This window comes from Lolium rigidum, chromosome 1 (genome assembly GCF_022539505.1).
Source record: "Lolium rigidum isolate FL_2022 chromosome 1, APGP_CSIRO_Lrig_0.1, whole genome shotgun sequence".
NCBI lineage: Eukaryota > Viridiplantae > Streptophyta > Magnoliopsida > Poales > Poaceae > Lolium > Lolium rigidum.
The window spans coordinates 3,439,937-3,511,262 of record NC_061508.1 but is presented as its reverse complement, the minus strand read 5'-3'; the positions used below and the strand labels follow the sequence as shown (position 1 = coordinate 3,511,262).

At 47.8% G+C, this 71,326-nt stretch overlaps 4 protein-coding genes across 4 annotated transcripts; 2 read left to right on the top strand and 2 right to left on the bottom strand.

Annotated features, from left to right (window-relative positions):
• The first annotated feature begins 27,073 nt into the window (after positions 1–27,073).
• Positions 27,074–29,406, top strand: LOC124684828 (calcium-dependent protein kinase 17-like). The gene is made up of 3 exons (XM_047219079.1): positions 27,074–27,611; positions 27,703–27,999; positions 28,583–29,406. Exons 1-3 carry the CDS (start codon positions 27,107–27,109, stop codon positions 29,251–29,253), a joined length of 1,473 nt encoding a protein of 490 aa, XP_047075035.1. The 5' UTR covers positions 27,074–27,106; the 3' UTR covers positions 29,254–29,406.
• Positions 29,407–29,932: 526 nt separating this feature from the next.
• On the top strand, positions 29,933–38,623 carry LOC124684829. Its single transcript, XM_047219080.1, has 17 exons — positions 29,933–29,998; positions 30,081–30,177; positions 30,250–30,424; positions 30,516–30,621; positions 30,726–30,805; positions 30,994–31,026; positions 31,465–31,597; positions 33,867–33,978; positions 34,146–34,226; positions 34,521–34,591; positions 35,301–35,357; positions 35,836–35,907; positions 36,823–37,071; positions 37,497–37,609; positions 37,736–37,828; positions 37,976–38,135; positions 38,233–38,623. The coding sequence occupies exons 1-16, from the start codon at positions 29,933–29,935 to the stop codon at positions 38,121–38,123; spliced, it is 1,686 nt and encodes a 561-aa protein (XP_047075036.1). The 3' UTR covers positions 38,124–38,135; positions 38,233–38,623.
• A 1,857-nt stretch (positions 38,624–40,480) lies between these two features.
• On the bottom strand, positions 40,481–41,197 carry LOC124666296 (dehydration-responsive element-binding protein 1C-like). Its single transcript, XM_047203645.1, has one exon. It carries the CDS (start codon positions 41,195–41,197, stop codon positions 40,481–40,483), a length of 717 nt encoding a protein of 238 aa, XP_047059601.1.
• A 7,617-nt stretch (positions 41,198–48,814) lies between these two features.
• LOC124666286 (dehydration-responsive element-binding protein 1C-like) lies at positions 48,815–49,531 on the bottom strand. The gene has a single exon (XM_047203634.1). It carries the CDS (start codon positions 49,529–49,531, stop codon positions 48,815–48,817), a length of 717 nt encoding a protein of 238 aa, XP_047059590.1.
• Between the last annotated feature and the right edge of the window lie 21,795 nt (positions 49,532–71,326).

Sequence of the window (71,326 nt, the reverse complement as noted above, 5' to 3'; positions counted from 1 at the left end):
GGGATGAAGCGAGAAATCGGGAGCTACATAGCTAAGTGTGATATCTGTCGAGAGTCAAGGCGGAACATCAACGACCCGCCGGATCGTTGCAACCCTTACGGATTCCGGAATGGAAGTGGGACTCAGTCGGAATGGACTTTATCACCGGACTGCCCAAATCTAGCCGGGGAAATGATTCCATTGGGTAGTGGTAGACAGATTAACCAAAGTAGCCCATTTTATCCCCGTCAAAACCACTTATCAAGGCCCAAAGCTAGCAGAATTGTACATCTCAAGAATAGTCGCCCTGCACGGAACACCCAAGTCAATAGTGTCAGATAGAGGATCGCAGTTCACTTCAAGATTCTGGCAGAAAGTACATGAAGGACTTGGAACCCGGCTGAATTTCAGCACCGCTTATCACCCCCAGACTGACGGACAGACTGAGAGAGTCAACCAGATACTTGAGGACATGTTGAGAGCTTGTGTACTGGAATATGGATCCAAGTGGGAAGACTGTTTGCCTTACGCAGAATTCTCGTACAACAACAGTTATCAAGCCAGCTTACAGATGGCCCCCTTTGAAGCCCTGTACGGAAGGAAGTGCCGTACCCTCCGAATTGGTCAGAAGTCGGAGAAAGCCAAGTCTTTGGACCGGATGTTCTTCGAGAAGCCGAAGAGAAGGTGCACAAGATTCGCGAGTACCTCAAGACTGCGCAATCAAGACAGAAGAGCTACGCCGACAAGAGACGCCGAGAGATGACATTCGAGATTGGAGATTTTGTTTATCTCAAGGTGTCACCCCTCAAAGGAATGCGAGAGATTCCAGGTGAAAGGAAAGCTCGCGCCCGATATGCTCGGACCCTTCAAGGTTCTGAGCCGCCGCGGAGAAGTATCTTATCAACTGGAACTACCGGAAGAAATGGCGGCTGTGCACAATGTGTTCCACATCTCATTGCTCCGGAAGTGCCTTGAAGTACCGGAGAAGACTGAAGTATTGTTATCACCAGAATTTGACCAAGTCAGAGGTGGGCCGCGATCAAGATGGACGTGAAGATTATACATGGAAGGAAATACGTGAATCGGCCTTGTTTACCAAGTTGGGCTAAACTGCCCATGTATCTGTAACATATTAGATCGCATCTTAGTTTAGAAGTCAGAGTTTTACCCGTGCACGGTTTGGTGCACGCCCACATTAGAAAGTCCCCTGGACTATAAATATGTATCTAGGGTTTATGGAAAAAACAACAACCAACGTTCAACACAAACCAATCTCGGCGCATCGCCAACTCCTTCGTCTCGAGGGTTCCTCCGGTAAGCATCATGCTGCCTAGATCGCATCTCGCGATCTAGGCAGCACAAGCCTGCCTAGTTGTTCATGCGTTGCTCGTATCGAAGCGTTTTTGATGGCGAGCAACGTAGTTATCATAGACGCGTTAGGGTTAGCATCGTTCTTAGCATCATATGCTCGCGTAGTGCAACCCTTGCGCGTCTAGCCGTCCTTGTGCCTCATCATGGGTGCAGGGGCGGCACCCCGCTTGATTTTTGTTTAGTAGATCTGATCCGTTATGGTCGATCCTTGATTCATCAAGGATTAGTTTAATATCTGCAATAGTTAGGCCTTACAAAGGGTTGGAGGATCCAGCGGCATGCAGGGTGTAGTTTGCTGCCCCTAGACAGGACGTTCCGAGGATCAACCTAGTGTTGGTTTTTAGGCCTTGTCTAGGGCTGGCTTACGTTTACCGTGCGTGAGTGCGAGGCCCAATCGTGAGTAGGATGATCCGATTATGCGGTGAAAACCCTAGATCGTCGTGGATCTCATACGCTTTATGTTGATCAAGCAGACCACCATATATTCGGCCACCTTGGACGAATCATGGGTGAATCGGCTCCCCGAGCCGATTTACAGACAACCTCGAGAGCCGATCGAGGCTCGTATTTAACGTGTACGTGTGTGCCCCGCAGGAAATTAAGCGAGGCATCATCCACACCTTCCCGACCGGGTATAGGTCGGGTGGCACGCCCTTGCGACCCAAGCATCGGCGCGCGACCGGGAGGCTTTGCGGGCCGTCGCTCCGAGGGACCGGGGCCAGCCGCAGCCCTAGTCATTCCCGGCTCTACCGTGTTGGCCAGTCGCTGCCCGCCGGTGGGTTTCTGACGCCAACACATTCTGGCACGCCCGGTGGGACAATCTTCAACGACACATCTTCAACGACAACCATCTCGCCATCCACATCAGAGATGGCGAAAGACACCATACCATCTTCATCAGAAGTGGCAGAAGAAACTCCGGTCACGTACGGGGATCTCACTGGCGAGCTCAAGAAGAAGTACGACGAGATCAAGTCTACCCTCGAAGCCGACCTAATCGGCTCTTTCCACGAGACCCGCTCCCATGGCATCGGATGGAAGGGGTTCACACCGAAGGCGCGCTTGATGGAGTGGACCTGTCCACCCCGTCCGAAGAACGCACCGTGTCGCTGCGTCGGGAGATCAACTTCATGGTGGCTCATTCGCTGCACCGCCATTCCGAGAGCCCGGTGAATACGTGGGAGCGCGTCGCGCCGCGCGTGATCCAGGAGATCATGAGCCATCGGTACTCTCCGTCGAGACCAGCCCTAGGGACTCACCAAGGGGAAGCGCCGCTCCATTCCCGTCCCCCGCCGCCATTCGCGTTGGCGGCGCCCGAGGCGCCGAACTCATCGGCTTTTGTCGTCTACAAGATTGGTGGTGACCCCAGTGACTACCGGTTCCTACGGGACGCGCCCAAGGAGATCCCGCACGGATACGCATGTGCATACGTGCGCGACCGCAGCACTCGGGCACCCTCGAACCAGGTTGCTATAGCAGGGACTTCTGGGGCAACAGGAGGAGCGTCGGAGGCAGACCCTGAGAAGCAAACGTGGCTAGCTAAATACGCCACCCCGACAAAGCTCCCGAGCCCAGCTCCTGCAGTTGGCTCAGAACCGGAAAAACAAGCATGGCTGGTTAAGTACGCCACTCCGGCGAACCTTCAGGGTTCGGCACCTGCAGCCATCACCGCGGATCAGATTTGTACGATCCTTAAAGATCAGTTCGGTATGATGCCGAAAAGAAAGGCGATCGGCTATACCAAGCCGTACCCCAACGAGTACGAATTGATCCCGCTACCACCCAAATATCGGCTCCCGGACTTCACAAAGTTCAGCGGATCGGATGGTTCCAGCTCCATCGAGCATGTGAGCCGATATTTGGCGCAGCTGGGCATGATCTCAGCGTCAGACGAGCTGCGCGTGAGGTACTTCTCACAGTCCCTCACAGGATCGGCTTTCGGTTGGTACACGTCGCTGCCACCGAACTCAGTCCAGACTTGGAAGCAGCTGGAAGAACGGTTCCATGAGCAATATCACTCAGAGGCTTCCGAGGCCGGCATTGCCGATCTAGCACAAGTACGACGAAGCGCTGGGAAACAAGTGTCGAATACATCCAGCCGCTTCAGACCGTTAGGAACCGATGCTATTCGGTTCACGTAAGCGAAAAGAAGCGATCGAGTTGGCGGTGGTGGGTCTATCATCATCGATCAAGGACGTGGCCTCCCAAGCAGACTACCCTTCATTAGCACACATGGCGCAGAAGCTGTCAGCGTATGAACAGCGCCACCCAGATGTCTACCAGGACAAATTCAAACGCGTGGTTACCATGGTTGATGCAGGCGAAGATGAAGGCGCTACGGGAGAGCAAGAGGTTGCAGTGGCTGAGTGGACTCGAGCGGCAGTGCCCGATAACCCGCAAATGGGTGAAGCCACCGGTGGCCTCCAAGAGGGTTCGACTTCGACGTGACTAAAACGGAGCAGATTTTCGATCTATTACTCACGGAGAAGCACATAAAGGTACCCGAAGGCCACAAAATTCCTACGGTGCAGGAGCTGGACGGAAAGCCATACTGCAAATGGCATAACACGTACTCCCATACCACCAACGACCGCAGGTGTGGCGTCGGCAGTCCAGAGGGCGATAGAAAATGGGCGACTAATTTTTAACCGATACGCCATGAAGGTCGACACACACCCCTTCCCCGCCGTCAACATGGTGGAGTTCGCCCACCTCGGAGGGTGCCGACCTGATTTCTCAGCCAACATCGCATGGTAGAGCTTGGACACCGCTCCGAGAAGGACGGGGATGAGGACAGCTGCTCTCGCAGCAAGGACGCGAGAGGGGCCGCTCCATGCGATCGGCTCCGTCAAGATGGCAAGCGCTACGTCACGGAGGGGGAAGTGAAGAACATAAGATATCAACGACCCCTCTCTAATCACCTCCTCAACAAGTATGTGAGTCAGTACGACCAACGCCGGCAACACGGTGACGACGATGAGAGAGACCGTCTGGCTAGAGGAGCCAGAAGGTATCGTCGGCACGATCACAATGAGGAGGAGCACGAGCGCCGTGCCACGGAAAAGCCAAGGGAGCAAGATGACAACGCCGAGCATCGGGACCGCCCCTTCTTCGACACCGCTGGGATTCAGGAATGAGCCGATTGCCGACAATCGGCAGAATCGCCCGAATGCAACCGGAAGAAGAAGGAGGCAGCCAACGTGTCCGTATTCGAGCGTTTAGGGCCTCTCCCACCACAGGGCAAACGCGCTGAGTCCCCTCGCTGGGCAGATCTCGAGGATTCAGAAGACGAGGGACAAGAAGAGGAAGAAGATAGGTGTCACCGTCCAAGATGGTGCCCTGATGGACTCAGCCATTCTCAGAAGCGCAGGGTTCAACGATTGCGCGGCTTGGAGGAAGCCGAGAGGTTATACTTGCATACGCTAAGGAAGGCACGACCTGATCTGGCTGCAAAAGTTCAGCGAACCCTGGATGAGGAGGGACTGCCGCAACGAAAAGAGTGGCGCCCCAAGCAAAGGAAAGCCGATGATGAAACATCGGCTGGCACAAACATGGTGCTCGTTCGTCCGGCAAGGTGTGGAGCTCCACGACCACGCGACGCACCCGAGGCGGACAACAGCAAACGCACCAACGTGATAAAGTCAGAGATTGGGCTGGTTTTGTCGACCGGCCTGGGCGAGTAGCAAGGCTACGTTAATAAGCAACGTGGAGGCCGATTCCAGCAATCGGCCAAAATTATCCTCACCATCCATTCTGCCTGGGCTCAACGTTTGACCCAACAGGGATTACCTGAAGAGCCGATACCATCAATTCTCTTGACAGAATCGGCTCGGGGGGCACCTAGATGGATAAAACACGGGGATATGAGACAATACTGTCAAATATGGGGGCCGACACACAAATCGGCCTAACAAAAAAATTCAAAAATTTTTTGAGCACAGCCGATGCAGCAGACATCGACTTAAGGATATGAAAGCCGATGCAGGGCCATCGACTCGAGAGGAATAACTGTTACGATCAGAGGGTCAGTGGAGCACGAAGGGAGATTTTAATGGAAGAACTCCTCAATGGAGTAGTAAGGGCTCGGATCCTCTCTTCAAGAAAAATGCCAAGAGCAGCCTGGACGTGCAGATCAGGTCAAGGATGGATTGCATTAGATCCGCCAAAGGAAAGGGGCCGATTTGACTAGCGAGGCGCTAGAAACGGACTGAAGAAGCTCGGGGGGCAGCTCACCTTGAAGGCTCTCTGCTCGGGGAAGCCGATTTATGTGCAAATCGGCTAGCTCTGCATTATCAAGCCCAGGCACATTCAGCTAATTTGCGCATCCTCGTCTCTGGTGTTGCCTTGGCCGAGACTCGGGGGCAACAGGCCCGGTAGATGCTCTATTGAGGGGCCGATTGGGGTACCATCGGCTAATCTTTCGTCGCAACCTTCTTCGCAAAATGATGAGCGCTCGAGAAAATCATCAGCTTGAAGGATGGAAGGGTAAATGTCGAAGGACCGATGCGTTGCTATCGGCTCGTTACGCATTGGCAAAGGGGACGAATCGGCAAAATCAGATTGGGGAAAGTTCTTCATTGAGAGATTTCTTACATAGAAGAGCTGATTGCTCTCAAAAGGGAGTACTAAGGGGATACATTGCCCCGTCTACTTCTACTGATTCTAGGCTAAAGGCCCTATCTACGGGCCGTTGCTGCCCTCGTCGTCGCCGTCATCGCCGCCGTCGGCCGCTGCTCCCGGCCGGCTCGTCGTCGCTGCTCCAGCGGCCGCCGGCGAGACCTTCGTTGTCCTCATCTTCCTCGTCGTCGTCGTCGCCGCCGCTGTCGAAGTCACTCGGATTCCCCGGCCGGGGGCAATGGCGCTTGGCCGGCGGCTCGTCAAAGAAGCCGCTCGTCGTCGTCCTCCCTCCTCTTCCTCCTCCTTCACCCCCTCGGAGGAGGAGAAGTCATCCCAGGAGAAGCGATCGTCGTCGCTCTCCTCCTCCGATTCCCCGTTGGCGAGGAAGCGGAGGTCGCTCTCCCCGTCCGTTGAGGTCTGGTCGTCCTCGGACCAGATGGAGAAGTCATGGTCTGACTCCTCCCCGGCCGCAATGGCGCGGCGGATGTTGGCCGCGTGGACCTCCGCCGGGTTCGGCTCCGGCGTCGGCTCGCGAGACGAAGAGGACTGGGTGGAAAGATCCGATGAAGCAGAGGAGGAAGAGGACATGGTGGCGCAGGAGGGCTTTTGGAGTGCTAATGCAAAGGAGATGCAGAAGAGAACTGTTCGTGGCAGATAAATAAGGGGGATATAGTGGAAATTCAATGCCACAGCAGTTTCCGAGGAAGTAGCGCCAGGACTGTCAAATCGTGCGGAGAAGTTGAGAAGGCAAGTTATCATGATGAAGGACTCGCGACGGTTCTCGCTTCCGCCACGACATGACCCTACGAGAGAAAAGCGTAATGATTTTGGAAATGTCATTTCCAAAACCAGGGGGCATGTGTTATCACCAGAATTTGACCAAGTCGAGGTGGGCCGCGATCAAGATGGACGTGAAGATTATACATGGAAGGAAATACGTGAATCGGCCTTGTTTACCAAGTTGGGCTAAACCGCCCATGTATCTCGTAACATATTAGATCGCATCTTAGTTTAGAAGTCGTAGTTTTACCCGTGCACGGTTTGGTGCACGCCCACATTAGAAAGTCCCCCGGACTATAAATATGTATCTAGGGTTTATGGAAAAAACAACAACCAACGTTCAACACAAACCAATCTCGGCGCATCGCCAACTCCTTCGTCTCGAGGGTTCCTCCGGTAGCATCATGCTGCCTAGATCGCATCTCGCGATCTAGGCAGCACAAGCCTGCCTAGTTGTTCATGCGTTGCTCGTATCGAAGCGTTTTTGATGGCGAGCAACGTAGTTATCATAGACGCGTTAGGGTTAGCATCGTTCTTAGCATCATATGCTCGCGTAGTGCAACCCTTGCGCGTCTAGCCGTCCTTGTGCCTCATCATGGGTGCAGGGGCGGCACCCCGCTTGATTTTTGTTTAGTAGATCTGATCCGTTATGGTCGATCCTTGATTCATCAAGGATTAGTTTAATATCTCGCAATAGTTAGGCCTTACAAAGGGTTGGAGGATCCAGCGGCATGCGGTGGTGTAGTTTGCTGCCCCTAGACAGGACGTTCCGAGGATCAACCTAGTGTTGGTTTTTAGGCCTTGTCTAGGGCTGGCTTACGTTTACCGTGCGTGAGTGCGAGGCCCAATCGTGAGTAGGATGATCCGATTATGCGGTGAAAACCCTAGATCGTCGTGGATCTCATACGCTTTATGTTGATCAAGCAGACCACCATATATTCGGCCACCTTGGACGAATCATGGGTGAATCGGCTCCCCGAGCCGATTTACAGGACAACCCGAGAGCCGATCGAGGCTCGTATTTAACGTGTACGTGTGTGCCCCGCAGGAAATTAAGCGAGGCATCATCCACACCTTCCCGACCAGGTATAGGTCGGGTGGCACGCCCTTGCGACCCAAGCATCGGCGCGCGACCAGGAGGCTTTGCGGGCCGTCGCTCTGAGGGACTGGGGCCAGCCGCAGCCCTAGTCATTCCCGGCTCTACCGTGTTGGCCAGTCGCTGCCCGCCGGTGGGTTTCTGACGCCAACAAGTATTCAAGAATATTGATCACAGATCAGTGGACATCAACTCAGATTTGACGTATCGAGAAGTGCCCATTCGTATCTTGGAAGAAGCATACAGAACCACCCGCACCAGGAGTATTAAGTTCCTGAAGATTCAGTGGAGCAATCACACTGAAGACGAAGCCACCTGGGAGCGAGAGGAAGATATGAAGAAGGAATACCCAGATCTCTTTAGCACCTAGTTTTCTTTAAGATCTCGGGACGAGATCTTTTGTAAGGGGGAAGGGTTTGTAACATCCCAAGTTTTAACAATAATAAAATCAAGGAGAGATCAAGTACTCAAAATTTGCAACAAACAAAAACTTTTTATATGCATAGTGTGTCACATACAAGTGCATGCATATGAGTGATTATCCTTGGTGCATTTGCCATGATGAGTGTTGATATGATTATCATTTGCTAATAAACCCTAACATATGATCATAATAAACCACTTTGAGTAAATAAAAGAAAAATGCTAAGTGTGAGCCAAACCCTCACATACACATAGGGCAAGAATGCAAACCATCACCAAAGGCCACCATGGCATGAGCTTTTGTTTCTACAATGATTATATAACTCAAACAAACCTAAATGCATCAAAGAAACCAAAATTGAATCAAATTTGAACTCAAAACCACCTCACATATGATGATGGTCAATTATGCAAATTATAGCATGATCCCCTCTTTACCCCTCTGGTTAAATCATTTCTTATACTAAACTTGATGAACCAAAGCAATGTCATCCAAGACCATGTCCAGGTGATGAACTTTCATGTTGACCACACTGGCTAGAGTTGACTAGGTTGACCAGAATAAGGGTGACAAGTGAGGACTTTATATTAATGTGAAGATCATACCCAATTTGGATTTTTGCAAACAATCTTCATTTTGAACACCAACACCACCATTCTACTACAAATAATATATAAATCAAACCCTGCAAATTTCATTCAAAAATTCCAAAGTAAAGTTCTTGCGGCCATTTCAACAAACACTTGGTGTGCATGAATCTGCCAACCTTGTGCATTGTAAAAACCTTTGGACAATGGCCTCCACCATCAAGCCTAGCTCATCACCAGTACTCCATTGACCCCTCCCTAGCCTGCCAAGCACCCCAGACAAACTTTGGTACACTATTGCATCATCAATAGATGAAAACCATGCCATGCCGTGGCATGGCATGAGCTCACCATGCCATTCTCTCATCTGGCCAATCTGAGCATGCACCACCATGTCCACCGTGTGCCACTCACTCCCCTGAACCCCCTCGACACTTTGCTCGACCAAGCCGTGCACCAGACGCGCCAGTAACACGACGCCCAGACGCGCCCAGGCATGCACACGCACGCCAGAGCGTGCACTGGCACGCTCCAGAACGCGCCGGCCACGTCGACGCCCGAGCTGCTCCGTTGACCCCAGCCCCTGCTTCCAGCGCCAAACGCTCCACGACGACGCAGTGAGCCGCCCAGACACGGCCATTGGCCCGCGGGAACGCCGTGCGCCACGCCCACGCCGACGACGTCCGCCGCGGTACTGCAAGCTTCCGTCACCCTCTCGTCCTCGCCGGTGCCTCATTTTCAACGCCGTCAAGCGCTGCGTCACCGCCAGGACATCGCCTATCCGCGTGCGTCATCGCCAGTCCATCATCGCCGCTGTAGCAACGTCGCCATGGTCGCCACCTCCGCAGAGCCCCGGCCACCTCCAGACCCTATAAAAGGAGGCCTCCCCGCACCTAGCTCTCCACACCATTCTTGCTCGCCACCCTCCCCTGAAGCTCCTCGTCCCCTCGCCATGCTCGATTAGCCACCACCGTCGCCCAATTTCACCGTCGGAGCCCGCAGAGGTGCTGAGAAGGGCGCCGTCGATCCAGGCCACCCCGGCGACGCCACTGCTACCAGGCGAACCGCCGTCGTCGACAACCTCCCCACGCACACTGCCAGACACCTGCAACGGCCTGGTACTCCCCCCGACCCCCTACCTGAGCCGCCGGAGCTCGACCTTCTCGCCGGAGACGACGACGAATAGCGTCCGTTCGATCCTCCTCTAATCCTACGGCTTCCCTTTCTCTGTACCGATTCGGGGTTTTAAACCCACTGACGCGTGGACCCCACGCTGTCAGGCGGCCCGCTGCGTGGACGCGCTGCTGGGCCGGCCCACTTTCCTCTTCCGCTGTGCAGCCCGTTTAGTTTCCCGCCTAGGCCCAAGGATTCAAATTGAGATTTTCGAATTTAATTAATTAGCCTCTGATGCGATTTTCAAAAATTAATAGAATAAAATCTACCCAACCAAATTTAACAAATTTTATATATTTGGAAACCTTGTGAAAATATCTACAAAACTACACTGGTCCCAACCTTAAATTCTTTGTCGAATAAATATGAGAAAATAAACAAGGCAGGGCCTTTTTCCACTTCAATTAATTATTAAAAATTGAATAAAAATGCTTTTAAGATGAAACCAACTCTCAAAAATCATATTTCAACATATCTATCAGAATATGTAAAAATATTGTATCATTGTTTTGCATGATCATGTCCTTGTTTAAAAATTGGCCCTAAGGCTATTTAAAGTACTTTTTAAATGAGCCTATTTCTTATTAATGTGTATGAGAGCATCTCTCTCATTTAAATCTTGTCTACACTAAGTTAATATAAGAAAGACACCATGGTCATGTTAAATTCATATTAAATTAGTTGATGATATTAAATCATTGATCATGAGTTATTAAAAGGCATGAGGTGATGAACCTCATTTAAATCTTTTCCCAAATAATAATTATGAAGAGGTTGACCTTGGTCAACCTAGGTCATATGACATTAATTGAGGAAATTAAATCTTAATAAGACTTAATGAGAGGAAATTATTTTCTCTCAAGAAATAAAAAGAAACCTACATTAATATTTATAATGAGAGGAAATTATTTTTCTTAAGAATAATAATTAAATCAACTCACATAATAAGCATGTGTTATGATAGCTTAGTAAGAGTGATTCATATGTGTGCTTAGCTTAGTATTTGAGTTGTGTGGTGATTGTGTGTATCATACTCGTATTTAGACGCTAGTACCGAGGAGTACGCCGAGGAGGAGGAGGTGTACACTCAAGGAGAGGAGGACCACTTTGACCAAGTACAACAATCAAGGCAAGCTAATACACTTGCAAAGTGCAAAGCTCTCAAGGGCAAAGCACCTCACCATTTGTTTTATCTTTATTAAGCCTATCCCAGTTTTATTACAAGCTTTACTTTCAAGTTTTACTACTTTACTTTGTCAAAGTACTTTTTGATTCATGATTCACTTAATCTAGAGTAGGATAATATCATCTAAGTTAGTATATGTCAATCAAGCTAAGATAGCACCCCTCATGACTAGTGGCTAGTGCTAAATGCCTAAAATTGACTACTCTAGATGGGAACATGGTGATAAGAGATGATGATGGTGAAGTTATGAAAGGAATTTTGAATGGGGAATAAGACCAAGAGAAGATAGTGATTTTTGATTAAAAACTAATGTTGGTTTGGATGCGATACCTTTCCAATATTGAGTACCCCCACAATACCTGATTATGGGTAAGGCTTAACTAGAAGTTTATGTATCTTAGTATGGGTTCCCTCCGAACACACATCATAGGGGTTATGCCGAGGCTGCCTCCGTTGTTGAGAAATGATGTGAATTAAGGTGAACTGTCCGGCCAAGCCTCGTGCAGTTCCCAGTGCTGACGATTGGTCTTCACTCGGGAGGCCAAGCTCATGGGGAGAGGTGCTCATACTAGGGTTAGTAAATGAAAGGTTATGGTTGATGATCCGCGTCATCGTGATACGATGATTCGGGGAAATCCCGACGGATGGAATCAAATGTTGTGGCACAAGTGTGCAACCTCTGCAGAGTGTAAACCTATTCGAATAGCCGTGTCCACGGTTACGGACAGTTGGAAAGGCCATCTAGTTTCCAGTATTAGAATTGGAATATGAATGGTGAATGATGAATTACGGGGAATCACAACTGAGTTGTGGGAATGACACTAATGTTCCCACTTGAGTTAGTTAAATTTATGAATGGTCTATATGAAATGAGAATAAACTAAAACTGGCTTTATGCAAATGAAACTAGAGCTTAGCACCCCCTCTTTAAATTAGTTAGTGATTACTTTGGTATTAGTTTGCGAGTACTTCAAAGTACTCACGGCTGTGTCCCTGGCTATTCAAATGGCCAGAATATGAAGAAGAGCAGCAGTATGAGGACGACGGTCAGCAGGACGTCTACAACAACTAGGAGTCGCCTGACGTCAAGCGTTGGCCTCGTGGACTATAGAGTCCTTGTATCTTACGCTTCCGCTATGAACTTGTGTTATGTTCGTTGACCAGTTTGTTGATCAATAGATCAACTATTTATGTAATATGGATCATGTGATTCCAAGTTGTAAGACTTTATGGTTTGTAATGAATGATGACTGTGATACTTAACTATTATGCCTCGCAACAACAATATTCCTGGGATTGCGATGTATGACATAATAGGCATCCGGACTTAAAAATCCGGGTGTTGACATGCTGAGTGCTATTACTGCAAGGAGAAGGGACACTGGAAGCGTAATTGCTCCAAGTATTTGGCGGATCTGAAGAGCGGCCTTGTCAAGAAGAAGAAAGAAGGTATATCCGATATACATGTTATAGATGTTTATCTCACTAGTTCTCGTTCTAGTACCTGGGTATTTGATACTCGGTTCGGTTGCTCATATTTGTAACTCGAAACAGGAACTAAAGAATAAACGACAACTCGCTGAAAGATGAAGTGACGATGCGCGTTGGAAACGGATCCAAGGTCAATGTGATCGCAGTCGGGACACTTCCTCTACATCTACCTTCGGGATTAGTTTTAAGCCTAAATAATTGTTATTATGTACCTGCGTTGAGCATGAACATTATATCTGGATCTTGTTTAATGCAAGACGGTTATTCATTCAAGTCTGAGAATAATGGTTGTTCTATTTTTATGAATAATATCTTTTATGGTCGAGCACCACAAGAGAATGGCTTATTTCTTTCATTACAACACATAATCGTCTTACAACAAAGGATCACATGATCCAGTCTTATTACAACATAGTGGATCTAGAGATCCTATTACAAAACATATAGCGGAAGCGAAGTAACGGTCGTGGTCCATCTGTTCCACGAGCAACCGTTGACGTCGGAGCGGTCCTAGCCGTTGTAGACGTTCTGCTGTCCATCTTCCTCGTACAGCTGTTCACCTTCATAGTCTGGCCATTTGAATAGCCAGGGACAAGGCCATGAGTACTTTTAAAGTACTCGCAAACTAAATACTAGTGTAAGCACTATCAATTGTGGTAAGGGGATACTAAGCTCTAGTTTTATTTGCATAAAGCCAAGTTTATTTTATAAACATTTAGTAAAGATGCTTGAATCACTAGACTAACTCAAGTGGGAACATTAGTGTCATTCCCACAACTCTGTTGTGGTTCAGGTCAAGGTCACCATTCACCTTTCAACTTCAAGTCACCAGTCATATGTCACATTTTTGAAAATGGTCCGATGACGGAACAAGTATGGCCTTTCCAATCGTCCGTAACCGTGGACACGGCTATTCGAATAGTTCTACACTCGCAGAGGTCGTACACTTGTGCCACAATATTTGCAATAATCCGTCGTGGTTAGCTGGCCCCGATTTATCATACTCCGTATGCGGACTACCAACCATAACCTTTCACTTATATACTCTAGTACGGGCACCTCTCCCCATGAGCTTGGCCTCCCGGTGAGAACCAACTGTTAACCCGGGAACTGCACAGGGCTTGGGCCGGACAATTCACCTCATTCACGTCATATCACATCACTTCTGTAGAGGCAGCCTTCAGCCTAACCCCGATGAAGCTTGTTTAGAGGGAACCCATACTAAAGCACATAAATTTCTAGTTAAGCCCGTACCCATTTTGGGTATTGTGGGGGTACTTTCAAACTTGGAATGGTATCGCATCCGAACCCAACCATCAGTTTTATATCAAAAATCACCATCTTCTCTTGGTCATATTCACCTTCAAAGTCATTCAAGGGAATGAACCATCATTCCAAGGTTTCAACTTCATTTCAAAGTCACATGTTCCCATCTAGAGTAGTCCAATTTTAATTGATTAGCAATAGCAACTATATGAGGGGTGCTATCTAGCCTTGAGTGGTGTCAATCTAAACCAAGTATTGTTCTACTCTGGACCAAGTAAATCATAAATCAAAAAGTACCTTGAAATAAATAAGCCAAGGTAAAAGTAAGTAAAAACATGGGATAGGTAATACATAAAAGTAAAGTGTGATGGTGCCTTTGCTCTTGTAGAGCTAAGCATTTGTGTTTAGCAAGGGTTAGCTTGCATTAGTCTAGCTTGCAAGAATATTAGCTTGCTTGTATGGGTAATAGCTTGCATTAATATCAGCTTGCCTTTATTGGTGAAGTGATCAAAGTGTTCTTCTTCTTCCTCTTGGTAGAATACCTCCTCCTCTTGATAGTCTCCGATACTAGCGTCTATACACGAATACGGGGATACAATCACCAAACAATACTTAAGTACTCTTAATTAGCCTTAGTGGCTCACACAATAATCTAGCATCACTACTTAACATTTATTACAAAATTATGCCAGGGTTTTCTTATTTAATAATAGGAAAATAATTTCCTCTCATTGAAAAACGGAGTTAGGGCTTCTCTTTGGTTTGGTGAGAAATGATTTCCTCTCATTGAATCTTCTTAAGATTTAATTTCTCTTATGAATAATATATGACCTAGGTTGACTAAAGTCAACCTCTTCATACTTATCATTTGAGAAAATGATTTAAATGAGGTTCCATACCTCATGCAATTTAATACTAACATGGTAGTGTTTTAATGCCACCAAATAATTCAATATGAGGTTACTTAGACTATGATCACTACCTCATGTTGAATCACTTGAGAACAAGATTTAAATGAGAGAAATATCTCTCATATGATTTATCACAGAGTGATAACTAATTTAAAGGACTATCATTGAGGTGATTTAATATTTTTAAATAACCAGGGATGATCCCATGTTGACCAAGGTCAACACTTCACACTTAGTATTTGAGAAAGTGAGTTAAATGAGATTCATCATCTCATGTGATTTAATTAATCTTTGGAGAATTTAAATATTATTTAGATTTAAGATTTATAAGGGAGCAAGTATGAGCTTAGGAAATTAAAAGTCAATACATTACCTCCTATTATTTGAGAAAGATAATTTAAATGAGGTGAGCACCTCATACCATTTTAATAACACCTTGCAATGGTTTAATATTATTAATTAATTTAATGTGAGTTTTGAATTGACCATGGGATCTACTTCATATTAATATGGTGGAGGCAAGATTTAAATGAGGCCTAAGTGTCTCATATGATTTAATAGATAGGTTTGAAATATTTAAATACTACTTATGAGAATGATTAATTGTTTTCAAATAGGAACCTATGGTTCATTAATATATGTGTGATTAATTCTCATTGAACTAATTGGCTTAATGATTTTAGTGAGAAGCTATGCCTCATATAAGTTAAACTATCCTCTAAATGATTTAAAATCTATAAGTAATTAAGCATGAGACTTACTTGACCAAGGTCAGTACTTCTAGTTGAATTATTTAGGATCACAATTTAAATGAGAGAGAAGTCCTCATACTATTTAAATAATTCTATGTGTATGTATTAAATAGACTAGAAATGGTTCCATAGCCATTATTTAGCTTTAGTCCATGATCATGCAAAACAACTAGGCTATATTTTTACATAAACAATTAGAGTATGTCCAATGTGATTTATTAGAGTTGGAATCAACTTAAAATCATTTCTAGATAATTTCTAATATTTATTTAAAGTCAGAAAAGGCCCTGCCTTGTTATTTTTATCATTTAAATTTAATTTCGAATTTGGACATGAGGCCAGTGGCATTATTTAGATAATTTCATGAGCCTTCCAAATATATAAAATTTGTTAAATTTGGTGTAGTAGATTTCAAACTATTTAAATTTGAAGTGGGCAGCAGTATTGAATTTAGCTAAAAGGATTAAATCAAATTTGAATTACTGGGCCACGCGGGAAAACAAAATGGGCCGAATGGAATTAAACAGAGCAACACGGCCCAGCACACAACCCGTGTGCGCGGGCCTCCTGACGAGGTGGGAGCCACCCGTCAGTGGCTCTTAACTGAGCGAAGCGGTATGAGCGACGTGATCCATTAGATCAGAACACGATCGAACGGCCGAGGAGCTTCGTCGTCTCCGACGAGATGCCGGCGTGCTGGCGGCGTACCTAGGGGGTCGGAGGGCGCTGTAGGTCGCCGGCGGTCGATGGCGAGGTTCGAGGCGACGTTGGCGAGGTAGCAGAGGCTCCTGGTACAGTGGCGGAACTTGGGGAGGCGCGGATCGATGGCGAGGATCTGCGGGCTCCGGCGGCTCCGAGCTTCAAATTGGGGCGACTCCGGCGATGGCTGGTGAAATTGATCGGTGGAGGAGGCTCAGTGAGAGGAGGGGAGGGAATGGTGTGCATAGAGAAGGAGCCGATCGTCCCCTTTTATAGGGTCGAGGGGTGGCCGCGGGGTGCTGGGAAGGTCGACCATGGGCTCGACGTTTCTGGCGATCGAAGGGGCAAGCTATGGAGCGCCGATGGTAGGCGACGCCTAGGCGGTGCTAGCGCGCTTGATGGCGCGTCCAATGATGGTCTGTGGCGCGCTGGTGACGGTGGTGTCCTTGCAGTACCGTGGCGGACGGTGCTGATCATGGCGGTGGCTACGGTGCAGGGGCAGGCCTAGAGGTTTGTCTAACGTGTAGAGGGCGGGGAGGCGGTGCTCGATGCAGGAGTAGCTTGGCCAGAGAAGGACGGGGGTGCTCGAGCGCTTGGCGTACTGGCGATGCCAGGGCGTGGTCACCGCGCGTGCTGGCACATCCTGGCGCGTTTTGGGCGAGTGCGTTCCGGCCAATGCCGTGCGTTGGAGATTGAGTGAGTGGTACAGGCTTAGTCCTTATGCATCAGAGATGCTCGAACACAAGGTGAAAGAGAGAGGGGGGAGCCAGAGAGATGAGTGGCATGTGTGGCCGGCATGGTGCACGGCCAGCTTAGTTTAGGTGTTTCTCCTCACTTTAAACGACGGGGCAAGGACATGTAGAGATGCAGGGAGGGGTGTAGGAGGTTGATGATCATATATGTAAAGGGGTAGAGGCTTTGGACCAGAGGTTAATAGCATGTGTTGAAAATCTGAGATGATGCCTGCCAGGTGTTCGACACAATGGCCGCATGAAGAAAAAGTTAGAATTTTGCAATTATTTTTGGTGGAGCTCAAACATATAATTAAAGTGAAAGATTGGTGGTGGTGGTGCTCATTTTGGTGAAGGTTTACAAGAATTCCAAAATGGGGTCATCTTCACATAGTTTCAACATCACCACTTGTCAAGATCATACTGGTCAACCTGGTCAACATTAGCAGAGATGGTCAACATGAAAGTTGTTGACCTTGACATGGTCTTGGATGACATGGCACTAGTTGACTAAGTTTAGTTTAAGAATTGAGAAATACAGAGGGGTAAAGTGGGGAACATTTTATAAAATGGCCAAATGACCATTATCACATGTATGTTGATTTTGAGTTTTGCTTTGATTTGATTTTGGTTTCTTTGATGCAATTGTGTTTATTTGGTGAGATTCATAAATTTTTGAAAAGTTCTCAAATTTTAAAAATGTTCACTATTTAAAACTATCCAGATTACAAAAAAATAATTTTGAAAATGTTTACTTTGTAAAAATGTTCAGTTCTGAAAATCGTTTGGTTTCAAAAATTATTCAAATTAAAAAAACATTCAAATTTGGAAAAAAATAAACGATACCTATTATTGTGCCGTTTTCAGGAGCGACTCAATCTATATGTTTGTGTGCACGCGAGCAGGTTGTTATGTGTGCCCATGCGACGGTCGTGTTCCATAACGGTCGGCATGGGTGTTTGTACTGGTTTTTGGTCGGTTTTCCGTTAATAAACTAGCCACCTATTCTTCTCTATTAATAAAAATAGCAAGTCTTGCCTTGTTTCAAAAAAAAAAGTCATCCACCATGGCACCTCCAACGAGTGACATCTTTCTCTTTGGAGGAGATGAATGACACATCCAACGAGTGGCTTCAAAACCAAGACCAGCTAGTGCTCAAGTTGCTGCTCTATTTTGTTTCTGCGCGGGGAGCTCAAGTTGCTTTGGTTAAACACAGTCAGACACCAACTCAGCCTACACCAGCTGGCCTACTTTTCTTCCAGATTTGTTAGGGAAAAACATGCTGATGTTATCACCATTCGAAACATTTTGCACCTCTAAATCCAGAAATTTAGGCAGGCCTTGCACAGATGTTAACAAGGAAAAATCGAAGGAAGCACGTAACGGTGCATAACTTTAGCTGGTTTCGAAAAGGTCACGCAGTTAGTTTAGCTTACCTGCTCATGTCCATCGATCTACCCAAAAGTGGAATTTGTTAGCGACTACGGCCGTGATCGCTTTTGAGGTTGACATCCGAGAATAGGGTAGGCTCGCTGACGCTTCGGGCCCACATGTCCCGAGCACATTTGGCTGGACTCTGCCTACTCCCTCTCCCGGCGATTAAGTTACTTCTAATTTTATCCTAAGTCAATCTCGTCTAAATTTAACTAATTTTTGTAGAAACGAGTACCAACATATGTCTTTTTTTTTTTCAGCAGTAAGATTGCGTACACTAAGTTTGCCTTGCTGTCTTTTTTTTCTGGTGGATACCGTCTGTCTCTCTCCCTTGCCCCTCTCCACCGCCGCCAAATCCGGCCTCCCTCCCCCCACCGCCGGCGGCCAAGGTGGCCGGCTGTGCGTGGGAGGGGGGTCTGGACGTGTACAGGTAGTTGGTTAGGGTTTCTTTTGCTTGTTTGTAGTTGCTTTTGGTTCCCGAATAAGTTGGATCTAGATCCCTGGTTCTTGCTTTTTCCTCTCCTGTTCTTGACCGTGGAGGTTGGGAGGAAGATGCTAGCCACGGATCTACAGACTCTGCTGTCCTCTCTTGCGAGCGTATGCGGGCTGGGATGCTGGTTCTGGCCGGCGTCGACAGCTCGAACGACTGCTCAATCCGGGGCGTGTCCCCCGCCGATGTGGCTCCCATCGCTCCCCAGATCTTGCCATCCGCGGCAGGTGGCTCTTGCGGCGATGCAAACGAGGCTGGTTCCTCTACAGGATTTTGCAGTCGATTCAGCGGCGGTTCTCTCCTTCCTCGACCTCCTCTTCGACGGTGGTGCGGGAGCAAGGCGAATGGCGGCGGATCGGTTCGTGCAGCGGTTCTCTGAAGGTTTAAGTTGTAATTTTTCTTTAGTTCAGGGGCTTTTCTGCACTTTGAGGACATATGTCCTAGTTCTGGATGTATCTGGTGTATGTGCGATCTTAAATTAATATAATCCAGTCCTAGTCTCAAAAAAAAAAAAAACATATGTCTTTTTCGAAACAAGTGGAGTACCAACAAATATATTGTCAAATTAATAGATTATGAAATTATATTTTAGGATGAATCTAGTGATATTGATTTAGTCATAATATTGATAAGATTGATTAAATTTTAATAAATTCGATTTAAGAGAAAACTAGAAGTACACTTATCCGCGAACGGAGGAGGTAGCTCGAACATGTGGTCAGCGGTTTCATATCGATTTGGTATATGGTATGTGGTTGGTATTATATGAACCCGTAATGAAATGGTATTGTAGACTTTTTACAAAAGGGATTAACCTTGATATAGTTTGATTGAGAAATAGATAAAATAGTCAAAAAAAATATGTTGGATCTGTGAAGAATGTCTATGAAATAACAAGATTTCATTACAGGTTCATTTAAATCGAATAGATTTCGACGAAATGCCTCATATCCATATAAAACAAGCTAAATATGACGAGACCTGATACAAATCGCGATGGACCTTTGACGATGGAATCATGACCTGTGTGCGTACCGGCTCCACTAGACATGCATCTTCGACATCACATGATCCTTCAATTTGTGTGTTTGCAAACCCAATTACAGGCCTCGAGGAAGAACAAATCAATCCGGCATATATAGCTTTTCTTGTGTTGAAGGATAGAGAGGGAGAGAGATATGCGGAATATGTTGGATGTATTATTGGTACCTCATGGGCGAGTATATATAGGCGTACAAGGATCATCTTGGAGTGTAAGACAAGACACAAGATCTATCTCTATCCTAGACTACCTAAACCGTACGTATACCAAATATATCTCTAACACTCCTCCGCAGTCGTAGCGGTAGTGATGTGAACAACAGTAGCGTCGCGGACGGTCGGGACCGGAGATAAACCGAAGTGGACCCCGTAAGGCCGACACTCCCCCGCAGTCGAAGCGGGAGCGTCGTGGACGGAGTTGCGTCGCGGCAGCTTGGACCGGAGAGGAGGTCTGGTGAGGCGCAAGCGAGGTGGTAGCCCTTTATGCCGATGTCGAGGTAGCCGAGAGCGTGGGTGCTGCAGCCTTGGTCGAGGGAGCCGCGCGAGGAATTGCCGTGGTCGATGTCGTGGGTGGGTGCCGGTGTCGATGTAGCCGCAAGCGCGTAGTGCGCAAGGAGAGTGACGGAGACGCGTCGAGGCAGTCGTGGAGATGGTCGATGCCGAAGTCGAAGCAGTCTGAGCCGTCGAGGGCGAAGTGCAACCATAGTTTTGCCAGAACTAGGCGCACTTCGGGGACGAAGGCATACTCTGGTTTTGCCAGAACCGAGTATGCATAGAAGAACTCGGCGGTGACGCGGTCGAGGCAGTCGTAGAGGCGATGCCGAAGAAGACATTGTCGACGCCGATGAGGGCGAGACGTCCGGCGCGAGTTTGCCAGACTCGGGAACGTGTCGGGGACGAAGGCACTTTCGGTGTTGCCAGTACCGGGCATGCGAGGGGCAGGGACCATCATGAACTTGTCGCCATGTCAGAGGGACTAGCAGAGGAGGCCTCCGGAAGCGTCGCGGTCGCAGATCTACGGAGAGATGCCGACGCTGCCCGCGGTTCTCGAAGTAGAGTAGCAGGTGGAGTAGATGGGGACGAGGAGATGACACGGGCGACGAAGTCGAGACAGTTGGAGACGTAGAAGGCGGCTAACCCAGCGGTGACCAGGGGTGGTCATGCTGGACGCCTAGACGGGCGTGGTGGTGATCGGCGAGCCCAGCGCGACCTGAAGAGGTTGGCGAGCCCAGCGGCGACCTCGGGGGGGGCGCGGCGGCGGTACACGAAGTAGGCGAGGGAGACCCAGCGGTGTGACGAAGACCATGCGCGGACGGAGGCGACCCGCGCCGAAGGGGCGGCGCTGTGCTGGCCTCGGATGTCGATGCGCGGGGGACGACGAAGGTGACCGCGTGCGGCGACGCCATGGCCTGAGGGACCGGCGTAGCTGCAGGGCGCGAGTCGGTGCAGCGGCGGGAGACCACCAGCTACGTACACGCCTCAGAAGGCGTGTCGGAAGCCGGTAGCGTGGACCAAAGGCGGCGGCGCTGCGGCCCGAAGGGGCGACGCAACGGCAACCCGATGCTCGATCGGTGGTAGGCGCGTGCTCGGGGACTTGCTTGGCGTAGATGTGCGCGGGGTCGGTTGATCAGACCGACGGCGGCGCTACATGTGCCATGGCGTGGACGACGCACAGATCGGAGTCGATGGCGGCGTTGTCGATGTAGTCCCGGCGATGACGGCGAAGACGGACCAGCGATGGAGACCGCGCGGGCGAGACAGCCTCGCGGCGTCGCACGTAGGGGCGCCCCGTGTGCGGCGCGTGCGGCTGTGTCGTGCGGTTGATGGCCGGTGCAGGTCGATGCCGTTGTCGGAGTAGAGGCGCAAGAGGACGACGGCGATGGGCGACTCAATCCGATCAATGATCGGTAAACCAAAAAGAAAACGCCGGTCGAGCGACCGGCAGAGCAAAAAGAAAACCAATCTACGGATTGGAAAAAAGGACTCGAGGGCAGCGGATCAACGGATCGGCGGACGAACCCTCATACGGGTTGCGCGGCCCCCGGAGTAGATCATGGAGATCGACCTCCCCGGGGGCGGCGCGGCGCGGAAGCTTGGGCGGCGGCTAGGTCAAGGAGCGTGCCGCTCTGATACCATGTTGAAGGATAGAGAGGGAGAGAGATATGCGGAATATGTTGGATGTATTATTGAGCCTCATGGGCGAGTATATATAGGCGTACAGGGATCATCTTGGAGTGCAAGACAAGACACAAGATCTATCTCTATCCTAGACTACCTAAACCGTACGTATACCAAATATATCTCTAACACCTTGCAAACAAAGCTGGCTACAATGCCGCAAAGACCATCAGTTAGGAGGGTGGTTGTACCCCCAGCCCACCGGAGTTTAAACCCTAGGTTTGAAATATATTTTTTTCGAAATGGGGAATGAAACCCCGGCTTTTGCATCATGATGATGCACACGGTCTTTTATTAAACAATAATTTGTGAGTACAAAGTTTAAAACATCTCAGGCATCGCCTAGCGTTGATACAAAAATCAACCAGCGAAAGAAAACAAAAGAAAATGGACTACGCATCATTGTATCCATCTATTGTGCCGCCAGCCAGCCTGGCACAAGATATCCTGAGCGACCATCTGGAGCCGTGTGCATCCAGTAAGATGTGTCTCATAAATGTGGAATATTCATTCAGTGGGAGACGATGTTTCCGTCGACAACGAAGTGCCTGTGGTGATTTCGTCAATTTCAAGATTCAGTCCACCGGCTCAGTCTTTCGAAGATGCTTATAGAGGTAGGGTGTGTGCGCGTTCATAGTGCTAAGTGTATGCGCGTGTATGTGAGCGTCTGATTTTGCACTTTGTTTCTAAAAAACAAAGCTGGCTACAATGCTGCAAAGACCGGGTTGGAGGAGTAGTGCGGCTCTACCGATTTGCCAAGAAAGAACAGATACCGGTTCAAGCACATCCGTCAGATTCTACTACTGGTTCTTACGGCTATAAGAGGAACATGACGCACAAAGTCGCAGTAGTAAAACAAGTCATTAGTTAGTAAAAAGATGCATGTGGTGCATGTGGTGATCAGTCAACCGTAGCGTCACTAAACCCAAACCCCAAAAGGACAAAACATGGTTCCAAATTTGACATATGAACACCGCATGGTCCAACACAACCGCTACACCCTAATTTTTGTTTGCAAAAAGAGTTTTTTTTTTGAAAAAAACAAACGACCATCTATAAACAAACCCTCTTCCTGGGCGGATCTGGCAGGGGGGAGTTGTACGGATGGTGAATTGGGCACATGAATTTTTGTGAAAAGTAAAATATTATTTTGTTTGATTAATATAAAATATTAACATTTGCAATATTAAATAAATACATGATGAAAATATATTTTATGGTGCATATGCTACCCTCAAGACATACTAAAAACTAAAACCATGATAATTACTGTGATCTTCATGGCTGCTCCTCCTAGTGTCTACATATGTCGGAAGAAGTTTAAAGAAGAGCTTGCCCTTCTTGTTCACAAAGCAAAGAAGAAAAGAAGAAGTCTTATCATGGCATAGTTTCTTGGGTGGAAGATTTTAGATAGCTTTCTCTTTTTCTTTGGGCCTAGAGCCTTTTATTTTTTTCTGTTGCTCTTCTCAAGCAACTGATTTATTTTGTAGACTTGTTTTTTAAACTATATAAATAAAATGAAAAATATAGACTTCTCAAGCAACCCACTGTTTAGCTTCAATTTTTTATTGTGGAATGGATGGGTGGGTGGGTGGGGCGGGGGGCAATATTGATTTGTATCTAAATGTCCATGTATTTATCTACAACATTGCTCAGACATTGATATCATCTACTTTTTCGATAAAGCTTTGTTCCGATAAAGTGATATCGTCAACTATTAAGTAAATTTATCCACATTATTCATTAGAATAGTTTTTTCAGATAAAGTGATGTCGTCGATTATTTACTAAATTTATATGGCTTATTCATTAGAACAGATAAAGAAACTAGTACATGTAGGTGGAAGGTGCCGCCTATAGAGAAGGCGAGTTTCTCATCGAAAAATGGGAGAAAAAAGTTGCGGGAGAAGGAGAGAAGAGAAAGGGAAGAACAAGGGGCCGGATGAGGAAGAAATATGAGGCAAAAGAGACGACATGCAAAAGAGAGGAGTAAAAGCTGTAAGTTTTTTTTGCATGGGTAAAAGCTGTAAGTTAGAGAAGGCGATAACTGCCTAAACATAAGCTTGAACATTGGTTCTAGCATTTCTTTGTTGACAAGCAGAGGTAGGAAAGCTAGTGTGTACGCCACCTGCCCTTAACTTGCCACCAGGTCACAGGTGAGTGAAGTCGTAGACGTGCAGCGGTCAACTCCCCTAAAAGGCAGAAGCTGATGCTGAACCTTGCCAGTAATCCCGACAGCGTACATTCATCTAACCAGTGAGGACAAACATACCAAACCAGGCAACCACCGTTGACGTGTGTGTGTGAGCAAGAACAGGGTAATATAGTCTGCTTACTCGGCTGTGGCCCACTGGTTCCGGTGTTGCGTGGATGTATGTACTTTTTCGCGTAGAGTATATGGCTCGAAGAAGTAATTTTGTAAAAAAGTTGATCAAATTTAGATAAATTTTTATTTAGAACATAGCTAAACGTTGGAAGCAAAGCCTGCGCCAGGACAGCCACACATTGCATCCCATATTCGTAGCTTTTTTTAGATGGATCCGTAGCTTAATTAACTAGTGCTCTGCGGGTTGTGACGCAACATGTCTAGAGCTAGGTAGAGATAGTTGGCTATAACATTATGCCATGTCATCTAGAGTTAGCTTATAGTCAACATGCACAATAGTTATCTATATGAAAGTACTACTTTTTTTTGGCAAATAGCTCACCTTCCATCTTCACAAAGTGCATAAGAGCAGGTGTTGTAGCTTGATCTTGCATAAGACACGGCTCCTACCTTTTAAAGTCTCTCTTCTCCACATATGCAAAAGTGCCACATAAACGGGCTATGAACACACTATTGTACTTGCTCTTAGCCACAACATGTATGTATGTTTCTTCTAGGTTGTATATTAAGGACCTCTCTTGCTTCAGCGTTCCTCGTCTTCTTGGCACGGTAAATGATGAACCATTGGGATTTTTCGATATTCTTTGCCTTCTAAATTATCCGTTCAACTTTGGTGGAGCACAACTCGTAAAGAACATAATATATACAATTAAATTTAAACAATTCCAAGATATCTTTAATAGAACGGAGGGAGTACTAGTTATTTTGATGATTGGACCCGACTTTGGACAATCCATCTTTGCATATTGTATCATTGTGAGAAAGGGGAAATATTGCAACATGCAAATGGCTCAAGCTCATCCATTAGGTTGTAGACTTGTAGTTACAATTAGAAAATGTTTTAGGTGTAACCATTGTGCAACTAGAGGAAATTACTGTTGCACCCGTAGGACTAAGGAGTTGAGGTACATTCATTGCGAGAATTCACAATCCTATACTTATAGAGTCAGCTAACACATTAAGGACTCCTTTGATTCATAGGATTTGTAAAAGAATTGTGTAGGATTTGAATCTTATGGAAACTTTTTCTATACAAGTTGTTTGATTCATAGAAACACATCCTATATGAATCTTGTATTGTAAATTCTATAGAAAAAAAGCATTAGGTCATACATAATGAAGAAAATTCTTTGCTACAATTAAACACACACCATCTTCTCATAAGATTCACATAGGTATGACATCTCAATCCTATGCTTTTCCTATTCATATATGTGTTTTTCCTAGCCTATGAATCAAAGTAGCCCTAAAGACATAATAAAACCCTACCCAAATAATGATATAAATAAATATACAAAGCCAGTCCTTCCGTAATTAAACTCTCAACGGGAAGAAATAAACAAGTGCAAACTCTAAACCTTACCTACCCCACCAAAAAAACACTCTATATAGTAATACTCCTCCCTCCTCTTCAAAACAAGTGTCAATTTTTTTCTAATATAGTACATCATAACGACAACAGCAATAATGGAATACAACAAAATGCAAGATGAAAACTAAACATATACTCCCTCCATTTGGATATGTAAGACGTTTAAGCAATTTTTTGGTTGACCCATTTTAGTTTGTATGTACTCTAAATTTAGTACGTAGGTTCATCCACTTTAGTTTGTATTAGTCTATTTTGAAAAGTACCTAAAACATTTTATATTAGTGAACGGTATACAAAATCAACAACTATTGTTTATTGTGTTGCCTGATGATTAGCTGCTAATTACAACTGGTCTCCCTTTCTACCTGCTCCTTCCTAGCTAACTAATCCCCTCCCTATCACAGGTGGGGGCGGCCTCCCCACCAACGGAACAAATCTCTCCCTCCCTCCTTCTCCCACTTGCGCGGCCGAGCTGGTGGGAGCTGACCTCACCTCGCCTCGCCGCCGGCGACCGCGCCCGCCCGCCCCCTCCGCCGCGTCCCCTCCTCGAGGAGTAAGCGGTAAGTGGCTTCCTCCCCGCGCGCAGTCGTTTCTGCCGGCAAAACACCGCGATTTCCCCGCGGGCGGTTCCGGGCCTGCCTCGAGCGAGCAGGCCCGTCCCCGATCTGCGCCGCCTCGGCCGCAGCCGAGCCAGCTTAGCTCGTGCCGGGGAGCTCGCCTGCCGTCCGAGCTCGCCGGGTGCGGTTCCCGCGCGGTTCGCGGTGGGAATTTTGAATTTTCGCGGCGGTTTTCTTGGAGGGCCGCGCGGCTCCCGAATCTTCTTAGGTTTCGTAGAAGCGATTTGGTGGGGTTTGCTGCGGAGTTTCGAGAGCTAAAGCTTGTTCTTTTGTTGCTCGCAGCAGATTCAGTGGCCGAGCCGAGTGCCCATGGTCATGGAGGAGAGGTGCTAAGGCTGCAAGATTTGGGCGGCCACGGCGGGAGGATTCGCCGCCGCGGCGAGGATATCGCGGAGGCCTCATCGGGTTCCGGCGGGATTTACCGGAGGCCTCGCCGGATTCCAGAGCGTAGGAACTCCTCCTGGCGATGGCGGCCGTGGCTGACGAAAAGTACAACTCGTACAAGGCGCCGGGGCTGCGGGTCGCCATGCTGGAGGCGGCGCACGTCTCGTGCCTGGGGGACCGCTACCAGCTGGGCGAGCAGCTGGGGTGGGGCCAGTTCGGCGTGATCCGGTCCTGCTCCGACATGGTCACCGGCGAGGCGCTGGCCTGCAAGTCCATCGCCAAGGGCCGGCTGGCGTCCCCCGACGACGTGCGGGGCGTCCGGCTCGAGATCGAGGTCATGGCGCGCCTCTCGGGCCACCCCAACGTCGTCGACCTCAAGGCGGTGTACGAGGACGAGGAGTCGGTGCACCTCGTCATGGAGCTCTGCGCCGGCGGGGAGCTCTTCCACCGCCTCCAGGAGCGCGGCTGCTTCTCGGAGCATGAGGCCGCAACGCTCTTCAGGTACCTCATGGAGGTCGTGGCGCACTGCCACAGCAAAGGCATCGTGCACCGGGACCTCAAGCCGGAGAACATCCTCCTCGTCAGCAAGTCGCCTTCCTCGGCGATCAAACTCGCTGACTTTGGCCTCGCCACCTACACCCAGCCTGGTACATTCCCCACACTCTGCCTGTTCCCTGGCTGCAATCTGTTAAGACTGGTGGTCCTTGGAAGCTAAATTTGGGGTTTGGATTTTGTCAGGTCAAAGATTGAGCGGCACCGTGGGAAGCCCGTTTTACATCGCGCCGGAGGTCCTTGCTGGCGGGTACAATGAGGCTGCCGATGTCTGGAGCTCCGGGGTTATACTCTACATCCTCCTGAGTGGAATTCCACCGTTCTGGGGGAAGACCAAATCGAAGATTTTCGAGTGTATCAGGTCGACAGAGCTGCGGTTCCCTTCTGATCCCTGGGACAGGGTTTCGGACTCAGCAAAGGAGCTGATCACCGGGATGCTGCGGCGTGATCCTAGACAAAGGCTCACAGCCGAGCAAGTTCTAGGTGAGACATGAATCATCTTTTCAGAAACAACAGGGCGTGACATTCTATTCCTTTCATATATCACTAGCATCATGCACAAACTCAGAAGTGACCTTTGATTTTGCAATCCTGTCTACACATTTATCAACAGAATGTAGAGATCCACCAAGCTGTTTTGATTGGTATGCAATTGTTTAATTAAAGTTGATTTGAATAAATTAATAAGTCTTCACTGCTAAGTCATGAGCTAACGCCAGCTAAAGTTCAGTGGCATTCCTAATTTTAAACTGCACGGTTGTGGGGGAAAGGGGAGTTTTTGTTGTAGGGTCATGTTCTGGACTTATGGTAGATCCACTATGGTACAAATTAATAAATATTTTGCTGGCCCTTTATGTATCTTCTTATCAATCATCACATGATTGCTTCTATGGTTTTGATGATTCATCCCTGTCACCCTTTCATGGAATCTTCTTTGGCTATCATTGCATCATTTGCATTCCTTAGTACTGTACAGCTCAGCTGTTAATCGTTTCCTTTCTCCTAATCGTAATTTATTACTGTTGACCATGTGGAGTTTATTTTCTAAACAACTGCTGTTGCACAGGGCATTCCTGGATACAAGAACACGCTGACGATTCGCGAGAATCCTGCGGCTGTTGCCATGAGATTGGCCTCCGGAGGGAGGAATCCGGCTCATGCTCTTTCTCCACACCCCTGGCGTCACGCAGCCGTGACGTGAGCTTCAACACCGGTGGCCCGATCACCTGCCAGAACCTGTCGGAAGAACCCTGCTCTCCCACATTCGCGTGCAGATCTTCCTTCTCCGTGTTTGCCGCTGCCAGTGCTCCACCTGCTTCTTGTGCAGTCTCTGGGTTCTCATTTGGCGACAGCCCAGAACCCAGGAAGAATGTTGTCTCCCCATTGCCTGTCATGTCGATGCCAAGCTTTTCATTCTTCTGCGGGCTAGGGTCTGACGAGGCAGGTCCACCGGCGGCACCAGCCTCAGATGGGAAGGGAGCTCCTTGCGACAATGCCACCACTGCCTCTTCCTTACCGGCTTTGAAGAGGACTGCAGAGGCGTCCCTGAGAGGGGTGGTGATGAGGGCAAACCCGTTGTCGCGAGGCCCCATAGGAGGTGACAGGAGGAACCACACTATTGGTGCCAGCGAGCGGGAGCACCACCTGGACGCGATGGTCACCGAGTCGGTTATACGGTGGGCGTCGTGCACGCACCTGTCCACCACGCTCTCACTCCGGGCTTCGCTGGTTTGCTAGCATCTCCCGTAGTATGTTCCTTGTAGCTGGTGAAGTGAGATGATATGAGGAGAAGAGATGAGATGAGATGAGATGGGAGATGAGCGTGTCCACTTGTAGTAGAATGTAAACTGGATATGATATCTATATATTCTTATAGTGATATTGTGATTTTGTCTGTCAATTTTGGCGCTTGGAATGCATGAATTTCACACAAAAGGGATGAATTCTCGAAAATGAACTGTATTTTCAAGCCTCTGTAGCTGTAGAATCTGGAGAGAATTGAGCAGTAAATTTATGAACACGAGAGTTCGAAAGGTTTCTCTTTGTTTTTTTACTTCTAAACATTCTGATGGTGCCATTGAATCTCAGTTGCATCCCATATTGCAACTCAGTCATGAATCCCAATCCAAATCTAAAAGTATGGGGCATATTTTAGTTACAGATCCCATATTGCAACTCAGCCATGAATCCAAAACCAAATCTGTAAGTACGGAGCATATTTTAGTTACAATTTTACTTGCAACTAAAACAAATTATACGCAATCCAATCTGTAACTTATGGGTGCACGAAAAGGCAAAGCAAATCAAAGCAATAGTAGGAGTGGTAGGATTTAATTGAGCACAGGTTAATTCTGAGCTACCTTCTGGCTGTTCGGGCGCCTGTCCCTCCACTCAGTTGCGCGTTCCGTCGAACACCATGTCGTCCGCCGACGCCGCCCCGTCCGACGATGCGAAGCTCCAGTCTTTCCTGCAATGGCTTCAGGTGGCGCACTCTCCCTCCCCTCCCCGTCCCATGCTCTCCGTTTCCCGCGCTCTACTAAACCCTGGCCGCTTCCCCACCGCAGACCAACGGCGCCGACCTCCGCGGCTGCACGATCCGCGCCTGCGGCCGCAAGGGCTTCGGCGTCTACTCCACCGCCGCCGAGGCAGGCGCCACCGACGGTAACCACTACTCATCTTCTTTTCTCCCCCAATCGAAGGTCCTGGCCGCTGATCAGACAGGCTGTTGTGCAGGGGTGGTGATGGTGGTGCCGCTGGACCTCGCCGTCACCCCGATGCGGGTGCTGCAGGACCCCCTCGTCGGCCCGCGGTGCCGCGCGCTCTTCGAGGAGGGCGGCGTCGACGACCGCCTCCTCGTCATGCTCTTCCTCATGGCCGAGCGGCTCCGCCCTAGCTCCCTCTGGAAGCCGTACGACCACAATTCACTTCTTCTCCGCACCTCAGCATAAACAATGCTCTGAAAATCTGAAATAAGGAGCTTCTGCTCTTTGCATCTATAGGTACTTGGATATGCTTCCGAGCACCTTCGGGAGCTCCGTTTGGTTCGATGACGAGGAGCTTGCCGAATTGGAAGGGACGACGCTGCATCGTGCGACAGTCATGCAGGTTCATCACTGCAAACTAAAAAAATCTGTAGCTTTCACTTCTTTTGTGTATTTATTGAGTAGATTAGAGAATACATTGATGACACACTGGGGGTTTTGTTTCAGAAAAGATCATTGCAAAGATTATTCGACGATAAGGTGAAAGGCCTGGTCGAGGAGCTTCTATGCGTCGATTATTCGGGAAGGTTTGTTGTGTTTTTTCCTCCATTAGTAGTTACATATTTTCCCCGAGCATGCTGCATAGTTTCTTTATTATTTTATTTAATGTTTTTATTCTGTTGTTTTGCAGTATCTGCGATCACACCTAATCCTAATTTTACAGACCATTTTTCATATAAGGAACCTCACAACTGTCAAATGTTCTATTTTGCAGCTCGATTGAAGTGCAGTTTGAGGACTTCCTTTGGTATGTATCAGTGTATCACCATGGTTTGCATTTATAGTATGAGCGGAGTAGTACAAGTTTTAGTTGATATCGTCCTACCAAAATGACTTATCATGCTAATATGGGGAAAGTCCTAATTTGTAAATAATTTAGCCATATCAACAGTTGGGTCAAATAAGGCATTTCTCATGCAAATATGTGAACAAGTTTTGACACAGAGCATCAAATAGTCAACTAACCTTGTTTCTTTTAGCAATGGTCATTTCAATGTGAAATACTTATTAGTAAGAAATGTGTACTTTGTTAAATCAACGTTTAAACAGCCAGTCCTTCCCTCAAATATGATGGTTTAACAGCTTTCACACTACATAAATGAACATGCAGCTTAGACAATGAGGCCTTCAGGTTTATCTCCTATTATTTTATGCCCACTTTAATCCGCAGTATGATTTATGACAGGGCAAACTCAATTTTCTGGACTAGAGCGCTGAACATCCCATTACCTCATTCTTATGTTTTTCCGGGCTCACTTGATGAACAACAGACCAGAACTGTAGGATCTTTGGGTGATTCTAGTCTTTCCACCCAACAGGTTAGTTGCAATCTTCCTGAACAAGAACATGCTAGCAACTCTGAGTTTGTTCTTAATTATTTGTCATTCTCTTATTGTATGTGGATTCTTTTTTCTCAGTTATACCCGCAGATTCTGGATTCATTTCTTATGGACAACCTTTGTGGAATATAATCAAACATTAATTGAACTACTTAACTCACAAATGTTTAACCACAAAGGGAAGAAGCGAAATTACTATTCTTATCGACATCACCACCCAATGTGGTGGCTGATGACTAAAATGTAACTTATGCTACTACTCGTACTAGAATTACTGTTGTATCCAATACTTCGGAGGTTGTACGTGTAGTTCACCGGAGGCCGTGGCCAACAGTGTCGGGTAAGCGCCATGGTCTAGCAGTAGGAAGCAGGAGATTGGGGAATTAGAGAAGTAGATTGGATCGGGAGAGCATACAGGGTAGAGAGACTTTTGTATATTGGTTGATCAGAACGATATAGTGGGCATGCTTTTATAGCATTGCCCAAGAGGCTAAGACTTGATTAACTAGTAGTACTAGGACTAACTTGACGATGACACCTATTGTACTTCCCAACTTAACATCAATTCCCTATGGCTGGACTGCTCAAGCCTTGACTGCTCCTTGCTGAATCGAAGTTGGTCTCTGCCTCTGATCCTGCCTTTCCGGCTGGCCGGCCGTGACTCTCTTGGTGGAACCTTACCTGAATCTCCTATCTGAACTAACTTGACGCGACAACAATTACATTGAAATACCATAATAGTGGCAGTTATTTTTCTTTATAAAATAATTATCTCTGTAATAAGAGGCTTGTTTGGGGCATAGCAAACAACTTTAAAACAACAGGCTTAAAACATACCGTTTCCTTTTAGAACAAGAGAACTTACAATGCTGAAAATGAAATAATGGTTTCCGGCAAATAGGTGAATAGTGAACCATATTTCGATCATTACATAAAATCATGTGTGCCAGTTGAGCTTGTAAAATACTCCCTCTGTTCCTTGATATAGGGTGTATAGTTTTTCTTGAAAAAATTCGAAATGTAAGGTGTATAGCAATTTCTAGACAAGTTTACCTACCGCATGCAGTATCCCTGGATTTTAGGAGCAGAGTGATTTGAGGAGCCGATCAATTTGAGGCCAGCTGCATGTACGCAGTACGTTGAGAAAAGAGTACCAGGGAATCAGGAGATTTATTGTTTCCAAAACACGTAGGCTGATCGCTGCTACTGCGTGCAAGGTCGCTGTTTCTACCCGCCAAAGCTCGGTCCACGATTGTATGCACCCTGTGCGCAAGCCCTGGGATCTGGACCCCATTGTTCCCGGCCGTCGTGCTGCTCGGAGCTCTCACGCCACCTGCCAGGCCGAGCCTTCTTTCATGACGCTGATCGGAACTCTCTGGCTCTTGTTCATCTGGCAGGCGACGAGGCAGAGAATCAGATCATACTATATGGACAGATAAAATGAATGCGAAAACTAATGAATCCACGATGATAAACCAGCTTCGGGGACGATCCACTCGTAGTCGTAGTTCAACTCGCCCGCATCCTCCTCCGCCTCATCATCGATGGCATCCCAGTTGATCCACCCTGAGCGGCGACCAGCCATGGGAGATGGCGGAGAGAAAGAGAGATGGTGATCGGGAAAGAGAGGCAGCCAATGGTCGGGAGGGTTGTGGAGCGTGGCACTGTTGAGATGGAGGGGGAGGGGTTGAATTATAGCTCCATCGTCGCTCGTTGGTGATTTCAAAACGAAAATTTTCAGGCATTGGCGCCATTGTGATTCCCTTCTCTGCTGGAAATTTTCAAAGAGAAGATTGGCTGAAGTTTTGCCAGAGCGCGGGAGAGAGGAAGATGGCGCGCGGCATTGGTGAGAACTTACGTGCGTGTGGGAGGAGATATCAATCGGTAGAGATTAATGCATATAGAGATTTATGGGATTGTTACCCTTATTTGCTAGGTACTCATATATGGAAAGTATAGGACCTACTAGTAACGTCCAAGATTTATGGGCGTGAGGGATGCAAGACTTCCTTATTCTCTTCTCATCTCCCGTTAATCACCTAGGGATACCAACGTCCAACATCAACAAAATTTGCCTGCGTTAATATTCGTGCGAGAAAACTATACACCCTATATCAAGGAACGGAGGGAGTATAATCTAACTATTTATGGACTAAACTGGCTTAGATAGGGATATCCAAGGACTAAATAGGATCTTCATCATTATCTTTGTCTACCAAACCACATAATGTTTTATGTTTATCTGCAGGAAAGCGATACCGCAGTGAAGAATACTAGGGGTGATGAGAATTCCGAATCTTGTAAAACGGAGTCAATTTGGGTTGAGGGCCTCGTACCAGGAATCGATTTTTGTAATCATAGTAAGAGTCCAAACACAAAGTACATGAATAATCTAAAATTTTGTACTCAGCTGACAGAACATATTGAAGTATATCCTTATTTCAATTAGAAACACTGAAGTTTGTATTTGCCAAATATTACATGAGTTTTACTAGTGAAGAAAATGAATCTTGATTGTCCAATCCAGATGTAAAGGCTCTGGCGACATGGGAAGTTGATTCTGTGGGAAATGCAACAGGAATTCCTGCTTCAATGTACCTCAGACTTGGTAATTATACCCGATACAAAATTGTATCTGATAGTTCTTCATTTCATCTTTTTTCCCAGCTTAAATTTGTTGTAAGATTATAATCCTGGTATGATTGTGTGTATTTCTTTTTAAGGCAAACTGCTAAGTAACGCAATAAAAGTCATGTCAGTTTTAAAGCAGCATCAGGGTGTTGTGTCTTACTGACTCACAGATGGTCCCAGAGATCAATTTTCAGTCTCACAGTAAATTGTGTTTCCCAATTCATACAGATTGTGACTGGTCTAATTTCCCCTTTATTTTTTCTTTCTCCAGCACAAGTTGATAAAAGCTCTGTTGAGACTGGGACAGAGATCTACATAAATTATGGCAACAAAGGAAATGAGGTACTTACATAATCATTAGAAAATCTTAGTCTTCGGTTCATAATAATTGCTCGATTGCCTTCAGTTCATGATAGTTGCTCGATTGTCTTCGCTTTAGATACCATTGTTTACTTGTCCTATTTGCCAATTTTTTTGACATTAGCAGGTGTTAGTATTTGTCGCCCCTTTTTCTACAGATTGTCTACCACAGTTTAGCTATTACAGCACCATGGTACATATTCTTTTCTAGAACTTCTTCTCACACGGAGTTTCTTTCAAGCTGCATGCGCAGTTACACATCAGAATTATCATCTTCCTGAGGCCTGACAGCCTTAATAAAAGAGAGATGCTCCAAACGTGGGAGCTACACTGCTCCATGTGCTCTGTGGACATTTTGTTTCTCCATTGGATTTATGATTTTCTACATGGATTCACAAAGCCTTTACTGAGTTACATTTAATACATATATGCTAGATTAAGATTACATACTTCATACTTGCACTAGGCCTTACAGAGTACTGAGAATCAAGAAGATACTTCTCAGCCTCGGTGAATCACAATAAGTTGCTGTGCTATCATGTTTGTATTGAGAAAATGTAGTATCTCATAATATACTTTTTTTTTGTTTAAAGTAGCATGAGTCATCAAATATAGCAACAAAATCTTCATGGTTTTTGTATGGTTATTGGAATGGAGTTACTGATGAATTGTATTTTATGTTTACCCGCAGGAACTTCTGTATCTATATGGATTTGTGGTTGACAACAATTCAGATGATTATCTTATGGTAACCCTCGTAGTGATGTATGTGCTTTAAGTTTGTAATAATATTTGTAGGATATGTATTTTGCAATTTCATTTTTTGTCAGTATATAATTACTGACATGCTAAACGTGAACATGTGATCCCATTCAAGTGGTCAACCAAATGTGAACTCATTGACATCGATTGAAACAGAAAGAACATGCTCAGTAAATAAAAGGGAAAATATGGAAGTTGTTATCCATTGGGAATTTAAAATTTAGGAGTTGATTTTTGATAAATGGTATATCCATTTCTTCATCGTCGTCTAAGTTTGATAAATGATTGATTCAAAACCTTTTTCCAAGACCTCTGATAACATACTTATGTAAGGCCTAGCTGCTTATCATCTGGTTTCGTTTTGCTTCAACTGCAGGTTCAAAACCTTTTTTTCAAGACCTCTGATAGCATACTTATATAAGGCTTAGCTGCTTATTATCTGGTTTCTTTTGCTTCAACTACAGGTTCATTATCCAATAGAGGCTCTTAGACAGGTCCAATCCGCTGACGTTAAGATGAAGCTAATCGAGATGCAGGTACTATTAAGTGTTCATCTTGCATGGCTTCTACTATGTTAGAGGAACTTACCCAACACAAAGTTTCTCTGGGATCGAGTTGAAAACAAATTGCATTCAATTAGTTATACCGCCTGCTAGAAATCCAATTTGGCTCACACAGGGGTGCATATAAAATTGTTTGGAAACAGATTTTGAAATGTCCAAAAAATCAGAAATAAAATTTCGCACGTACATCCAGACATTCTATGTTGGCACACAAGTTTTTTGGAGAAAAAACATTTTTTCCGTGTCCAGTGTAAAGAAGACAAATTTTTATGCACCAATATGACTATTCACAGGATATTCTTTTGTTTTTTTACACAGGCCACATAAAATGTTCATTTTCCTGAAAACTTGTGTACAAACATAGAATGTCCAGATGTACAAGCGATTTTTTTCGTCAGATTTTTTGACATTTTTTTTGTTTTTTATGCATTTTTCCGTTGGGTTTCATATCTAGTAGGTAGTAAAAAGAGACTTGAGGGACTGGAATGTCCCTAAAATTTTAGCTCTTGATAGGACCGCGTGGAAATCAGCGATTCATGTGCCAGAATCTTAGTTTACTTTTTTTTTTCTGTCTCCTTGTTTTGGTTTCCTTATGTTTTCGTTGGGTTTCATATCTAGCCTACCCCAATTTGCTCGGGAAAAAGGCTTTGATGTTGCTGTTGTTGTATGCATTTTTCATAATAGGCTCATATGCACCTAGGAGCCAAAACACCCCTTGCCACCTGCGGTGTTCAATATTTACCCTTTTCAGAATGGCTAAAGTCACGTTCTTTACTTATGAAATATAACTCGAGATTATGATGCTTGATCCAACAAATTCAAGTCCTCTGAGCAGCTTTTGCCACTTGCCACCATGGATCTCACATTGTATGTGTTCAATGTTTGCAGAAGGCTGAATTGAGATGTCTTCTACCTACAAGTTTGCTTGATAGTGGATTTTTTGGAACCAGTACCAGTTCTGGTGAAGAAGATAACAAGAAAAGCGCTAGTCATTTTTCTAGTTACAGTTGGAGTGGTCAACGCAAAGTTCCATCATATCTCCACAAGAATGTTTTCCCTCAAGAATTTTTAAGTACTCTTCGAACAATCGCAATGCAAGAACATGAGCTTGAACAGGTTGCTTCATTGCTTGGAGAGGTTAGTGTTTTTACACACTGTATTCTGAAGTATAAACAGCCTGACTTCACTTCTAAGATTACAAACTGGATATTCTCAAAACAAAAGATACATGGTAACAAGAGAGCATGCTGTAAAGTGAGCAAAGACACACAATCAATCCTGTGTATTCTCCTTTTCTTGTAAACAACTGCTCATGAAGCAATAAGCCCATAATGCTCTAGTTTCACATCAATTTACTCCTTTGCTGATCTAACTCATTTAGGAATTACATTTTTGTTCTTAGCACTATAATATACTACTATTTTATATTTACAATAATCAGTTTTTTTTTTAAATGAGTGAGTCAAGGAACTTGTTAGGTTGCATTGCATCTGGTCTTCAAGGATACTAAATGCTGTAATTTTGAGATAAATGAGTCCCTTCTTTGAACTTGATTTTACTAGGTTGGATCTAGCGAGGATACAGAACCATCTGATGCAGAGATCCGAAGTGCCATATGGGAGGTCTGCGGTGATCATGGAGCACTAGGATTGCTTGTGGATCTTCTTAAAGTGAAGTAATACTAGGATCCCTCTTGACTCTCTTTTTTCTTCTCCTTTGTGCATTATCCGCTTATTATATTTGATAAAGCACTGTCAGGCGTGAACAGTTTGCTGATCAATCCCTTTCGTTTTTTTGCAAGAATGGCTGAACTTGAAGAAGGCACTGGAACAGAAGCGTCTGACAGTCAACTGCTTGAGAAACTTGATTCCAATGACCCTGAAGACTCCTTGAGGTATGTATGTGTGCTACTATATCTCAAGCAAAAACAGTACCCTGGTCTTGTATCTTGCCTGGAGCACATAGTATGTCGCCATTACACGTAACAGACCAGCACGGCCTCTGTTATTTTTTTACTGTTGCCGTTCTCCTCTTTTCACAGCGCAAATGCTGAGTGCAACCGCAAAACAAAGTCAAGAGCAAACAGCCGGTCGTGTATAGTGTACCGAAGAGGGCAGAAGCAGCTGACGAGGTTGTTCCTCAGGGAGGCGGAACATCTTCTGGAGCTGTCTGCAGATGATCAGACCTAAGAAGCTTATCTGGTACATTTATTTGATTCCCTTCTTTCATCAGTAACGAAGCTGCGGAAAAGGTGGCGGCCTGTAACATGTAGTCTGTCTGACGTTGTGGTCGAATCAGGAAAGAAATGGATACAGAAGTGGGAGAGGCCATGCAACGGGAGAGGGTAGAGGTGGAGCAACTGGTGGTGGCAGCGGCGATAGATGGAAGGCGAAGATGGCTTCAGATAATAACGGAAGAATAGTTGTTCCGCATGCCGTAATTTTGCTGCCTTGCGTTTTCAAATGCTATTCTCGCCTTGCGTTTTCAAATGCGACTCCCTCCTGAACGGAGACAGTATAGTTTCCTGCTAGAACAGCGTGGTCTGTTTGTTGCTTCATCTTGCATTCTTGTGTATGGTTGGTCTACTGTTTCCTGTAATAAAAATCCTTGAAAAAGTACTCGAGGAGAGGAAGACGAACAGAGCAAGGAAGGAGGGAGGATGTAGGTAGGGACCTCGGATTTGGTCGGAGATTCATCAGGATTGTTTTTGCAAAAACGTCCGTCCCACAGCTAATTTGTGATGGAGGGAGTATGATAGTTAACCTTACTCGTCAGGTATACTCCTCTGTAAGCTAATATACTGTAATACGTTTTGGCAGCTTGCCAAAACTAAATTGGTACCGTACTGGCGTGAATGCTTTTCCATTTTTGTCGTGACTTTTCTAACACTGAAATTAAACAAATCTTGTCGCTTTTGTTCTGGAGAATCGGTGGAGAAAACAAATACACGTGTCACATCGAGACGGAAAGCATTACTCGCTGGACTCCATCGCTGGCCCAAAAGCACAACAACACCTGTAAGAGTACTATCATCATATTCGCCGTTGAGAGTGACCGAGACTTAACTCGTCTCGTTTTCTTTCTTTACACCGACGGCGACTCCGACTCAACACGATCTCGAGAGTCGAAACTGACGTATCCAGTCGACGTGCAGGAGATGGATTCACCGACCGAATCCGAATCCGTCTGATTCCGTACGTCACGTGACAGTTGGCGCCCCGCTGGCCGAGCCGCCCGCGCAAACGCGTTGTCTCGTGCGAGATTATGGTCGGCGCCACTAAATAATTAACTAAGTAACACTTGTGTGCAATTAGTAGAAGTGCTAAGAGTATTGGTACACTACTTACTTGAGCTCAAGGTAGATCACCTGCACGTGCGTGCGCCGGCTCTTCTAAGCGAGCAGACAGCACCGGCCGCTACTCTACGTCTCTACCACATCCAGCTCAGCCCCGAACCCGGTGTCAGAGTCTGGAAGATCAACCATTCTTGCGATAAAATATCACAAAATATCCTCCCTTTGGATATCCGTTATTAGATAGATTTTTTTTAGATAGATAGAAGATGAAACCTTCTTCATCGATTGATTTATGCGCGCTAGATAGTACCTTGTTGGCGGAGCTAGCATGTAACCTAGTACTCCTACTAAGCTTCGATGTCAAATCACACCAATGAATTTTGTTGATCTCCATTAAAACTAACAAACCACTCTCAAATCTGCGGGTATATCACTATACTTAGAAATGCGACCCTCGCCCTCGGAAGGCGCCTGCTCTTTAGTTGAGTATGAAAAGTGCCCGTGAAGAAACAAAACAACTCCCCTAATGTCATTTTGTTCTCGCTTCGCCATTGGTTTGATTCGGCCCACCCATGACTCGAACCTGGCCGTGGGTGTCCGAGCTCACCACCCTGAGCTCAAGCCATTAAGCCAGTTTTGTTCTCAAACGAAACTCCTGGCCATCGAAAACAAAATCCATCTCTCATCCAAGCATGAACTCCTACTCCAACTCCAAGTTAAGTTACCATTACTGAGCTTTTGAAGTGCAGGTTTGATATTACTCCCTTCGTCCCATGAAACATGTCGAATGTTTGTTAAAATTTAGATGTATCTAGTAGTATTTAGTGTCTAGATACATCTAAATTTTGATAAATCTTCAACATGTTTCATGTGACGGAGGGAATACTTAATTTTTTTCTTGAAGTGCTGGTTATCTTTTTTTTTTTTGGAGAAAGAAGTGCAGGTTATCAGTACTACCACGCTAGTCTAACTGACAGAAAGGTTAAAAACGGAGCTGGTCTCTTATTCCTGGATTTCTCCACATGTTACAAAATTTTCTGGCAAATGAAAAAATATACTAGTATAAAAACTAAAAAATAATGGAAAAAAAAGAAAGACAGGGCGATGCATTTTGCATGCCTGTCCTCTGCTTTACGGCTACTAGAGAAAATATATCTTCTTCCCGCGCTCCAAATTAATCAAGCCTCAAAACTGACCAGCTCTTCTTCTTCGTTATCCTACACTGACGTACTCAATCCCGCTCTCGATCGATCAGTAGCTCCACAGCGTGACCTCGCCGGCGCCGTATCCGCTGCCGTCGTCGTCGACTCCGTCCATATGCGAGCTGCTCTGCCATTCGCCGCCCGCGGCCGCGCCGGCGCCGCCCATCCCGTCGTACTCGTAGTAGTAGGAATGCTGGTCCAAGTCCCCCATGTTGCCGTACATCGTGTAGTCGTTGTACTGCGCCATCGCCGCGGCCGCGTCCTGCATCCCCATCCCCATCCCCTGGTGCGTCATCGCCGGCGCCGGCGCGGACGCCTCGGCCATCGACGACGCGGAAGACGCCGACGCGTCGTGGGGGCAGGCGGCCTCGGCGAGCGCGATGGCGGCGGCGCGGATGTCCTCGGGGGTGCGGAGCGTGGACGGGTCGATCTGGAGCAGGTCCGCAGAGTCGGCGAAGTTGAGGCATGCGGCGCGGCCCCGGAGCGCCAGCGCGGCGACGTCGTGAGCGCGCGCCGCGGCCTCCGCGGAGGCGAAGGTGCCGAGCCAGATGCGGGACTTCTTGTTGGGCTCCCGCACCTCGCACACCCAACGGCCGGCTGGCCCGCGCCGCCGCACGCCCTTGTACACCGGGTGCCGCGTCTCCTGGAACTTGGTCCGCCCCGCCGGACGCTTGGGCGGCGCGGACGTCACCGTCGCGTACTCGCCGTTGAACTGGCCGACGTCGCCGGCACCGGCGCCGTAGAAGCTCACGCCGTACTGGTCCATCTGAGAGAGCTAGTGGTGTTGTTGATCGGCAGCTGCAAGCTTGGTGTGATTGTGAGTGAGAATTTGAGTTGGTTGGGAGCAAGTGAGGTGAGCGAGATGTTTATATAGGATTCGGCGGCGGGGAGAGAGAACGAGGGGGCGGCGCGTGGTGGTCTGAGCTGGAATAGAGGTGTTGACGTCGCGGGGAGCAGAGCGAGACGGCTGGATGGTGAAGACGTGTTGGCGTCAGCACGGTTTCCTTCGCTCGGGATGCAATGCTACAGTACTACTTGGGGAAATGACATGGGATGGTGTGGTGAGGCCACGTGGAGGCGGCGACATGGACGGCCTTTTCTCGTCTTGTGGGCGGCTGCAAAACGGTGCTGCTGCCCGTACCGTGTGTCAGTCTCCTGCGTCATGCTTCGGTGTAGCGGTGTTTAATTTTTTTTGCGAGAACAAATAACCCAAAAATAAAGAAAATTATAAATTGGTACTCGGATCACCTAGCGACGACTACAAACACTAGCACGAGCCGAAGGCGCGCGTAGCGGTGTTTAATTTAACTTCTCTGTTTTAGGTGCGAAAAGTGGTGGTGTGCGTCCATTTGCGTCGTTCTACGGATATGAAAATAGTTGTTTATAACCGCGCGGGCGCGTCCGTTTGCGCTGCGTGTGCTCCCAGCTGGAGGAACCCATTTTTTTTTCAAACAATATTTTTCATTCAAGTGAAAAGCATAATATACTACGAAATAAAGGAGAAACAAGCCCTATGCTACTTGCCGCCCGACAGCCCGGCCCCGTTGTCCCTCCCTCCTCAGCTTCTCCGACGCCCGCCACTCCGTTTGCCGTGCGGCCGCTAGAGCTCGGTGGACAGCTGCGTCCTCTAGCAGCCGCTGCCGCAGCGCCTCGTTGGCGGCATCCCCGGCCTTCTTGAGCGTCTCGAAGGACTCTACTAAAGCACTATGCTCCGCCGCCTTCTCCTCCAGGCCAGGCTCGTCGTCAGAGGACTAGTCGAATACGGAGGAGTCATCCTCTGCGACGCCGCCTCCCTACGGCGTTCCTGCTCGGCGTGGGCCGCTCGCTCCTCCTCTGCTTCCTGCTCCGCGTCAACCATGAACTTCGTGTCCATGGCCGCGTCGATAACGTTGTCCGTGCTTTCGTCGTCCTCCTCGTCGAAGCTCTTGACTGGGGGAGGTGGAGTTGCAGGTGGAGGCGCAGTAGCCTGGCCGCGCCCGGCGCTGCTCATGGCAAAGGCGGAGGGCTCTATGGAGGCGAAACTACGGTGGAGGTTGTGTGGCGGCTAGGGTTTGTGTGGGAGGAGATGAGATGCGCGCACCCCTCTTTATATACGCTGGAGGCTGTCGAGGGGGCGCGACACGCGTGGCATCGCCATTACTTCGTTGGCAGAGGTGGGCGACGGCCGCTCGGCAGGCAAGGCATCGCCATTAACCTGACGCAGACTGCCGAAGCAATGTCTCGGCGCCAGTAATAGCGCGACTGTGAAGATGCATCGAGCCTGGTCTGGTATGTTTAGCTTGCGCCGCGGACATCAAATCAGTCAAGTCTATGCTATGCACGTGTCTGTTTGAGTCGGGGAATCCCAGCATGCCAACGCATTTCTTTGCCAATTTTTATTGAGAAATTTAATTTACATAGGAGAGAAAAGAAAGCAAAATACATTTAAAAATAGATAAAACCCTGCCATGGCCTCCTACTCGTCGTTGCCAAGTTCGATGCAGACCGACGGCTCCCGTGGCCAGTGCTAGTACGACGTCAGAGGAGGTATAGCTATCGGCCTTGGCGCCGGAGAAGGAGGTGGTGGCGTGGAATCCCAATGCCCGTTTGTTTTGGTTGCACTTCTCTAGCAAATAAAAGAGAAAGGGAAACTAGATCGAGTTGTACTTTTCTAAGACAACTGAGACTTTAAATTTGCGCGAGCGCTCGCCGCTGACGCCGCTTCTGCCAGCCTTGTAGTTGTGCGCCATGTTTCGTGGAGTGCCGGGAGTGGGTTTGACTGGCGGCGGTAGATTTGGCTAGCGGCGACTAGTGTTGGGAGGATTTGGGCGGAGACGACGGTGTTGACGGGGCTTTTTAAGCAGTCGGAGGAGCATTGATGCCACACGGGGAGTTAGTCCACCGCTGCGTGTGTGCGTTCGTACGGCGTATGGCCTCCTCGCCGCCTCGAGTTCCAGCGACGACCGACGTTGACGCGTCTTTCAAAAAGCGACTGCCGCCGTGTCTCTCTCACGTGCGGGGTATGCAGACGTTTTGCGTCCTCCACGTAGTGGCCGGGACAGGGTCATCGACGGTTATATTGGCCTTGAAACCGCACCGACGCTTTATTGTGCGCATCGGTGTGAGCCAAGTTTCACCGCCGGCCCCTAATTAGCTGTTGGTGGCCCTATTATGCGGCCCCGGCGGAGATGCTCTAAGCGGCTCAACATAAAAAAGGACAGTAAAAAAACATCTGTTTTTTTTCCCACACTAACGCAAACGGAGGTCCCTAACGTGACCAGGCCACCCCCTAGCACGGAGTATTATTTCTATAGATGGATCGGCCGGCGGTGGATAGCGTAGCATGGGCACGTGAGGAGGCGGTGCCTACGCATAACCCATGGCTTGACCTTGACCACCACCGGGCAACATATCACAAGCGGCGGGTCGCCGCCGGTAGGATCGATTCGCTGCCAGTGCGGAGGAGACAAAGCCTCGCGCCGCCCGCGCAAACGATGGACCGCCCCTACGTCCCTGTAGCTGCGTGGGGCGGTGGCTCAACTCGCTGCCACGACGACCCATCGTGCGGAGTCGCTTTCCGCCACCGCGCACCATGAACGCCCCCGCGCCTACCAGTACCACCACCGAATCCGAATCCAGCCCATGCCGCCACGGCGCGCGCAGGTCCGGTTCAGCTTGCTCTTTTGTATGGGCGCTTTTCGCCACGGAAGCACGCACGTGGCAGCCCATCAGGAGGCGCGCCGCTCCTTTGCCCCGGAACCTGGGACCTGGGAACACTGAGCGGACCGTTCAACGTGACACGTGTGGGTCTACTGCCTCATCACGTCTACGATAGCCCTGACTCGACTTACGGCCGTCCTGTGCCGTGCTTCGACGGCTCATGACGGCGGCGGCCACGTGACTGATGACGCGACTGATGTTGGTTTTAGGCTTTTACCGCGCATCTCTAACGGCATGACCGTATATAAGACATTTAAATTATTCATAGGCATCGGTTTGCGTCAGCTTGCGGACATGGAAATAGTTATACAGTGACAAGGCGTTAACAGGCTGATGTATATCAGCCGTTTAAATTATCCATATGCGTCAGTTTGCGTCAGCTCGTGCACATTAAAATAGTTGTACATCGACAAGGCGACCGTTTCCATTGGAGATATCCTAGCGGGACGACATATTTTGTTTTTGGCTGATAGCGTCAAGGTTGGTAATGGCGGTTAACGTCCCATCGAGACCTCCCGCCGGTGATTACCGGTTCACGTGCAAAGGCGATTCTTCCCGCTCCGCCAATGCATTGGAGCGTTTCTCCCCCGCTTCAGGGCATCTCCAGCGGCGCGACGCATTTTAGCGTCCGCGCGCGTCCGTTTGCGTCGACCGAAATGATCGAAATCGACCGCGCGTCCATTTGCATCGGGGCTGGCTCCAGCGGCACGACGCATTTTTTTGCCTAAATCATTTTTTTAACATGAAACATAATTTACATAGTTAAAACATAAAAAAAACCCAAACGCCTACTGCTGCTCCTCGTCGCTGTCGAGCACGATAAGCTCCAGTATCGCCCACGGCCAGTAGCCATACGGGGGAGCGTACGCGGGGCGCGCCGTCGGTGCTGGAGGTGGAGGAGGCTGCGGCTGTGGCGGCGGTGGTGGCGCCCAGGGCTGCGGCTGTGGCGGCGGTGGAGGCGCCCAGGGATACGGCTGTGGCGGCGGTGGAGGAGGAGCCACCGAGTCCTGTAGCGCCAGTCGAAGCGCTTCATCCTCCGACAGGCCCGGCGGCATCACGCCGGTGGCGTAGCGCGGCAGCGGCGGCTGCGCAGGTGTGTCGTACTCGGAGACCAGGGCGCCGACCTTCGCCATCTCGTCGTCCGTCATGTTCTCCGGGAAGTCGAAGTTGCGGCCCTCCGCCATGGCCTGCTGCCATTCGTGGAAGACGGCCGCGACGTAGTCGTCGCTGTCTTCCTTCACCTCCTCATTATGGTAGGCGAGCGCCTCGATGTAGTCGCCGTCATCGTCGTACGCAGCGTAGGCGTCGTCTTCCTCCTCGTCGCGGTCGTCGTCGTCGTTGTACTGCGCCTGCTGACGACGCGTCGGCGCCTCCTGTCTTCGTGGACGAGCCGGCGGTGCAGACGCGAAGGGAAAATCCCTGTCGCCCATGAAGCCTGCCCTCCTTCTCCGATCCGTCTCCGTCGACACATAGGTACGCCAACTGGGCGAGTCAATGGCGTACGCCGGATCAGCGCGGAGGTCCGGCGGCAGGTACCGCCTCCGTCGCCGGATCTTCGCGCTCCGATTTGGCTCGCGCACAGGGATGGGAGGGATGGGCACCCAGCGGCAGCTGAGCCGCCAGCCGCCAGAGAGTTGCACGTCGGACCAGGCGTCGTCGCACAGCAACCATTTCCGTGCATGAGCCTCCCCACCGTGACGGGGAGCGGCACCCTCTTGCTGCCGCTGCCGGAGGCCTCGAAATCGTTCTTCCTCCCCATGGCGTTGCGGCGGTGGTGTTGCGAGTGGAGGTGCGGGCGAAGGACAAACGCGACCGGTGGACTTTTAAGGGCGGCCGCGCGCGGGATACGATGCCATTGAAGGCGGCGCAGAAGCCCAACCGCCGCCCGCCAGTGCGCGCGCAGAACAGGCAGTCGCACCATTGATGGCGAAGGCTGCGGCGCAGACGCGGAAGCGCTGGCCGCCGAAGCGGTGCCCTCGATGCAGACTCGCTGCCAGACGGGCCCGATGGAGACGCGAGCGGACACTTTCCGCGTCCGCGCAGCGTCCGCAGAGACGCAAACCTGCCGCAAATATGCAGCACGTTTGCATCTCTGCGGACGCCCCGATCACTTTGCGTCGCGCCGCTAGAGAGGGTGCCAGACGCATTTTCGGTCAAAGCGGACGCAAACGGTCGTTCAGCGTCTGTTTGCGTCGCGCCGCTGGAGATGCCCTCATGCATGGGAAACGACTTGCGCGCGATCGGCGTTTCCCGCATCATCGTGCCTATATATGGTGAAGGCTGGAGGTCGAGGAGGACACACCCCGACCCAACATCATGTACAAATTCATGTTAGCATTGAAGTGGTGGTTTTTTAAACCCCTAATCGTAAAGTGGCCCTTTTTTGAAACTCTATCAAAAAATCTGGTGTTCTTTTGTGATTTCCTCGTCAATTCTTTTACCAAAAATCATACAATTATGTGTCGACTATATTACACATGAATGGAACCGCTAGATTCGAGTTTAGCCCGAGGTTCGAGTCTAGAAGAAAACAGTTTTCTTGCGTAAATTTGTACGCACGCCTTTTAGCAAACATAAATAGACTCCTTGGAAGTATTTTATGTGCTGCTAGCGATCTGTTTAGGTAAGTACTAGTAGGCTATACAATTAGAATACTACTCCCTCCTTTCAGAACTATCCTGCAAACTTCATAAATATTAATAAGAAATATAGAAAAAATATTGATATCTAAAATTTAATTATTTAAAATTAGTCCATTGGAATCATCTTGAAATGTATTTTCATATTATGTTGCAATTATGGATGTTGATATCTTTTCCAATATATTTGGTCAATTTTGAAAACTTTGACATTGACTAAAGCCAAAACGGGATGGTAAATAAAATCGGAGGAAGTATATATTCTGCTGAGTTACTCATATCAGTTTTCCATTAAAAGATCATCATGTTTTACCTGGACTAATTCTTGATCAAATTCTCGATACCATACTAGTCTACTCCTCGATTCCACCACATGTTACAAAATTTTCATCAAACTAAAAAAAAAAAGGAAAACGCTTTGGATCAGCCCACCGATAACTCACAAAAATCGGTCGTTGACTACCTCCAACGAAGATGGCTCCTGCCCCCATCGAGCGCGCCGCCGCCCCAGCTCCACCCCCATGGTGCGCGCCTTCCCAGCTCCTCCCAGACAAGCGCGCCGCCTTGCTCCTCCCCCGGCGATCTCACGTCCTTCTCCTCCCTCGTGAGCCCCTGTTCCTCCCCCGGCGAGTGCGCCGCCCGGAGAGCATGCCGCTCCCCGGCGAGCGGCCCTTGCTCCTCCCGGCGAGCGGCCCCTGCTCTCCCCGGCGAGCGACCCCCGGCGAGCCTCAAGCCCTTCTCCTCCCCCGGGAGCCCCTGCTCCTCCCCCGGCGAGCATGCCGCCTCTGCTTCTCCCCGGCGAGCGGCCCCTGCTCCTCCCGCGAGCGGCCCCTCGGTCCCCCCGGCGAGCGACCCCGGTGAGTGTTGTCGACGGAGCTGCCGCCGGCGTAGGAGATATTAGAGGAGAGGAAATGGCCAAGGTGGTGTGGGATGCGGATACGTTTTTTTGTTGTTGTTTTGTTGTTAATTTTTTATTGTAAATATATTGGTGATTTGTTGTAAATATAGTTTTGACATGGGAATTGTTGTTGTCCCGTTAAAACTGTTGCCGACTATTTGTTGTAAACGCCAAAATTATTTATTGTTTTTTATTATTAACTATTGTTGTAAATATGTTACTGATTTATTGTAAAGATACTTTTTGCATGGAAAACTGACTATTATTGTAAACACCCAAATAAAAAAAGTTGTTTTTGTTGTTAATTATTATTGTAAATATATTGATAGTTTGTTGTAAATGTATGTACGGTACATATAATGATTAGTGCTGAAATTGTTGTTCCTTGTTCGAATCAGTGTTAGTATTGTTGTAAACACCAACTTTTTGGTTTTATTGTTAATATATTGATGCTTTGTTGTAAATATATTTTTGACAATTGAATTTTTTAGTGTTGGAGTATTGTTGTCAACACCCAAATTTTTTATTGGTTTTATTGTTAATTATTGTTGTAAATATATTGGTGATTTGTTGTACAAATATTTTTTATTGTAATAGTATATTTTTTGTAATTATATTGGTGAATTTTTAAATTTAATGATGTTTTTTGTTGTAACCAAATCTGCTGTAAAATATTGCTCTTTAATTTTTTTTGTAACAATACTTTAAAAAAATATTACGTCAATTATATTGTAATGGTATATATTTTTTGTACACAGAGAGAGGACTTTTGTTGTAATACTCTTCACATTAGGGGTGCTCTGTCGTTTTAAAGTGGAATATCTGGACTGCGGGTTGGTTTCCAGAAAAGGAAGGGTGGCAAATGTAAAACTACATTTAAACTAATTCTGGACATCGGATCCCGATCGGACGGCGCGGAAACGACCGATTTTGGGGCCTCCGATCGGCCGACCGACGCAGAGCGTTACCACAAAAAAAAAAAAAAAAAAAAAAAGAGGACCGGGTGATGCATTTTGCATGCTTTACGGCTAGACAAATATCTTCTTCCCGCGCTCCAAATTAATTGAGCTCCCGACCAACTCTGCTTCTTCCTCTTTATCCTACACCTGACCGACATAGCGAAAGGATCAATCTCAATCCCGCTCGATCAGTAGCTCCACAGCGTGACGTCGCCGGCGCCGTAGCCGTAGCCGCTGCCGTCGTCGTCGACTCCGTCCATATGCGAGTTATCCTGCCATTTGCTGCCCGCGCCGCCCATCCCTTCGTACTCGTAGCAGTACGAATGCTGGTCCAAGTCCCCCATGCTTCCGTACATCGCGTAGTCGTTGTACTGCGCCATCGCTGCTTCCGCCTCTTCTTGCATCGATATCCCCTGCTGGTGCATCATCACCGCGGGCGCCGCGGCCTGGGCGGTGGAGGCAGAGGAGGAGGACGAGGCCGGCGCGGCGGGGCAGGCGGCCTCGGCGAGCGCGATGGCCGCGGCGCGGATGTCCTCGGGGGTATGGAGCGTGGCCGGGTTGATATGGAGCAGGTCCGCGGAGTCTGCGAAGTTGAGGCAGGCGGCGCGGCCCCTGAGAGCAAGCGCGGCGACGTCGTGGGCGCGCGCGGCGGCCTCGGCGGAGGCGAAGGTGCCGAGCCAGATGCGGGACTTCTTGTTGGGCTCGCGCACCTCGCACACCCACCGCCCCGCCGGCCCGCGCCGCCGCACGCCCTTGTACACCGGGTGCCGCGTCTCCCGGAACTTGGTCCGCCCCGCCGGCCGCTTCGGCGGCGCGGACGTCACCGTCGCGTACTCTGCTCCTCCTCCGCCGTTGAAGTTCCCGACGTCGCCGGCGCCGTAGAAGGCCACGCCGTACTGATCCATCTGAGACTGAGAGAGCTAGTGGTGTTGATCGGCAGCTGCTGCTGTTGTGCGCGGCAATGTTGGTGTGGAAATGGTGGGTGGAAATTTGCGTTGATGGAGAGGAAGTGAGGTGATCGAGATATATATATATATAGGATTCGGCGGCGGAGAGAGAGAACTAGAGGGCGGCGCGTGGTGGGGTGAGCTGGAAGCTGGACTTGAGGTGTTGAGGGCGCGGGGAGCAGAGCGAGACGGCTGGATGGTGAAGACGTGTTGGCGTCACATGATCCCCTTTTACTTCGCGCGGGATGCAATGCAATGCTACTTGGGGAAAGGGATGGGAAGCTGGGGTGGTGTGGTGAAGCCACGTGGAGGCGGCGACAGGGACGGCCTTTCCAGGTCTTGTGGGCGGCTGCAAAACGGTGCTGCTGCCCGTACCCGTGTGCCAGTCTCCTCCGTCATGCTCCGGTGTAAGGGTGTTTTTAACTCTCTCTCTTGTGCTAAGAGCATCTCCACCGGCGTGTTCCAAATAGTCACCGATAGATGCGTCGGCACTGCCGTATGGGAGACGTTGGCACTGCATCCTCTATTTGAGGGTGCTGTTCCCAAACCGGCGCCTCCAAACCGACGGTCTCGATAGATGGTTTGAATTAAAATCTCAAATAAAAGCATAGAAATTCGAATAAAGAGAAGAAACATTCCACAAAATAATACATAATTGGGAACATGGTTTATAAAAACTAAGACATAGTTTGGAACATTGTTTCCACAAACTAATACATAGTTTGAGGTATGGTTGATGAAAATAAGGAAACCTAACTAGTGTTGGTATCGTAGGTTTCGTGTGTTCGCTGCCAAGAAAGAACACTCCTAGGCACTCCCAGTCACCCGAACTGGAAAATCCAGCTGGTGATGATAGCCCTATTGGTTCTTTCGAGGAAGAACATCCAAAAACATGCGTGCCTATTTTTCCTGCGAAGAAACAACACTCAATCGTCCTCCTCATCGTTGTCGCCGTGGTAGTGCCGGCGGCTGAGCGTCTCGTCGAACAGCTTGATGCTCATATCCCCCTCACCATGGTAGGAGAATGTGAGCACGCAGCCGGCTTCGAGGTCGTGGTAGCGCGCGAACTTCTCCCAGCCGTTGTGGAGGTAAATCTTGCCGCGCCCGTCGAAGAGCACGTCCACCGGCAGCAGTCGCAGGCAGCCTCCCGTACATGCAGCGAGGCCGGATCGTTGCTGGCGAAAAAGTCGGCGAACTTGTCCAGCAGCCTCTGGATGCCGAGTGGGTCACCCTTGAGGACAACGACGAACTCGAACAACACTTCCTACTCCTACTCCTGCAGGTCCGACGATGAAGACGACGACGTCGTAGGTGATGGCAAGCGTGCAGCTCTGCCACGACCACGACCACGGTCGCGACCTCGGCCTCGGCCTCTGCCTCTGCCTCTACCAGCCATGGCGCCGTCTCTTGAGAGGGTGGCGGCTAGGGTTGGGGATAGAGGCGCTAGGGTTTGTGTGGGAGGGACGATGCGTGAGCAGCCTTTATTATAGGCCGGAGGGAGGCAAGGGAGCGGTGGCACTCATTAACGCCGGCACGGAGAGCTAGGCGCGATGAGATGGTTCGCTACGCGTCTGCGGAAACTGCACCGCCGCTGCGCGCCAATAACTTCCATCGCGAGGTAGGCGACATTTAGGTTAAAATTGAATGTGCCGCTGACACGTCGGCCCCGCCACTCCCCGCTGGCATCGACTTTTGGGATGTGTGGCTGACAGGCGGCTCCCATGCCCAAAATTTTCCGCCTCGCGAGGCACCGGCGCACCCAAAATTCACCAAGCGGCCGGCACAGGGTTGCCAGCGCTTCTATTGGGCTTGAAAAGAGCCGACGCTGTTTGGGGCGCGCCGGTGTGAGCCCATTTTCACTGCAACCCCCCAAAACGCTATCGGGGCCGCTATAGGAAGCGCCGGTGGAGATGCTCTAAATGACACAATTTTAGAAAGTGTTTCAATTGTAAGTTAAAAGTTTTTAAATCTCCTTCACCCACAACAAGTGTTTCAATTGTACCTTTTAGAAAAAAAACTGGAAAGTACAACTAGATCGAGTTGCACTTTTTTCGAACTGCAGATGCACTTGACATTACCAATTTTCTAAAAGGAGGTGTGCATCTATTGAACTGAATCAAGTCGGAGGGAGTAATAAATCATATACTCCCTCCGCTCCTATATCTACATTAGTTGCTTCTAATATAGTACGTTTATCTAGACATATTTTAGTTCTATGTTCAGCTATACTACTGTCGAGTAATTAATATTACTCAGAGGAAGTAGTAAAGAAAATTTGATATAGTAAAGAGAGTAGTTCCTCCAACCGAGGGTGGCAACAAACCGGATTCTATCGGCTGGAATGCTGGATCCGATTGATGAATGATGACGACATGGTGCACACATGGACACATGGTGCGTGCGTTCCCACTTCCCACCACACTGCCCTCCCAATCGAGCTCTCTTCTGACCAGCCCTCCCCGTAGCACGCAGTATTTTATTTTGGAGATGGATCGGCCGGCGTGGGATAAGATAGCATGGGCACGTGAGGAGCCGGCCGGTGCCTACCAGCAGAACGGCGGCGACCCGCCGCTGAGGATTGATTCGCCCGCGCGTGGGGCGGTGGCTCAACTGGCTGCCACCGCGCGGCACGAACCTCGTCGTTTCCTGCCTACCCAAGTCCAAATCCTGCCCACGCCGCCACGGCGCGCGCAAGTCCGGTAAAGCTTTTGCTGTTTTGTAGTATGGGCTTGCTTGCTTGCGCTTTTCGCCACGGAAGCACGCACGTGGCATCCCATCAGCAGGCCCCCGGAAGCTGGGACCTGGAGCACTGAGCGGACCGTTCAAAGTGACACGTGTGGGTCTACAACCTCATCATACGCTAGTCCTGACGTGACTTGACTTGACTCGACTTCCGGCGGAACTGTGTCGTACTTCGACGGCTCACGACGGCGGTGGCAAAGGGATTGGTCTTACCGTGATCACCAACTACGGTGAGCAGTAGCACCGGCAGCAAATGATGCTACACGTGTTAGAGTATATTTGGTAGTTATAGATTACACGGGATTGTATTAGGATTGTTTCCATATTCTCCCTAGGAGGTTTCTTACCTCCAAGTCTCAGTACTCATATATACTCGCCCATGAGGTGCAATACAACATCCAACATATTACGCCAATCTCTCTCCCTCTCTATCCTTCTACATGGTATCAGCCGCAAGTTCCTGACCTAGCCGCCGCACAGCTTCCGCGCCGCGCCGCCCTCGGGGAGGTCTCTCCATGGCCTACTCCGGGGGCCGCGCAACCCGTATGAGGGTTCGTCTGCCGATCCGTTGATCCGCTGCCCTCGAGTCTTTTTTTTTCCAATCCGTAGATTGGTTTTCTTTGCTCCGCCGGTCGCTCGACCGGCGTTTCTTTTGGTTTACCGATCATAGATCGGATTGAGTCGCCCACCGCCGCCATCACCGCGCGCCTCTACTCCGACAACGACGTCGATCTATACCGGCCATCTTCATCAACCGCGCGGCACGGCCGCACGCGTCATACACGGGACGCCTACGTGCGACGCAGCAGGCTGTCTCGCCGCGCGGTCTCCATCGCCGGTCCGTCTTCGTCGTCATCGACCGGGACATCACCGACAACGTCGCCAACGACTCCAATCGCGGCACGTCGTCCACGCCATGGCGCGTACAGCGCCGCCGTCGGTCTGATCAACCGACCGCGCGCACGTCTCCCGCCAAGCACGTCCCCGAGCACGCGCCTACCACCGATCGAGCTACGGGCTGCCGCTGCGTCGCCCCTTCGGGCCGCAGCGCCGCCGCCTTTGGTGCATGCTACCGGCCTCCGACGCGCCTTCCAAGGCGTGTACGTTGCTGGTGGCCTCCCGCCGCCGCATCGACTCGCGCCCGCAGCCTACGTCGGCCCCTCGGGTCGAGACGTCGCCGCACGCAGTCTACTTCGCCGTCCCCGCGCACCGACGTTCCAGGCTACTACCGCGCCACCCCAACGGCGCAGGTCGCCACCGTCAGCGCAAGGTCTACGTCAAGCCGCCGGGTTCCTCCTCGCCAACTTCGAGTACCGCCGCCGCACCTCCACAGGTAACCTGCATGACCACTTTTGGTCGTTGCAGGCCTCGCCGACCACCTCTACAGTCTAGGCATCCAGCATGGTCACCCCTGGTCACCGCTGGTTTCGCCGCCTTCTATGTCTCCATCCACCACGACCTCGTCGCCAGCGTCATCGACAACCGCGGACTGCATCGGCACCTCTCCCTCTTCGCCGCTCTGCGTCTCGCCACCGCTCTGGAGGCCACCTCTGCTGGTCCCCTGACACTGGCGCATGGTCCATGATGGTCCCTACCCCCGCACGCCCGGTATTGGCAACACCGACGCGTGCCTTCTTCCCCGACGCGTCCCCGAGCCTGGCAAGCTCGGGCCAGCGCCTCGTCTTCATCGGCTTCGACAACGTCTTCATCGGCATCGACTCTTCTACGACTGCCTCGACCGCGTCACCGACTTCTTCTATGTGTACTCGGTTCTGGCAAAACCGAAGTATGCCTTCGTCCCCGACGTGCGCCTGGTTCTGGCAAAACTAGGGCCGCACCTCGTCCTCGACGGCTCGACCGCATCGACTTCGGCATCGACCATCTCCACGACCGCCTCGACGCGTCTCCGTCACTCTCCTCGCGCACTATGCGCTTGCGGCTTCATGTGCGGCTACCTCGACACCGGCACCCGACGACGACATCGACCACGGCATCCCTCGCGCGGCTACCTTGACCAAGGTTGCACCACCCAACGCTCTCGGCTCCCTCGACATCGGCACAAGGGCTACCACCTCGCTCGCGCCTCACTAGCTTCCTCTACGGTCCAAGCATCCGCGACGCAACTCCGTCCACGACGCTCCCGCTATGACTGCGGGGGAGTGTCGGCCCGTTGGTTCCTACCTCCGGCTTCTCTCCGGTCCCGACCGTCCGCGACGCTATCTGTTGTTCACGTCGCTACCGCTACGACTGCGGGGAGTGTTAGAGTATATTTGGTAGTTATAGATTACACGGGATTGTATTAGGATTGTTTCCATATTCTCCCTAGGAGGTTTCTTAGCTTCCAAGTCTTGTACTCTATATATACTCGCCCATGAGGTGCAATACAACATCCAACATATTACGCCAATCTCTCTCCCTCTCTATCCTTCTACAACACGTACGTGCAAATTCATACAACAGAGTTGTATAGTGGAGGGAGTCGGAGTGATACACAAACTTGCCAACCTGGTGAAAATTTGGTCTAATTTTTTTTTAGATCATCAGGGGACGACACACCCCCAGCTCCATTTTCATCGAAAAGAAGCCAAGTTTACAGAAACGGAATAACAAAACAAAGCTAAAGCTCAGTTTTTGCTGGGGAGTTTGGCTGCCATCCCAGCCAAATCCGAAATACCAGCAAAAACCGATTATTTTTAAAAAAAATTGGTTTAAATGGTGTCTCTTATATTAAAGCATTTGCTTCAGTACAACCTCCTCCTCCTCCAAACCAAGGCAAACTCAAAAAACAAGGACGTACGAGATCGATTGATACTCCTTCGTGATTAATAATATACGGGCATATGTAGCCCTATATCGTATGGCCCAACTAAATTATATTGTCCGGATCATTGGTAGTAACTCTTCCGCGTTGTGGGGGTTACGGCCACCGACTGGGAGGGACAACAAGACGGTGTTGGTTGGCCACAAGGCACTGCGAGGTGGCGTTGTGCGACACGAGCCTCGGCAATGCCTCGTAGGTGTGTGCATGCAAGGTTGGGGTGGCGTGCAAGGTTGGACATTTTAAGTTAGTCTACGGTGTGGATGAGTTTTGTTGTGCTTAAGTCACATTATTTGTTAATCTTTGACAAGCTTTTCATGGTGGAAAAGTGATGTGAAGGTGCGGATATACTGTCAGTCCATTGGGACCACAAACTCACATTTAAAGTGCTTTTAAGTTTCTCTGATAAACCAAAACATAAGCGGTCAAGATACTCCTTCCGAGCCTACTTCAAATTTAAACTAAAATTGTAACGCTTATTTTGAATCGGGGACTGCAAGCTTAGGCTGGTATGAATCCACACATAAATTTTCTTCTGAACAAGAGGAAAGTAAATTGGGGAAGGGGCCGCTAGCTAGACTCATGAAAATGTGAGGTGATGTCGGAAACCAAAAACTGACATATTTTAAAATTTTAAAGGAATTAGAAAAATGTTTCGTATGTAGAGAGACATATTTTAAAATTTTAAAGGAATTAGAAAAAAGTTTCGTATGTAGAGAGACAGACGTGTGGGCTTGAAGCTTCACATAAAACCGAGAACTTGTGTTCACTCGCGCCGCCCGCGCAAACCCGAACGTGTCCACGGTCTGCCGCTGTCGAGCTGACTGGGCCCCGCCCGGGACCTCAGCACCGCGCGTGGGACGGTCGGTCACACAGTTGACCGTACGGGGCGTACGGCGCCCATGTCCCGACGTCCGCAGGTTGCTTTCTATCCTTCCCGGGCTCCAAATTAACCAAAGCCTCCCGGCCAGCTCTTTTTCTTCTTCATCCTACACTGACGTACTACAATGTAGCGAAAGAAGGATGGAGCTCAATCGCTGGCGCTCGGTCGATCAGAGCATCTTCACCGGTAGCCTCCAAATAGGCGTCGGTAGGACCGTCGGCACTACCGTATGAGGGTCGCCAGTAGAGCATCCTCTGGCTGGGGAGGTTGCTCACACCGCCCCGTAGTGTAGCCCCAATAGAAATTTAAATTTAAATTGACATTTAAACACCGAATTTAAACAAAATCCATACAAAATTTATATAAAAGTACGTCAAATTGATAGAAAATGAAATTCAAACAACATTTAAAAACCGAATTTAAAAACGTAAACTTAATCAATCTACTACGGGCGCGCGACGGGCCTGCCTCGTCATCTTTCTTCACCTTTGCCGCATACATCCGTGTCCGCCTCTCGGCCCTTGCTTCGCGCATCTGGCGGTGGAGCAAGGCGGCTAGTGTCGCAGGAGCTTACCGGCGGCGCCGTCCCCGTGCTTCCCGCCTTTGCTTGTTGTCGGCGTGCGACGCGTCGTAGTGGCGATGAGCGTTGAGGGAGGTGAGCTTCTTTCGCTCCGCCTCCATCAGTAGGCGTCCCGCCTCCTCCGTGGCCGCTCGCTTGCGCGAGATCTCGAGGGCGTGCTCGAGAGTAGCGTCGTTGATGAACTCCCGCTGCTCCTCCTTCAACGTCCGGAACCGCTGCGCGTTCAACGACGTCAGGATCGCTGCCTACTCCAGTCGGGGGTGCCTGCGGTTCCTCACCCCACTGTGCCGCCTCCTCCGCTGCCTCAGCTTCCGCATCGGCGAAGTAGGCCTCGCACCACACCGCAAACCTTGGGTCTACGTCATCGTCGGAGCTGTTGTCCGTGTCGGGCTCCGCCTCCGGCTGCGGTGGTGGTGGTGGTGGCAGCGCACGGCCGTTGAGGCTCAGCATTGAGTACGTCGTCTTCAGACGGCGCGGCATTTTGAGGTGGAGAGGAGAGAATGGCGCGGCGGCGGTGGTGGATATAAGAGGATAGCACCGTGGTGGTGGACGGCGTCCGTACTATATAGCGGCGATAACTGCCCGCATTAACGGCGACGTACGCGACTGGACGCCGTGTGGCCAGTCGCTGCCCTCGTGGCCGCTTCGGTTTGCGCGCGAGAGACCATTAAACACCGACGACCAATCTTCCCGCGTCGTGGCTGATGCGAACCACCGCGTCCAGTCGCTGACAAGGCACCCCCACCCGCGAAAACCATCGTTCCGCGAGGCGCCGGCGCGCCCGATTCGCGCCCTTGGTCAAGGGGTCGGCACGGGGTTGCCAGTGATTCTATTGGGCTCGAAAATTGTTCGACACCGTTTGGGGCGCGCCGGTGCGAGCTCATTTTCGCTCCCGGCCCCCAAATTGCTATCGGGGCCGCCGGTGGAGATGCTCTCAGTAGCTCCACAGCGTCACGTCGCCGGCGCCGTAGCCACCGCATCCGCCGTCGTCGACTCCATCCATATGCGAGCTGCTCTGCCTATGCCATTCGCCGCCCATCCCCGAAAAGTGCTTTTAGCTCACGAGCTCCAGTGCTCTCGCTCAGCTAAAAAAAAAAAATTTTACAAGTTACAAAAAATCATGGGAATAATTTTGTACATTAGCATTGATACGTCCCACAATCATGGAAAATCCCAATCCGAAATTCTTTTTATTTTGACCTGGACAAAAATAACAAATTCTGATATGTTTTGGAGATTTGAAAATAACTACTCAGATCTATAATTTTGTCATTTTTGTGTAGCTCAAATATTAAGTATTTGAAATTGATTTTTTGCCTGGTTGTGAGATACATGATTGACTATGTGTGGATTTTTTTAAATTTTTGATAAAAGAGACCACATCCACCAACGAATTAACAGAAAAGACCACCTGTGAGAAAACTTGCCAAAAAGAACCACCTTCGTGTGGCGGCAGGATGTGCCAACCAACACATGGCACCTGCCGCCGGTGGTTGTGGCGGCAGAGCCTGCCGTCGCTCTCCTTGGCGGCGCGTTAGGAGCCAAGCCCGCTCCGTTTAGCAGGCGTTAGGGCATCTCCAACCGCGCGACCCAAACGGACGCGCTGGGCCGTCCGTTTTGGGCCGTTTGCGTGGCCGAACGGACACCCGGACAGCGGCCCGCGTCCGCGTGTCCGTTTGGGTCGCACGCTGCGCCCAACGCGCGGACGCAGCGCATTGGTAATAAAATAAAACAGAAATGAAAATAAAAAAGGAAAAGAACAAAACATAAATTTAAACTAGTTGGTCATTAAACTTAGCCCTATTTTGGGCAAATTTTACACAAAAGAAAGCCATATATGGCTTTAAACTAAAAAAAAGCAAACCCTAGCCGGGGTTTGCGAGCTCGCGGTGGCCGCCGGCGGTACTACCCCGGTAGTACTCGTCATCGTCGGCGTCGATGACGACGACGCCGCCCGGCGGCGACGCGCTGTTCCGGCTCGACACGCCGGAGGGCACCGGGGACTCCGGCCAGGGGTCCCACCTGCGCCCTTTCCCAGGCGGAGTGCGCGTTCGGCGGGCTCGCCGGCCTGCGCAGCCGTGCCCTCCGCGCGGACTCCTGTCGGAGCTGCTCCTCCGCCTGCGTGGCCAGGCGCTCCTCCTCCGCCAGGCGCGCTGCCCGGCGCTCCTCCTCCCGGAGCGCCGCCTGACGCGTAGCGGCCTCCTCCTGACGGCGCGCCAGCTGGAGGAAGGCCCACGCGTCCGCCTGGGCGTCCTCCCGGGCCTTCCTGGCCGCCTCCTCCAGCCGCGGAGGTGCGCGGCGTCTCGGCGAGGAGCGGCCATTTGGCCAGCCTCGTCGAGGTCCCGCTGCTCGCGGGACGCCGCGGGCGCCGCCCTGCAGCTCCGGGTCGTTCTCCTCCTCCCGGGGCTGCGGCCGCGGCCGGGGCCGGGGCCGGGGCGCGGGCTCGCCGATGTAGAGGCCGCCGGGCGGCGGCCAGCCCGCCTAGCAGCTGTGCTCGGCCGCGCGCGAGGCCGCGCCGTCGCGGATGTGAAGCACGTGCGCCGCCGCGCATCGTGCTCCACCTCGAACCACAAGTCCCGGTTGGGACTTGCGTCGCCGTACGCGGGGTCCTCGCCGGAGGTCCGCCGGCAGCCGAGCGCGGCGCCTCCGGATCTCGGCGTAGCGGGCGCGGCCGGACGCCGGGATGGGCGGCACCGGAACCCGATCTGGGCTCAGGTGCCAGCCGTGGGGGAGGTGCACGTCCCCACGGCATTGGGACGCCGGCGTCCCAGAACATCCGCGCCACCGCTACGGTGACGTAGATCCGGTCGCGTCTGGGCGTCGCCGGCGGCCCCATGGCGAACGGCGCCGGCGCGACTGGCCGGCTGCTGCCGGCCTCGTGGTCGTTGGCGGATGGCGAGAACTCGCGCTTCGGGGCCATGGCGGCGCGGAAGCTTCGAGCTCGCGCGTGCGGCCGGAGTGGAAAGTGGGGACTGGATAGGGACAGTCCACTTCCCCGAGTCCACATTTAATAGGACCGGGGCACCGACAGGTGGGCCAGCCACGCGGACAGGGCGGACACGCGAGGACGCCGCGTGCCATCCGCGGCCACGCAAACCCGGCCCAGATTTGGGCCGGGTTTGCGTCGTTCGGACGCCGCGGCCGTCCGCTTTTGCGGTGCGTCCCCGCGTTGGGCCGGGTTTTTGTCCGGATCGACCCATCCGGACGCGCGGGCGCGGGATGGGTCGCCCCGTTGGAGATGCCCTTAAGGCAGAGCTCACAGCGGCAACCCTGCTCTTTTGACCGTGGCCGACCCAAGCTGGCTATATAGGTGATAGTACTAGGACAGGGTGTTTCTACACCCGGGTGCATATGCACCCTTTATTTGAAACGCATATTAAATATATTTAAAAATGTTAGAAAAACACAAATAAAAATTCTTTGTGTATACGTTGACATGTTACGTGCTTACAAAGTTGTTTCAGCAAAAAACGATATGTTTCATGCCTTGTGCAAAAAAGACAAATTTTAGGTGCTAAAATAGTCTATTTTTTGAGGCATTATTTGCCTTTTTTACACAGGGTACAAAAAATGTTGGTTTTAGGTGAAAATTTACGTGCACACATAGAACATGTCCCTCTACATGCTAAAAAATTTTCCTAAATTTTTTACGGTTTGAAAATATGTTTTATACATACCGGGTGCATATGCACCCGAGATCAGATTTGATTTTCCGATAGTACTATTATTACAGATCGGAGTAGAAAAGTACCTGAGCGAGTGAATTTTGTCCGATCCCGGTTGGGTTTGGGGCATTTCAAATGGTGCGACACGCAAAGGAGCGACCGTTTGCGTCCGCACAGGCTAAAAATGCGTCAAAAATTAGGTCCAGCGGCCCGATGTATATTAATCGGGCCATCCGTAGAGAAGCAAACGCGGCGCATATTTGCGCATGGGATACGTCGCGGCGGCGGACACTGCGCGGACGGTCCAAGTGACCGCCCGCTTTTCTACCGGGCCCGCCTGGCAGCGAGCCATAGAGTTGTATCGAGCATCGCTTCGGCGGTCATCTTGCTTCCGCGTCTGCACCGCAAGCCTTCGCCATCAATATCGCGGCTGCCTCTTCTGCATGCGTACTGGCATGCGGCGGCTGGGCTTCTGCGCCGCCATATCAATGGCATCGTGTCCCGCGCGCGTCGGCCTTAAAAATTGGTCGGCATCTTCCCTGCTATTGCCCACACTAGCGACACCTCCACTCCCACCCCTCATCGCTGCGCGCCACAGCATAACCTGGGGAAGAAGAAGCACGACTCCAAGGCATCCGGCAGCGGCACCAAGAAGGATGAGCGGATGCACAAGGTGTCGCTGCCCGTCAAGGTGGTGCGGCTCATGCACAAGAACTGGACGTTGTGCGCCGGCTGGCGAGACGTGCACCTGCCTGGCGGTGGCTGGCGGCTCAGCTACCTCCGGGTGCCTGTCCCGCTTGTGCCTTTGCGCGAGCCAGGCAGGAGCGCTGAGATCCGGCGCAGGCGGCGGTACCTGCCACCGAACCTCCGCGCCGACACCGACACCGCCTTCGCCGTCGACTCCGACAGCTGGCGCACCTGGCGCAAGACCGAGGACGATCCGAGGAGGCAGGTGGGCTTCCTCGACGACATGTGTAATATCCCAGGTTTAGAGGCTATAAAATGAGAGAACACCAAAGTGTGCATTGCATTCATGCATAGAAAATCCGGGGAATTTTCGCGCTTTCAAATAAAACTTACCATAGTAACTGAAGTTTCACTTGACTTGCTGGAATTGAAGTAGATCATCAAGTCAAGCGCTATAAACTTCACTGTGATATTTGTTAAAACCTTGTTTTGGGTAGAGAGGATTTGATCTAGGAGCTAGATCAAATGGAATTAGTTTTGACAACAAACAATACCTTATGTAAGGGTCAATTACAAGATCTTATAAAAGATCTCAACATGACATTCCTTACAACAACACATGAATAATTATTCAACCATAAATAAAAGAATTAAGAAACTATTCTTTACTTATCTTTTCCATATCTTTTACTAAATAAATGTTATTACCATGATTCTCATGGTGTATCTTCAACTACTTTTGTGTGTAATATAACTCAATTCTAAACTTATTAATAAATAAGGTAAATCATAGGGTTTAAAGTGCATAAAGGCCACACATTCTTATTTAAATCATAACTTATTAAATATATGGAATATCATAAAACTGAATCCATTTACATTACAAGTTATAGTTCAAACTATTTGAATAAAACTACTCATGAGTATTTTGAAACTCATATGATCATGCCTTGGTACAATCAAACACCAACTATTCAAAATTGAGGAATAATCTTCAACCTTGACTTTTTGACCAATATTATAATATAAATCCAACCAAGTATGATGTAGTGACTCATCCATAATAATAAAACCATCCACAAGATATTTAGTAACAAATGCCACTTGGCTATCCAAATATAAATCATATGAGAGGATAATGATCTTTCCACATAGGATGAAAATATCTTCATGACTTGCTTTCCAAGCTTTGCCACCTCATGCTCAAAGGATTGCTAGGGATGAGGGCATGACACCCAAGCACCTTACTCATCAAACCAACCCAAGAGCCACCACCTATGTGTCATGATACTAGAGCTTGCCCAAGCCTATAAATAGAGCCACCCCTTCATCCATTTGCTCATCAAGTCCCATGATACATGGGAACAAACACATAGAGCCACTCCATGTGATTAGCTAGGAGGTGGAGGCATGTCACAAGATGCGGGTTTATCAGATTTCCGGAAGAACAAGCTACATAAGATACCAAGGTAGAATTCCTAGGCAAACCATATATTTATAGGATCATATCATCATCTCTTGAGTAGAACCTTAGGCTATTAAAAGACATTTAGAAGTGAGAGAGATTATAGATGCTAACCATATCCATGTCCATCCTAGAGAATATTAGAGTAGTATTAAATCCTACTTGTTCAAACCAACATTTGATCTTGGAGATGAGAGCCATGTTCTATTAGTGAAACATAACTAAAACCCTAGACCACACCTGAATTCCAATCCAAGGATCACTTTGGATCATAAATAGAACCCTGCCATACCTCATGCCTATTTGTATTTCAATTTAATAAAGCTTATGCAAAACCCTAAACCATTTCATATGGGATCCACTCCACATAAAATAATATGTCCTAACTTGTGTATCATGGATCACAAGTATAACCCAAGCCATAGATACTTAGTATTAAATGCCATTTGGTGAGTAGAGTAAAACCAATATCTAATTATAATTTGCTTTCCAAAGAAATTGCTTTGTGAACCAAATGAAATAGTATTTTATAAAATAGAATCGCCTTAGCAAGTGAATTGAATTTGATGAAATTAGGATTTATTTTAAATAAATCAAACCAGAGTTTGCTAAGTAAGATTAGTGAATATAAAGTTGATCCAAACCATCTTCTTAAACCCTAAGAACTATCATACACATAAAATCATGAACCACTTCCATACCTTTTCCATTTGTTGAACTCTAGCCATATCCGCACCGTCTCCGGCGATGCGCCGATGATTCTGACCTAGCCATGGCCTATAAATAGGAGGGGAGAACCGCCGTGTAGTCCTTGTTCTTCGCCGCCCATCCAATCTCTCTCAGATGCCCCCTATTCCTCACAATCTTCCATTCACTGGTCGCCGGTGACCACCACGGTGCCGTCGACTGGAGTCACCCCGGAGGCTGCCGCTTGGTCGTGGAGGAGCGCATCGTCGAGAAGAGCATCTGGGTGCAAGCAATCGTCCAGGGGAGCAAGGTGCGGGACGAATTTGATCGTTCCCTTTCTCAGAGCATCGCCGGCAATGGCGAAATCAAGCCCAACTCCGGCGGCCATCGACGTCGCCGACCACACCATCATCTTCACGGTGAGCTCGCGCATCTGATGAACCAAGTTTCGCTTCCTAGATCTCTCCGTAGCTCTCAATCAATAGTTCGACGGAGTGCACCGCCGCGGGGCATGTTCTCCGACGTATTTCCGGCGACCTTTAGTCGATTCCGCCACCACCGGATGGTTCACCATCGTCTCCTGGTCCGAGCGGTACAAACGGCGTGTCCGCGGAAGCCCTGCAGCGGCGGCGCCGTCCTCATCCGAGTCGCCGGCGTCGAGCCGACGGCGAGAGGGACGTGTCCACCGCCACGTCGAAGCTTTGATCGGTCTTCTCGCCCGCGTGGCGGTTGATCGGTCAAAGGCCCCACTAGTCGATCATAGGGTTAGATCTGTACCGTGTATCTTTAGTATTTTTACTTTATTTCAAATTTCGGAAAATAATCTGAAACTTTGCAAAATCATAGAAAATTCATTTCAACTCGAGAAAAATATAAATAATATATCAAAATGCTCACAAAAATAAACTCTATTCAAATAAAATATAAAACAAAAATGTGTGTCAAAATAAAAATTCATTTATTTTTAGCTTCTTTATTAATTATGCCATTTCAAATATTTAAAATACAATTTGAATTCAATAAATAGTTAAGTTTAAAAAATTAAATTTTAACTATTCAGATAACTAAGTAAAATGTTAAGATTAATTTTATTTATCATATTTGCATTAACTTAATTATTAGTGGTAATTCATAAACCCTAATTTGAAAATTCTAAATTTCTATAATAATAAATCAAGAAAATATTAAAAACCAATATTAATTTGGTAGCTTAAATATTGTGAACTCAAACATTTTTAATTAGCAAATTATTATTTCTAAAACCTAATCATAATTATAAAACCCTAACTCTGGAAATTAAACCCTAATAATATATGTCTTAATTTCTAAACCTTTTGAAATAATTAAATGCTAAGGCTAATATTAATTTTGTTAAAATTACTTAATCACATTAATTCTAGTACCAACTATTATTTTAAGAATTGTATCATAATTTAGAAACCCTAATTTCAATATAAGTTAGAATCTGGATTCCATTATTTCATGTGCTCATCTCAAATAGTTTCAATTCTAAAAACCCTAAAAATTTAACCTTGTGATCATTCCACTTTAGTAGTAATTCTAAAACCCTAGTTATATGTCACATGTGATCATGTAAGATTCATCTATGCATATAGAACCTGAATAAGCAACAATTGAATGCATGCTTATGATCCACTAGCATAAAACCAAGTCACATGAGATTATCATTTCATGTCCCTATTTAAAACCTATATGACCCACTAGTGCCACCTAGGTATAAACCCTAACTTGTTCATTGAATTAGTACCATTGACCACTATCCTATAGATCATACCATTAGGATCAATCTCAACCATCAAAACTTAGTAGAACTATAATGATGAACCCTAGTATCAACCTTGTGTAGTAATTCACATTACATGCTCCTATCCAACTAAACCTATTAAAGAAATTATAAACCATTTAGTTTAGAAGCAATTAGAGATCACTTAATGAAGCAGTTGTGAAACCATAGTAAACCTAATAACAAACCTATGGAACCATCTTAATAACCATCCTTTGATATGATGTATATGGGAAACCATAATAATAACCCTACCAATATTTGCTACATATAAACCCATTCCAAGTTAAGAACCAACTAGTTCCTATTAGTAAACTAAATAAACCCATTAGTAATCCCTAGAAGCCATAGCTCCTATTCGTAGTAATTCTTGTTCTTATTTAACATGTTCTTCGAAAGTTATTCTTTTGAAGTACGGATGTCAATCAAACCATAGAAGCCATAGTTCTTATTTGAAATACTTATTATTTCTTAATCAACATGTTCTTCAAAAGTTATTCTTTTAAAGTATAATACATATAATCCTCAACCATACATCATAGAACTTAAAAATTGACAACTCGTTCTTTACATATTGTTCCACCACTTGTTCTTTATGTGTATGATTGTTATGATGCATTATATCACTTGTTTATGCTATTAATATCACCAACCCTAATAAGAACCTTGTTTGAGAACCATCCTAAAAGTGCAACACACACTAAAGAGATCTTTACAACTCATTCATCCTAAATCATCGAGGTTAGGTTACGCTCGGGACGATTGCATCTCATACTATGCATTATAGCATCTTTGCCAATTCTTTAAACATTGTCCTTACCGGACAATGATGGTATTTCAGAATTTGGAGTTCTCACGTATCGAAGCTTTTGCCTGCATAATCTTGCGATCAAGAAAGGCAAGTTCATCGCTTGCTCATGTCATTTGATTATTTTTATCAAATTATATGCAAAGTACTATACTTATCACTCCCGCATTGAAAAGCAAAGTATTATTTTACAATTATGAATATGACTATGTGGTGGGCAATGGAACCATGGTATGTGTTGATTGGTGGAGGTTCCATTGCACGGGTACTATTCATCTAGGATTAAGTACCAATGCCGTCCGGTGATTCTAGCGCCGTACATATCGCGTTAACCATAAGATCTATAATGGCTCTGGGAAGTCGACTGTATCTTTTCCTTCTCGCATGCCAACGGACTGGTAATAAGGGTTGCCCGGATCGGTCTATCTTTGGTAAAGGTGGGGACATGTGGTCCCGCACGGTCTACCATTAGATACAGGAGAGGGTAGACTTATTATTGGTCTATGAAGGATTGTAAGGGTTGTCCGGATCGGTCTATCTATGGTGTATAGAACGGGGCACATAAGTTGTTCGGATCAGTCTATCTTTGGTAAAGGTGGGGACATGTGGTCCTGCACGGTCTACCATTAGATATAGGAGAGAACAAGTGCTCGTGTTAGTCTACCCATAGATATAGGAGAGGACAGACTTACAAAAGGGTGGGTCTGCGAGGTCGCGGAGAAGGCGATGATTGGCTTGGTTCTTATACCGGCCTCACACCAAGGAAGTGTGGACGGAGCCTGCAGCCCGGTTGGCAACAAGGTTAAGTTCTCTTATGGGAAAAGTAACGCACCTCCGCGAGAGGGTATCAAGAATTGTGACTGTCACTCCCTGTTCCGGGAAGGGAGCTGCGAACGCGGCAGAAAGGAACTCCATGAAGTTCTAGTCAACCTGTGAAGACCGACGGGCATAGTTTTCAGAATAAAATAAACCTTTTGAAGAAATGTTTATGAAAACTTGCATTTGCCTATGACTTTCCGGTCCGTGGGTCGTAGCTAGTGCATGATACACCTATTTCCCTAATATGAACTTGCTGAGTACGCTCGTACTCATCCCACTCTTAAATCCCCTGCTTAGCTATGGAGGCACCGGAGGATAAACTACCGTGGAACAAGAAGACAAAGGAGTCAACTGCAACAAGATGAAGAATCCAAGCAAAGAAGTCAATGAAGTCAACTGCTGCATCAACTAAAGTGGAAACTTAGACTAGTAATAGAAGGAGTCTTTCCCTAATCCTAGCACCTAAGTAGCTAGATTTCTATAGCAAGCCTAGTAGCTCTTAAGCTTGGGTTAGCAATAAGTTAGTCTACGAGTCGTTCTTCCGGAACTTTATTTGAAGTTTTACCTCACCTGTAAAGTAGGAGGTTGTGTTGATCTTCCGTAAACGGCTTGTGTATCCTTCTATAGACATACCTTGGACTCGCATATGTTTCGTTGTACCACTCGAGGGATGTAATATGAGTGGAACGGTGTTTCACTTGTGTTATGTCAACGACTTGTGTACTACACCATGCAGGTGGTACGTTGGGTCACCACAGCTGGTATCGTAGCAAATGCTTTGACCCTAGGATTAAAACCCTTTAAAGGAGACCTATAGGTTTGGTAGTGTCTATAGGAAGTTGTTAGCTAAGACAACTATGCTAAACCAACTATTCTTTTGACTTGAGATGGGTATTCACTTGAGAATAATCCTGACACACTTGAGTCAATCTTACTTATCTATCTTTCTTAAGTACAGTTGATTAGTTATCTTGCTTCATTTAAAATTAGTAGAACACCATTGGGGCTTAAGATAATGGGTGGTAGAAGACCACAATTGGTATACAATACATGGTAGTCCAAAGAGAGGATACAACCATAAGGAAGATATCCTATTGGAAGAAGTATACCAATGCAAGTTATAGTTAAGTAAGAGTCATTTAAAATATCAAATGACTGGTATAAGATGAGGAGGATAAGTCATACGATGTAGTTTAAATCTATGATAAGTCAATCATAGGAGGTAAGGAAGAGCGATAGGAGTTATACAAGGCTACTTTTCATGGTAGAGTTGGTAATCATATATGATTCACTTGAGAATCATGATGTGATGGAGTAGAACATCATAAGTGAGTTAACAGAAGTATTATGAGGAGTAGGATTTAAGGAATAGTTCGAAAGCTTAGGCCTTAAAATCCTGGAAACTGTGCCAAGTATGCTCGAACCAAAAATGGCAGTCGGAAGAAGGCTTTATTAGAGCATAGTTTATAGAGAAACTTGGAGTTATTGGTGGTAGACTTTAACAAACATGTGTTTAGAGTAACCATGTTATAGTCACGAGAGATTATGTGAGGTTAGTTTTCAATTGAATGGAAGGTAAGTTAGTACGTCCCAAGGAAATTAGGTTAACCACAACTATTACGGACCAATTTGCTCAAGTTTATTTGATTGCAAGTGAGCAATCGAGGTAAATATTGAGACAAATAGTAGAAATCCCTATATATGTGCTAAGTATCACAACCTAAACCTATCTTATGTGGTGTTATATACTACACATCCGAGCACGATGTCTAGGGATGTCTTACCCAACTATTATATTCGGGCATATAAAGATGTGTATTATAAACACAAAGCTGGATTTTCTTGGATTTTATTGAATCTTCATTGACTGACTAGATCCATACATGAAGTTTGACTTTGATATGCAAATGCATGTTGCAATATCAAACTCTTACTTGATGTTATAGGTCTAGAGGGTAAAGGTATTCGTGTGAGGAAGTGACGGATTCTGAAGATTTTGGAAGACAAGATGAAGGTTCACTGGAAGAAAGAAGTCAAATTGTGGGAAGCAACCACAATACTCTAAAGGAAGGACCAATCCAAACTCATTTCTATCCTTAATCAAGGAGTACTTCAACATGGAAGTACCATGAAAGTGAGAAAATAGTGAATATGGAGCAGTAGAAGTGGAGCCATATTCATTATGAAAGAAGGGAATGCAAGTGAAGTCACTTACAATACTATTTTCGTAGTGTCAACAAATGGTTATCTTGCAAAACAAACCTTAGAAAAAGGAAAATAGACAAGTGAAGTCGCAGCTGGTATCATCAGACCGCAGCTGATATAGGATAATCAGGAAGAGAAAGTATGTGAAGTGAGGTATATCTTAACTAAAACTATAGAAGTAGCCACAACTGGTAGGTAGATGTGGACTAGAACCATAACATAGCCACAGCTGGTATCCAATAAGCCACATCTTGTGTTAGATAGTCTGCAGCTGGTAACAATTAGTCCACAGCTTAATCGTTCTTTCACTCTAAAGGAAAGAGGGATTCCGTAGCTAATAAATATTTATTCGGAGGATTCACATCGGATACCCACAACTGGGTGGATACACCGCAAAGAATTCTTCGTGAGACTTTAGAAAGGTACAAAATATAAACCAGACTTAAACCAATCTTCTACCTTGGAGTTTAATGATTAGAAGAAAGGGAGTCGAAGATCATTAGTAAACTCCAAGGGGAGAGGAAGATTGAAGGAGAAGTATTAAGATATGATTTGGAGTATGAAAGACAAAGAAGAAGGTCCGAGTGAGAGGAAGTCCGATCCTATTCTCATAAGATTGGTGGAGGTATCCATATAATAGTACTCTCAGGAGGTTGTCAGACCAGAAGCCGAGGTTCATATCTCGAGGAAGTAAGGGTTATACCTTAACTTGAGTGGGTAATTAATAATTACTCAGAAGCAGAAGAGCTCAAGTAAGTCTAAGATAATGAAGTTGGATGAAGAAGATGTCGGAGGACAATCAAAGCTTGAGAAGCTCAAATACCGAAGGGTTTGACCATACCAAAACATAAGCGAGATTCCTTTCATGGAACCTAAAGAAACCAAAAGGAAGATAACTAGTATGAACTAGAAGCCATGATTGGATGGACTAAATGAGTCTAATCCATTCGTAGGACTAAACAACCAGGACCATGCCTATTATAAATACCTTACGAAGTACCATTACATTCGTTATGGTAGTAAGGGAAAAACAATACCTTACTTTAAACCAATCCTTTAGACTTAAGGTTTGGGCACCGCAGCTGGATTACCGCATCTGGCAGAACCAAGCTTTGAGTACCCAAATAGGAAGATGTCACCACAACCATTAGTAAAGTCCATTAGCATAAGAAGATGTTCTAATCCAAGAATCTTTGGAGAGTAAGCCTATAAGCTTAGAGTGTTGGAAGAAATCATGTAATTGAAGAAAGTATCAGTGCCAGACATCAGAAGACTTCATGAAGGATCGAGACAAGGGATATATTCAATTATATCTAATGATATCACTAGGGAGTTTGAAAGGATTGTGATCTGTTTAAGTCAGTTCAACATTCCGAAACATGAGAGCGTTCGAACTTCGGGGCGAAGTTCAGTTTAAGGGGAGAGGCTGTAATATCCCGGGTTTAGAGGCTATAAAATGAGAGAACACCAAAGTGTGCATTGCATTCATGCATAGAAAATCCGGGGAATTTTCGCGCTTTCAAATAAAACTTACCATAGTAGCTGAAGTTTCACTTGACTTGTCTGGAATTGAAGTAGATCATCAAGTCAAGCGCTATAAACTTCATCTGTGATATTTGTTAAAACCTTGTTTTGGGTAGAGAGGATTTGATCTAGGAGCTAGATCAAATGGAATTAGTTTTGACAACAAACAATACCTTATGTAAGGGTCAATTACAAGATCTTATAAAAGATCTCAACATGACATTCCTTACAACAACACATGAATAATTATTCAACCATAAATAAAAGAATTAAGAAACTATTCTTTACTTATCTTTTCCATATCTTTTACTAAATAAATGTTATTACCATGATTCTCATGGTGTATCTTCAACTACTTTTGTGTGTAATATAACTCAATTCTAAACTTATTAATAAATAAGGTAAATCATAGGGTTTAAAGTGCATAAAGGCCACACATTCTTATTTAAATCATAACTTATTAAATATATGGAATATCATAAAACTGAATCCATTTACATTACAAGTTATAGTTCAAACTATTTGAATAAAACTACTCATGAGTATTTTGAAACTCATATGATCATGCCTTGGTACAATCAAACACCAACTATTCAAAATTGAGGAATAATCTTCAACCTTGACTTTTTGACCAATATTATAATATAAATCCAACCAAGTATGATGTAGTGACTCATCCATAATAATAAAACCATCCACAAGATATTTAGTAACAAATGCCACTTGGCTATCCAAATATAAATCATATGAGAGGATAATGATCTTTCCACATAGGATGAAAATATCTTCATGACTTGCTTTCCAAGCTTTGCCACCTCATGCTCAAAGGATTGCTAGGGATGAGGGCATGACACCCAAGCACCTTACTCATCAAACCAACCCAAGAGCCACCACCTATGTGTCATGATACTAGAGCTTGCCCAAGCCTATAAATAGAGCCACCCCTTCATCCATTTGCTCATCAAGTCCCATGATACATGGGAACAAACACATAGAGCCACTCCATGTGATTAGCTAGGAGGTGGAGGCATGTCACAAGATGCAGGTTTATCAGATTTCCAGAAGA

What these genes read in the sequence shown, in the direction of transcription:
- LOC124684828 (XM_047219079.1), top strand. Translation starts at nt 27,107, where the DNA reads ATGCTGGAGGCGGCGCACGTCTCGTGCCTGGGGGACCGCTACCAGCTG. An exon ending in CGCCACCTACACCCAGCCTG is followed by an intron (nt 27,612 to 27,702) that starts GTACATTCCCCA and finishes GGATTTTGTCAG; the next exon opens with GTCAAAGATTGAGCGGCACC. An exon ending in CACAGCCGAGCAAGTTCTAG is followed by an intron (nt 28,000 to 28,582) that starts GTGAGACATGAA and finishes GCTGTTGCACAG; the next exon opens with GGCATTCCTGGATACAAGAA.
- LOC124684829 (XM_047219080.1), top strand. Translation starts at nt 29,933, where the DNA reads ATGTCGTCCGCCGACGCCGCCCCGTCCGACGATGCGAAGCTCCAGTCT. An exon ending in ATCGTGCGACAGTCATGCAG is followed by an intron (nt 30,622 to 30,725) that starts GTTCATCACTGC and finishes GTTTTGTTTCAG; the next exon opens with AAAAGATCATTGCAAAGATT. An exon ending in TGCGTCGATTATTCGGGAAG is followed by an intron (nt 30,806 to 30,993) that starts GTTTGTTGTGTT and finishes TCTATTTTGCAG; the next exon opens with CTCGATTGAAGTGCAGTTTG.
- LOC124666296 (XM_047203645.1), bottom strand. Translation starts at nt 41,197, where the DNA reads ATGGACCAGTACGGCGTGAGCTTCTACGGCGCCGGTGCCGGCGACGTC.
- LOC124666286 (XM_047203634.1), bottom strand. Translation starts at nt 49,531, where the DNA reads ATGGATCAGTACGGCGTGGCCTTCTACGGCGCCGGCGACGTCGGGAAC.